The sequence below is a fragment of the Indicator indicator genome, chromosome 12, assembly GCF_027791375.1.
Source record: "Indicator indicator isolate 239-I01 chromosome 12, UM_Iind_1.1, whole genome shotgun sequence".
Lineage (NCBI taxonomy): Eukaryota > Metazoa > Chordata > Aves > Piciformes > Indicatoridae > Indicator > Indicator indicator.
The window spans coordinates 8,838,622-8,908,736 of NC_072021.1; the positions used below are offsets into that span (position 1 = coordinate 8,838,622).

The window sequence follows — 70,115 nt, forward strand, 5'->3', positions numbered from 1 at the left end:
CAGAGAAAATAAATGACAAACCCAGAGGTGTTGCTGTACCTGCAAATGGTCCTGTGCTGTGCTTTGGGAGGGGAGAAGCATCTCCATCCTCAGCTGCACGAATACTCAGCATATTGTTTTGAATACAGGTGTTCTAGCTGAATGCTTGTATAGACCCCAAAACCCTCAGAAGGAGTTACAAATAAAGGAGGCCCACACTTTATTTTGCTCCTAGGTTTAAGAGTCTAAACTCTGTGTATCATGTTTGCTACAGATAATTTTCTCTGAGCTTCCTAAGCAAGCTATTGTTTTTCTTGGGTATTTTGGGGGAGGGTATTAACTAATCTGAATGAAACACTGTGAGGGGAGGCTGGCTGCTGAGCCCCAAGCCCACTGATACTGCAAAACCTGTGTTTGTGTGAGGCTCAGTCCCAGTGAGGGCTTGTTCTGGAGCCTAGTGGAGGGCATCTTGGCTGGCCCAAGTCTTGAGCTCTTTCTGTGCCACACCTGTTGTGCCTTCCTTTGAGCATGTGTTCATTGCTGTCAAGTCAGTGACCCTGTGCAGCTGGCTGCCTGAGATGCCAAAGGGAATCTCTTGTATCAGCCTGTGCTTTCCTTCTGGAGATGGAAATGGCAGGTTGCTGCATATCTTTGTTTCTTCCCATTTGTTTTTTTATGAAGTAAGTCAAGGTCTGATTTGTTATCTCTAGGTGTTTTGTTATCTCTAGGTGTTTTCGGTCCAACACCATACTGCTTCTTGCTACAAGGAAGCTGCTAGGGAGCCCTGATACTCCTTGGAGGGTACTCTGAGTTTATTTATTCTACCCAGATGCTAATCACCAGATAGGACACAGAAGCAGTCCTCAAGGCACGGAGCAGAACCAGATCTTGCCCTTGGCTGCGAGCTCTGGCCAGCAGACCAGCAGGCTGTGATTGCTCTCAGCATCAATGTTCTGGACAAATATGACAGATTTTTATCAGGAGCTAAAGGTTTCCTTGTGAAGCCTAATAGCCAGAGTATGCCCTGTAGAAAAGGGATTGCCTTCTCTCAGGTGGAGGAGCGAATGGAACCAGGGTCCCCTGTGCCCTGGGTGAGTGCTGGGTTAAGGTGATGTGGAAGAGAAGGTTTGAAAGGGAAACATTCTATCTGCTTGTTCTTCTCTCAGCTCCATCTTCAGAAGAAGAAACTGACGCTTAAGCTCCTGCAAAAAGAGATCCTTCCTGCAACCTGGGTGCAGGCAGAATGAAGGTGCAGCACTGCAGAGACAGTGCAGGGGGTCTGGAGGGCAGGCCTGTGGCTGGCTTGGCTCCAATGGGGCTGTGCTATGCCCAGCAGGTAGAAGGTGTCCCTCCATGTCGGCAGAGAGCCTGTCCTCTGGGAAGGGCCAAAAGCTTGCCAGAACTTGCTGTGAGGCAGGTGGGGAGGAAAAGGAGGTTTCCCATTTTCCTCTGAAATGACATGCACATTTACAAGTCTTCATCTTCATGGTCTGCCTTCCTGTGCTCCTGTACAGCAGGATCAGTCCTAGTCAGAAGACAGCCGCCCCTGGGATGGGCTGGGGGTTGTTATTGTCAGTTCCATAACACTGCCATGCAGAGATGTCAGCCCGTGCTGTAGATCCAGCTAGGCTGTGAGCACAGCAAGCTGGAATCCCTTGGAGAAACAGAGAGATGGATAGCTTGCCTGCAGTCAGACAGAAGGCAGTGGCAAAAATAGTTTTTTTCAGTCTCTGGACTGAAAAGGCAGCATGGATTCAGCCTGGCTTGTCTTGAGTTTCCTGCAGCTCACAGGCAGATGTGAAGATGCTGGGCTGAATTGGAATCTGTTAGAGTTAATTGAGCCTTAATTATAATACATTAAACAATTAAAATAATGAAGATCAGGCACAATCAAATTTGAAAACAAAGAGATTTAGCACGATTAGACTGTTAAAGCTGCACAGGTGATGCTGTTAATCTTGGAGGAGGGCCAACACAAACAATACAATATCTGGGCAAACTGGGGGCAATGTTAGGTCCCCCAGCATTAAGTGTAAGAGAGCAAACAGAAGTTCCCCTTCCATTTTACAGCTTTATTTTTTACACCAGAGCAAGAACTGGGCACAGCAAAACATGTATCTGCCTGCAGATGTAACATAGGTGTGATGGCTGTGAGTCATGCAAACTTGTGGACTTAAGGAGGCAGGGAGCTCACAGCTTGAAATGCTTGGTGAATTATGTATCCTAATGTACTTCCCATTTGTGCTCTTAAGGAGAAATTCTGTTATTTAGAGTAATTTTACCACTGAGGAAGCTGGCTGTGATTGGCAGCTCGGGGAACAGAAGCTGTTCTTCGTTCCTAGTACAGGCACAGCAGTGCAGGAGGTGAGAGGGGGCTTTGGGCTCCTTCCTTGCCTGGCCTCTCCAGGGATCTCATCCTCACTGCTATCAACAGGAATGCATTTATGATGCTGTTGTTTGTGAGAAGGACCTGGGTGTTGTCCACATGGAGCCTGCTTTCCTCCCTGGGAATCCCAGAGATGGTGGAAGGTTGTGGAAGGTCCTGGAGGCTGGGCACAGAGGTAAGAGGACGGAGCACTGCAAACCCCCCCAAAGCTGTTTGTTGGAGGCAGAGCACGGAGAGGAGCAATGTGTAATGGAAAGGCAGGTAAATGGGACCCAAAGCCTGGCTTGCAGCTCACAGGTAAAATGATTTTACCAGGATGGAAGCTCTTTGTCAGAAGTCAAAGAACAAAGACACTCAAGGGCTCCTGGGAAATCAGGATGAGCAATGCAAACCGCGGGGCTTCTTTGTACAGTCCAACACTTCATTCTTGCAGAGACCTCTTCATTTGCTTCTTGGCTCTCTCTGATTCCTCTCAACACTGTACATAGGCTGCAGTAGGGAAACAGAGAGAGAGTCACTGCACCCAGAGAATTTGAATTAATGACTCCTTGTGGGGCTGTGGGCAACTATGTAAAGAATGGAAGAAGATGAGCAAGAAGAAATCTTCCTAATGTCTGAATGTGTTAAATACTTCATTGAAAGAAAGCAAAGAAGGCACCAAAAGGAGTTTATAATTCTTGGGAAACCTAAAAAAGAAGATTAGACAATGTATTTTCTGTTCTCTTTCAGTTCTGCTTTAGACAAACACTACTACACCACTTTCAAGGAGGAGAATTTGAGGCAAGGTTTAGCAATATCCATCCGAAGACCTCAGCAAAAGCACAGGATCGGGCAGCAGAACAAAGGACTCTTTCCCTTTTCCAACACTCCCTGCCCTGTGCAGTTCTTCAGGAGACACATGTGAAGCTCTGCAGGGTGCATGCCATACCCATGGAGACACAAATGCCAGCACCCCAGGCTCCACAGCAGGCAGCAGACCACAGCAGTGCTGCTTCAGTTCAGGCTGACCCAGGAATCAAAGATTTTTGGCATACTGATCTTGACCTCTCTCTTCTGTCTTGACAGCTGTTGCTTCCCAGAGCCCTTGAGCTGGCTAATTTGCCCTTGCTGATGGCCTTTAAATAGTTCCCTGCCCTGGTACTTGTCTTGGAGTTGGGCTTTTAGGTCTTTGGATAGATCTTGGAACTGCAGATTAACATCACATATCCCTGTTTTCATTAGAAGCTTTGCTGAGGTCCAGAAGTTGCTGGAAGCCTGCTTCTCTCCACCATTTACTGGCTGTGAATTATGCAGATGCTCATGTTTTTTACTTCCTTTCATTTAGTTGTGTGTGCAGGACCTCTGTCATGGCCAGCAGCGAACTCTCCCCTGGGTACAAAGAGGCAATTCAGTGTCTGTGCCAACTCTGGCTTGCAAAAGCCTGGCAGCTCTTGACAAACAAAGCTTAGGAATGTTGCTATTAAAAGCATTTATTGAATAAATCCATAGGTGACAAAATGAGAGCTGCAAAAAGCAGTGGAATTGTTTTTTTAATGGATAAATCTCATTTGAAAGGTAAAGCTGAGCTACAAAAGCTCAGAGAACAGTCACCTGAGGATAGCTCTTTGAGCAATGTGGGAAAAATTAGAACCACTCTGAACAATATAGAGGAGAATAGATTGGAGAACATGTCTGCTTTGAGTGGGAGCTTTCATGTAAAGGAAAGAGAGGATAAGGCTGCATTTAGCTTTGTATCTGAACGCTCTCACAAATAGAGATGAGGAGCAAACTCTCCTTCCCTCTAGCAAGCCTGCAGCAGCCAGGACCAAGGAGTCAGCAGGCTGCAAAGGGGTGCAGTGGGCAGCCTCTGACCTCCAGGAGAGCCCCACAAGGAAGCTGCAAGGCCCCCAGGTCTGCCTTTGCACCTTGGCTGCAGGTCATAGCAGCTCCTCAGGCTGTGCACAGCCTCTGTGCTAAAGGGTGCTGAGCTCACTCCATCTTCAAACTCTGCATGGACACACTCCAGTATGACCTGCCCTAGGTGGTCCTGCCTTGCACGGGGGCTGGACTGGCTGATCTCTGGAGGTGACTTTCAGCCCCTAGCATTCTGTGGCTCTGTGAAATCTCCCTGCAGCAGGCCAGCAAAGCAGCAGTGAGTGTGTAAAGGCTGTAGCAGCAACTGAAGAGCAGCTATGATGGAAATCCAGAATTGTCATGGGAGGGTCTTTGCTTTGGTCATCAGAACTTGCCTTAGACACCACAAAACAGAAGCAGAATGAAGCAGAAGAAAAGTCACTCTTTAAAAAGAAGCATTTGGGCAGTACTGAGCCATAAAGATAATCCAGGATTTGCTACCAGAGTTGTTTCTCAGGATGGTGAATCTGTCACGAGGGGCTTTGGGCAGGCGATTGCTGAGGGTGGATATTTCTTGGTGAGGGACGTGGAGCCCTTTTCTGGCACTGGCAGAGGCAGATGTGGTGATCTACAGGTGCAAAATGAGCATTCTCCAAGAAGGACAGACAGCTCCCATGAATGCTGCTGCCATAGATGCAGTGTGGGAACACTCCAGCTGATTCAGGAATTGCTTGGCACGCAGAACGTCCACGTTAGGGAAATGTCTCACATCACCTGAGGGCTGGTCTGGCTTGTCCAGCCTCTTCAAAGAAGTTGCTGGAGAAACTATGAAAACAGCATATACAAAACATTGTAAAGGGCTGCTGGGAGATCAGATAGAAAGGAAAGGGGGGACAGGAAAAGGCAAGGAACAACGAAACCAAAAATCATCCAAAACTGACACTGAAGCTGATCCTGCAGAGAACTCCAGGGTGAATATCAGATGCAAACCTGTATTTCAGAGAGATTTGGGAAGCCATCAGTTCAGTTTAGCAAGGAACAGCTCTTTCAAAATCCAACACAGGCAAGCAGTCAGAAGCACCTCCTGTGTTTGGAGCATTACACATGCAGGTGCAGAGTCGAGAAGTGACTCTGACATTCCTGCTCACACCTAGGAGCAAGTGACTGTTGGGGTGCACCTACTGCTGGAAGGCAGTCTCAGCACCTCTGAATATCTTTGGCTTTTGGGGCTGTCAGTATTTCCTGAGGAAAGAGCAGTCCTGACTTTGGTTTCTTCCTAAAATAGGATGTCCAGTGTTGGTAAAATTGTAGAGCTTTTGTTCCAAGAGAAATCTGGCTTTTTTGTGTGAGCACTTTTCCCAGCTACTGCTTCCCAGAGCGGTTGTGGTAGAGCTGTGATCTATCATCAAAGAATGCCATGAGCTCAGTGCTTGCAAACCATCTTTTTATTAGAAAACATCTGAGGTGAAAAAAGAACCATTGTCCAAAACTGAGGCTGTTTAAACTTTTCAGAAGTATCTGGAATCCTGAATTTCTACCTTATCCTTTAAAAAAAAAAAAAAAGAAAGGTTCTTAACCTCCTCATTTCAACACCTTATCCAGGGCAGAAGAGCTAGAAAATAGAGAACAGAGCACATTGCATTTCATACCCATGCAAAACCCTGCTTGCAGCACAAGTGATGCAAGGTAGCACTACCCTGCTCCAGTCCCCAGCAGGATTATCTGGAATCCCCTGTAATGAAAGCCCTCCTGTCTTGCTCAGTGCTTCTGCTGTTCTGCTGATGAGCAGGGGCTGCTCTGCTTGCTGCCAACCCCAGCCACTCTGTGATGGTTTCCCCCTCTGCAAGAGAGCCCTTAGCTCAGACATCATGCAAAGTGCTCACTGTGTGCATTCCCACACCTGGGAAGAGTACGATGGCTCTGTGATGAGTGGAATGGAACGGAATAGAAATAGAAATAGAAATAGAAATAGAAATAGAAATAGAAATAGAAATAGAAATAGAAAAGAATAGAATAGAGAATAGAATAGAATAGAATAGAATAGAATAGAATAGAATAGAATAGAATGGAATGGAATGGAATGGAATGGAATGGAATGGAATGGAATAGAATGGAATAGAATAGAATAGAATAGAATAGAATAGAATAGAATAGAATAGAATAGAATAGAATAGAATAGAATAGAATAGAATAGAATAGAATAGAATAGTTCAGTTGGAAGGGGCCTACAATGATCCTCTTGTCCAACTTGATACTGTGTCTTGGCCAAGCCTTGCAGGGACTGGATGAAGGCTTGGATGATGTTTCAGCACTGAGTGCAGATGTGCTCCAGGTGCAGCTCCCCAGGGGAATGTTCCCTGCGCATCATGGGCACAGGACAGTAGCTCTCACAGGAGCACAATGATCAGTCCTGGGAAGTCAGGCTCACACTGAGACAGCCGGCAGAGGAGCTCAGGTAGACAGGGCAGCAGTTGCCTTAGGGGTAACAGGAGGGCCTCATCCTGCAACACCACTTCTGTCTTCATCCTTCCACAGTGCTGCCCTTCCTTCCCCTTTCCTGTGGCAGGAGCAGCTCAGCCCTGGGCCCTGGTCCTCATGATGGCAATGCTCAGTGTCACCAGCTCGTCTGAGGAGCCTTCTGCTGGCTCTGCATTGAATTCCCCACAGCATAGGACTGCTTTTGAAGCTGGGGGCTCAGGGCAGCCTGCGGTCCTAAGTTAGTCCACAGGGAAGTGATGAAGCTGTCCCTCATGTGAGTTCTTAGGGAGAAGTCAGGTGCTTCAGCTACACTGGGATTCTCAGCTTGCAGTCAGGTTTGGCACCAGCAGAGAGACCTCAGGGTTAGGGCAGGGGCGGTGCCAAGCCAGCCATTCCATGACTGAAGCAGGAGAGCTCAGCCTGGCTCAGCCTGCAAGGATCCAGATGCACACATCCTTCAGGAATGTCATAATCACCAAACTCCACTGTTGCCTAGCTATCTAAACTGGACTTCTTCTCTGCAGGGCCCACTGAGGAGCTGCCCTCTCATCCTCCCAGCCCTTTGCTGCCTGTTTCTGAGGGAACTGAGGCAGTCTGCCCCAGCCTGGCACCTGTGCTATGAACTGGAGAGAGCACTGGGCTCAGACACCTTTGGAATCACTTTGAGCCTTGCACTGCTCTATTTCTCCCAACAACTCCCATTTGGATGCTGTGACATTTAAACCTCCCAGAGCCTCAAGCAGAAGGCTCTGGGACAATCACAAGCTGCATTTGTTGTTCAGCTTGTGCCCCCTTCCCGTGAGCTGAGCCCTGAACATGGAGCTCATGCTGGCACTGCACTTGTGACCAGGCAGCAGCACTCAGAAAGCTGCAGGCTGAGACTGTGTGGCCTGTCCACAGTGGTGGTTGCAGAACTTCTGCAGGTGTACCAGGACTGATACTCAAACAGTCAATCTCATCTCCAGATTCTTTCTTCCATGTGGCCAAACTTCTCAACAGGGAAGCTGAATTTCCCATCCAAAAATCCTGCTTAGATCTCTGCTTGTAGATTCCCTTTCTTCTTGACCTCCACTACAGGGCTCTGTGTAGATGTTATTTATTGCCAACCTGCCTAGGAACGGAGTGTGACTGGTTGTAATCACCCCTTGTATATCATGATCACCTTGCAGCACAGTTCCTAGCCCTTGGCAGACAGGAGTTGCTCAGCCTCACAGTGCCTGCTCAGGAAGGTCAGAGCTGCCATCCATGAGCTACAGGTAGGGAACTGAGGCATGAAGGTTTTAAATGGCCATGGGTCTCTGACTGCTGTGTGTGATGTGAATCCAGATGTGAGGCACCCCAGCCTCAGGTCTGTGCCAGCCCTCTAATAACAGGGCCGGGAGGAGGAGAGGAGCACAAAGGATTCCTCCATCCTGCCAGTGGCACAATCCTTGCCACCAGCTCTTGCCCAGGCATGGGGAGCTCTAAATGGGACCCATGGGTGACAGGGGCTGGGACCTGTAGCACCTTCCATCAGCATTGCTCTGAGGCAGTGACTGATGGCAGAGCCAGGTGCTCAGTGAGGGACAAACAACGCAAACAGCCGCCGCAGGGCAGCCCAGGGCTGCCTGTCAAGAGACCTCAACGTGACCTAGGAGAGGCATTTCCAGCAGAGCCCACCACAAAGGCACCCTTCCTTCCCCACACCTCTCTGGGGCTGTGGTATTTTTCCAGCACCAAACACACACACACAATATTTCCCCCGCTCCAGCTCTGGAGTTTATTTAACCCAGAGGTTTTGAGGAGCTGGATAACAGAGCAGAACGCCAGCCTCACAACCCTAACTTTTAAAGTTGGGTGAAAAAAAATTAAAACAAATTAAAAATAGATGTTAAATTTGAGAGAGGCTGAAAAAGTTCTTGGAACTTGGAGGAGTTTCAAATGTTATTTTTAACTGTAGACATTTAGCTCTTATGGGAAACAAAACTTAGAAGGACAGATATAATTAGGTCAGATATTGAGAAACTTATTACTGCTTTGCTACAGATGATCCCAGGAGGATGCAACTTATGCCCTGCTTTGTGTTGAGATTCAATCATGGTTCCTCACGTTCTTACGTAAAATAAAGTAGGATAGGGATAAGCTTTGTATTGCTAACTGCCTCAGCCTGTGAAGCCAGGAGTGTTTGAGGAGATATCTGAGGACAGAAGGCAAGATTTTGATTTCATTTTGTACCCAAACACATAAGATACTTCTGGCATCTGTGCCTGCTTTTGTTCTCCGTGTAGATACAATCGACTTGCTGACAGTGCCGGTATCTCCTGGGGCTATCTGGTGTCTGGCATCTCCAAAACACCACCCTGCAGGTACCGACTGTGCTTCACAGCACAGACACTGTTCACATGGCAAGGGGGAAACTGAGGCAGGGGCAGCACTAGGTCTTCTTCTTAGCCACTGTCAGGACTCAAGGACTTCTTTCTACTCCCCTTGCTTCTGCAGAGATCCACCCTCGCAGGAGAAGTGTGCACCCCGTACAGAGCCAGAGGAGAGCCTCGTCGGGAGCAGAGAGCCGGTAGGTGGCCGATAGCGAGCGCGGTCACGGCTCTGTCACGGCTCCCGGCGCCCGCACGGCTGCTGCTGCGCGGTTCTGCTTGCGCAGCAGGGCTCCGGCCGCAGCGCTGCCGGCTCCCGTGGCAGCTACAGCACTCACCCGAAACGAGACATTGCTCACCGTGCGTTGCAAAGCCTGCTCAGGGAGAGGTGGCAGTCAACTGAAGTCATGCTAAGCAGGTCCCGGGCACCAAGTTTTGCTGGCACGGCCCCCACTGGCTCAGGAGTAGGAAAAGCAACAATCTCACTGACAAGGGTTTGCCAGTACCTGCCCTGGAGCCCACAGCAATGCTGATACATAGGCAAAAGAGCCTTTTGGCTGGATAGCTTGGGTGTTCTCAGTGGGGTGGCTTCCGCTCTATCAGCAGCAGGTCGCCACTGCTCGTACAAAACACTTCAGCTAGCAGGCACTGGGCTGGGTGGTTACCAGCAAAGCTTCTGTAGTGTGGAATCAAAATGCAAGTATCCACAATGACTGGAGGATGTGGATTTGGAGCTTGGGTCAGGCCTTTTGTGACAGGTAAATGAAATAGGAGTTGAGTCTTGCTGATAGACCATGTCCAGGCCAGGAGAGGTGGTAAATCTAAACAAGATTTATCTTGAATCCATCCTGAATCTGTAGTGAAGATTAATCAGCTACAGTGGCAGCACCTAAGCACATTCAGGACATGTTGACCCAACTGCTGTTAACATGGAGCAAGACTCCATAGTTGATGCAGCACTGGAGGAACAGAAGATCAGCCAGGGAATGGGGTGCATCCAGAGTTTTAACAAAAGCATCAGTGAAAGGAGAGCAGGAAAGTTCCTAAGGTAAGTGCTTGGCCATGAGAAATCTTGATCAAGGCAGCATGGTGGGCAGTAACTGACTCCAGTGCTGCAGGTACCTGTGGCAGCCACTGTCCCCTCTTGCCAACATCCAGGAGTTTACTTGCTTTCTGTGCTTGTAGATGGGAGAGATTGCAGTCAGAGTTTCCCTGCCCACCACAGGAGGTGTTAAGGTTGATGAGCTGTTCATAATTATTGCTAATGATTGCAAGGCAGTGATACTGCTCTTCACCTTCAAGGTCATAAAATAAGTGGCAATGATTTCCTGGAGTTAACACTGTGCTTTTACTTCCTACTGTAGATTGCACTCTTATTGATGCAAGAAACTGCAACTGTTTCTTCAGGCTGTGGGAGACTTGCAGCAAGGGACCAAAGCTTCAGTCATGGAATTCTGTTTGGTGCTGGTTCCTGTTGCCAGCTCCAGCTGCTTTCCTTGCTGAGCTTGCAGCAGGGGCCATACAAAAGAAACACATTCCCTGTGTGCAGCATCTCAACTGTACAGAGTTTGCCTGCTTCCATGTGGCTAAAGCAGAGCCTGGCTGTTGTCTCTCAAACAAACCCCTTCCGAGTGCAATCACAGAACCTCGCTGCCTCGAGAGACTCAAAGCAGCTGAATTGTAGCAGAAGTAACTGTTCAAGCCAGGGAAGCACCAAGGGAAACGTTCCTAGGGGTAACGCTTCTTGGTAGTGCCCAGATGATAAATGCCTTAAAGCTTGTTAGGATGAATCCTTCCTGGGAAGGTATGTGCTTGTCTCTGCTGAGCAGCTTGCAGCCACACTGCTGGAACAGCCCTTTCTTGCTCACTGCTTCTCTGCACTTCTGGTAAACTCTCAGTCATCTGCCCAGTCTACCTCAAGCCTTTTCAAGCCTTGTGTAGTTCCTCCAAGAGAGTAAATGTCCTTACTCAAGGTGCATTGGCTAAAGAAGCTTGTCTGAGGTTTTTGTGTGGTTTGGTTTTTTGTTTGTTTGGGTTTTCTTTGCTGAGGGAGCTGGTTTACCTTTTCTCAATCTACAAAATCTATCCCAACAAAATTCCTTTTTTTTCCTTCTGTGCCCAGAGTAGCTTTTCCCCAGCACACCAAGTGTCCAGCTATGTAAATGTTGCACACTAACAACTGCTGTGGCAATCCTGACACAATGGCCAGCCTCTGGCTTTGACATGCTGAAGTGCCTGCATCTCTAGTGTCAGGGATGCAGGCCATGCAGAAAAGCCAACTCTGCTGCAGGTTTTTAGGAAGCTCAGCTAAAAGATATTATCAGCCAAAGGTGGAACTTCATCCTCAGGCTTTGACAGGTGAAATGGTGTTCCTTTTAATCCCTGAAACATCATGTGTTTCTGTTAGTATTCAAGGCAACCAGCAGGATGGCTACTTGCCTTTTCTATTTTTCAGAGGCAAGCAAACTCAGATTCTTTCTGGTTTGGTACCAGAGAGACACTATCTTTTTGAAGCAGAGCCAGCTTTTGAAAACGAGTTAAAAGTCATCTCCTTGCCAATTTTTGTGGGTGTTCATCCTGCCTGGGTAGCAAGAAAAATCCTGCAGGGAATCTCATGAATGTCTGTGCAAGCAGGTAATGAAGAGCTAAGCCCCTGCTAAATTTCTTCCTTCCTTTGAGGAGGAGGAGAGGGGAAGGCAGATGGTAACTCCTCACCAGAGCAATGCGCATATGTCTGTTTTTGAAGCTTTACCTCTGTAGAATTGATGTGTTTGACTAAAGAATTATATCCCTGCTGCACAAAACAGGAGCAAGGCATCAGCATGTTCCCTGAGCTGGGAAAAACGTACTCTGGAAAGTACGGAGAGAAGAGGAGAGGGTAGCAGCTGCTCACTGCAGAGTGCTCCCAGCTAGAGGTGAGAACATCAGAGCTGCTGCCAGCCAGAGTGAAAGGTGCTGGGCAGTGCTGCTCACAGCTACCAAATCAGTGTGATTTAGGCTGCTCTGCTTTCACCCCTTCTCCAAAGATGTTACCTCTGTTCAGATACATTTTTCACTTTATTGCTCACAGTTGGGGATGTTTCACACAATGAGGCCCAGGTAATGCAGTGCAGTTTCCCAGATTTCTCCGTGGAAGCTCAAAAAATACTTAAGAGCATTTAGCAAAGGCCCCCTAGAAACTGAACCCAACCCCTGCTCCACCAGTCAGTTTGTAGCAGAACAGCAGGAAAACCGTTTTCAACTTGGACTTTATAGCTGCATTAAGACACTTTTTTTTTTTTTCCACAATAAAAACACAGCCTAGGACTTAAGGGAAAAAAGGAAGCCTTTAAGCCACTGTTCAAGTACTGTTTGTTCAGTAGTCTCTGATCACATTTGAGGGAAGACAAAACAGTGAATGTTTTTAAATCGAAGGGAGACAGTTCCTGAATTTGAAGGGCATAAGATATTTCTACTTCATCTGGCTCAGGAGCTGTGAGTCTATCACATTGCAGGGAGGAAAGGATATTAAAACCATACTAAAGTCCATACTGAATGTGCTTCATTGTAGAAAGCACCTGAGAACTTCCCAATCACTGTGCTGCAGCCAGGCACAGTGCAGCTGAAGGGAGCACAGGCAGGACTGAGCTATCAGTGGTGTCAGAGCCAGAAGGAACACAATGGTTTGAAGCACCTTTTCATGCATTTTTGCCTTGCTCTCATCCTACTCTGAGCCAAGGACATGAAAGGTGAAGAAAAGAAGTCCCGGAGATGTCTCATTGCTTCAGGTTTATGAAGTCAGGAAAAGAAGAATAGTTTTTTAAAATGCTGATTCTGCTGCAATAATTCACTTCTGCTTTCGTGTGTGCTGTGCTGCACTGCACACCAAGGCCTCAGACTCCTTCTGATGGACAGAACTGAAGAGGACACAGGGAGGTCCCAATGAGTCAACAGGCAGCTACCTTGCCCCATAGCTTCTGCTGAGATCTCAGCAGCCCAGCCAGCACTGTGGAATGCTTCTCCTGCTTCACCCCTGCCTGATCTTGCAACAGCTTTCATGTGCAGACAAGCCAGAGCAGGACTGCAGTGCCAAGCGCCCTGTGCTGCTGTCTGCAGCAATTCTCCCATGGGAAGGCAATGCTTTATTTCCTCCTTAAAGCAGGGATTCGTCCCGGGATCTTTTACAGCTGCAGGAAACCAGGAGACCAGACAGCAGGCTTTGTACAAAACGAGATGGGCTGGAATGGGAGTAAGCAAATCGAACTGCCTTGGTGTGAGGGCCCCACCTACCACTGCAAGATGCAGAGCAGAACAGCGAGTGAGGCTCCTCTCTAATGCCAGGGAAATTCAAATCCAGGTCCGGCTTAGAAACCTGGGAATGAGAGGTGAGGTAATATGACACTTCCCCTCGGGATGGCTGTGCGAAGGAATGCAGGAAGAAGGAAAAATTAACCCCGTCTGCAGGCAAAGGGAGCCACGTTCCTCCCTCACAGGAATGCTGGGGGAAAGGCTCCATTTGCACGTCCAGGATCTGAACATCACTCCAGGGGGAAAGGGCACGACCCCTGTGCCGGTGACTGGGATCTAGGGGAATGTGGAGCTCACTGAGCATATCTCAGACTTTGCAGTACAGATTGTGCACAGAAAATTAAATATTTTGGGAATGCCTGCTTTCCTCTGGTGCAAGAAAGTTAGCAGTAAGTTGGACTTGACATTTTTGCAGGTGAGCCTCAGCTGCAGTGGGATATTGGCTGTGCTATGCAGCACTGGGTTCAGAATGCACTGCTGCAGTGTCATCTGCAATGAATAAAGCTGATCCTACAACTCAGGACCACTAACACTTGCTTTATGGTCCCTTTTGTCATGGTTTCATGGCACTTATACCACATTACAGAAGTGTGAAAGTGATTCTGAAGGGAAATACAACAGCTGTAACACTCTCACTCAAAGCTTCCATTAATTTCTTTTTTTTTTTTTGAGAAGGAAGAGATGAAATTTGAAAGAAATTAAATTTGAAACAAGAACCTGGGGCAGTGGCTGCTTTCCACTTGAGCAGACACCAGCTGTGGTGTCACGGGAAGGATGACACTTTTAGTCCAGTAGCACCTAACTGCCACCCACCATCAGTCAAAGTTTTGTTCACTATTTACACAGAGCTAGCACCTGTGATGTTCTGGAGTCTCCAGCAGGACCAGCTGATGGTGGTGCCTGCTAATGCAAATCAAATTCAGTACAGGCACACACACTTCGACAGGGCTGTGCTTCCTGATCTAAGGCAGGTATTTACTCCTGGCTTTGCAGAGGGAACTTAGTGCCGAAGAAGTGAAAAGCTCAGGTGGGAAGTGCTTCTGACATTAAAAATGGGACTGGCATCCTGCAGGAAACATTCCAATATGGAAGGTTTCAAACATAGGGTGACTTTGCTCACTCCCAGCTTCTGGGTCGAGGACTATTGCAGTTAGTTACAAAAAAACCCCAAGGCAAAACACAGCCAAACCTGTTTTGACTTGAAGCTGTGCAAAAATGCAGCCTTTCCATGGTCTGGGGAGTTGAAACCATGATTTCCTCCTCCCATGATCTGCTTCAGAATTCCCTTCTGGAAGGATACTCCTGAAGAGGTTTGGTCCTGCTGCCCCCCAGATTGGCCTTGGCTTCCTGGAAAGGGCTGCAAAGCAGCCATGGGAGCTCAGCTGAGACTCTGTGCTGGAACAATGAACCCCAGAGCCAAACTCTTGAGAGGTCTCAGGTGGTTCTATTTAGAAGCTACAGCTTCTATCAAATTAGCTACAGCCCCCATGGGCGTAGATCTAGGCCAGTTCCAGCAGCAATTGTGGAGCCTCTTACGTTTCAATACTTCCTCACTCAGCTCGAGTGGCACCAGTGCAGCTTCTAAACCAGGTCGGTGACTAATCAAGGGCAGTTTGTGCTAAAAGGGGAAAAAAACCCAACTGTGGCCCTTGCATGACTTCTAATTGAGGCCCAGTGTCACAGCTTCTGCCAAGATGGGGGCTTGGCAGCTCTGGGGTTAGTCTGGTCCCAGACTAGTTCTGGTATGGTGACTATTCAGGTATTTTATCCAGTTTTAAGCACTAAAGGGACTGCAGCTGTCTAATTGTGGGGTTGAGGACACTGTCCTTATAATCCTTATAATCCTGAGGATGCTACTTTCTCATGTAATGTTGGTATGACCTTACACCTGCAAATGTCTCCACTCTCACATGCCTCCAGGTATAAGCACCAAGGCCCTGTGTGACCTTGTCCTGGTTTCTGAGGAAGGGATGGGATGGGTATCACTTGGCTCCAGTGCTTCCCACCTCTCTTGTCTCTCTAGGTAAGAGGGCTCTCTTTGTAGTCAAAGAGAAACAGACACTTAAAAGGTGTTTTGCCTGATCTCCTTAAGGCATCTGAACAAGGCTGAGAGGAATGAAGCTCTGGACATGTTGATTTCTCTCCACTGACAGAAGAGTCCAGGGCTTTGCTTTGGGGCTGCTGTCCCAGCAACCCATCCTCCTGCTGCCTGTCATTCGTATCTCCTGCATGCCTGGCTGATCATAGCTTCCATGGGATGTGGGCAGAAGCCAGTCAGCTCCACAGTGTAATCCTGGCTGATACAGAGAGCACTGCAACTAGAGATTCCATCTGAAGGTGGGGTGAGCTGCAAGGTACATCTGTGGGAAAGGAAGAAGCTCAGGTATTTGTCATGGACAGCCAAGGGGCCAGCAGCTCCATGACCCTGAATGCTCTTCACAAAGCCAGCACAGGAACCATCTAGCACACCTGTGTGCTTTGATGTGATTTCATCCTGGCCTTACTGACTCTAGGGGTTTTAACTATTTAGTGAGGAAGATTTCTTTTTCCTCATCCTCTTCAGGCCTTTCAGTCTCCACATCTTGTCTGTCCTAAGGTGCAATCTTTCAAGGTCCTTCCCACACCTCTAGCCCTATTAGAGTGGCAACCTGCAGAGTCATTTGTAGCTGGGGCAAATCCCACCCTTGGCTGACTCTGCCTGGCCATACCAGCCTTTTGCTGGAAGATCACAGAATCACTGAGGCTGAAAAAGACCTCTGAGATCAGCAAGTCCAACCTTCAGGGTCTGCCTCAGCTCCAAGCTGCAGGGAAAGCCAGGACACGAGGGAAACTGGCCAGGAACTCAAACCAACCCTGGAACTGTGTGCAAACAGCCCTGGCAAGGAGCCTGGCCTCCCCGGGGCTGCCAAGGAGAAATACCACGATAACCAAAAGTGAGATGTCAGGAGAGGAGGACGAGGAAGCAGCCGAGCCATGCAGCTGATCTGAAGCAGAATCGGGTGGGTGTTTCGCTCCTCCCAGCTGCCCCTGCAACGCCTGGTTGGCAGCGCCGGGAGCAGCCGGGCGCGGAACGCATCTCCCTTCGGAGGCTGCGCGGCTGCGGGGAACGAGCGCGGCCCCCGCTGCGGCTGTTGCTTCTGTCCCTGCCCCTGCTGCCCCCGCTGCTGCTGTCGCTGCTGTCGCTGCTGTCGCTGCTGTCCCTGCTGCCCCTGCTGCTGCAGCGCCTGCCCCTGCTGCCCCCGCTGCCCCCGCTGCTGCTGTCGCTGCTGTCCCTGCTGCCCCGCTGCTGCAGCCCCTGCCCCTGCTGCTCCCGCTGCTGCTGTTGTCCCTGCTGCTCCCGCTGCTGCTGCTGCGCTGCCAGCGTCCTGGAGCAGGTGCTGGCACTGCGATGGGAGGGAAGCGGAACAGCTTGCTGGCCGTGCCATGTTCTCAGGCAGCACGGGAGGCGGTGCGAAGATGCTGGTCAGGGAAGCTGGCAGGCAAGAGGGCTCATTTCTGGAGATGTAAGAAGGTTTTTTTTCTGCCTCATTGTGCAGCTCACATTAGAATCATAGAATTGTTAGGGTTGGCAGGGACCTCAAGGATCATCCACTTCCAACCCCCCTGCCGTGGGCAGGGACACCTCTCACTAGATCAGGTTGCTCAGAGCCACATCCAGCCTGGCCTTAAAAACCTCCAGGGATGAGGCTTCCATCACCTCCCTTGGGCAACCTGTTCCAGTGTGTCACCACCCTCATGGTGGCACTGCATGGTGACAGGGTTAAATTATCTGACTTCTGTTTATTTTTGTTTCTTTCACAGTTTTGCTTCCCAGCCTTACACTTACCTAATCTCTAGGCAGACTTTGATATTGACACCTCCCTGAAACGAGCAGGGAACAAGACTCACACTGCTCTGGCTGCTGTGTTTGCTCAGGGGCAGGTGTTCTCCAAGAGGGCTGAGGGAAGGGAGATTTCATGGGGGAAAACTATCTTTGTAACAGATAAGGCTAAGAATAGACAAACTGCTTGGCTTGGACCTATCTTTTGGAGAGACATCCAGATGGGAATCCTGAGTCCAGTGAGTCAGACCATCTGTGCAAGATGAGGGGGCAGAGGGCTCCTTCTCTGCAAATCTTCTTGCCAGATAAGCAGGATTTAGAGAGCATTTTCACTCCATGGAAGCTCCCTGTGGTCCTGCAGGGTGCTGGGGACAGCTGTGCAGCAGGCTTTGGCTGTTGGCAAGATGACAGTCGTGTGCCACCAGCACATCCCTCACTGGGGGCTGCAGAGTGGTGGGGCCTTTGCACCCTGGGAAAACTCTTCCAAGAAGGAGGATGTGATGGCACTATTCCAGAAGAGGAAATGATCTAGAGATACACTCCAACATCTGAGGAAAGGAGCCTGTCCCTCCAGTGGGTTCACAGGGAGAAGGTGGCCCAGTCAGGCTGAATCTGACCCTTCTGCAAAGTTTCTGGCTGCCTTCCCTTGCTGGCAGCTGCAAGGGCAGGAAAAGAACAACCCTTCTGAAGCAAAAATGGCAAGGTGGTGGATGGCTCTTTGAAGCTGCCTGGTTGATGTTTTTTCCCACACAAGAGGCCCTAACTCCTGCTGGATGAGATATACCAGGAATTAACTTTCTTTTGAAGGTGTGGTGTTCCTGAGCCAGCACAGAAGAGCTGACCAGAGAAACACAACACTGAATTTGGTATTAGTGTTTTTTTTTTCTCCTAAGTTTTTTAAAGAAGTAGGGATCACTGCCTTGAATTAAGTGGTTTTAGGAATCATCCCTCAGGAGAGAACTAGGTCATTCAGAAATGCCAGCTGACCAATGCCAGAAGCAATTTCTTTTGCAGGCAGTACTTGTAGGAGCGAAGTGAGAGTAGAGAGATCCTCAATCCTACCCCTCCAGGCTGACAGGTGAGTGAGACATCCATTGAAGTTCCATCAGTTACAGCAAACTGCAGCTCCCTGGAGTGCCATCAGCCCAAGTGGGTATTGATTAACCCCTGTATTTGAATGCCAAATAGGCTAGAAGAGCTACCTTGTTGAAGAAAAACATGGCCAACCTGCAGAAGCTGCCTTTAAAGCTGTCAAAACTGAAGTCTGTATTTCACATGGGCTCACCTACTCCTACCATCAGAGCCTACAAGGTTGTCTTTGGTGTTCAGAAGAATGGCACAATCTGCATCTTTGCCTCACTGCAGGCTGGTGGCTTTCAGCACTGTGAAGGCTTCCAGTGCACAAAGCTAAATCAAAGGTATTGCATATCACTTTGTGTGGGATTCACTCCTGATTCACATGGCAACTTAATTTATACTGTCTTTGTTATGTGAAACAAATCAGACCAGCTCCTTGGCATCAGCAACCAGCAAGTGCAGCTCCTGAGCTGATGCAAACCAGTGCTGCTGCTGCTGTAGAGTGCCACTGCTGGTCCTGTGGGGAGACTTTTCTATGGCAGGGCAAACCAGTGCCTGTGTCCAGCATTCATTTTGAATTCTTTTACAGGAAATGTTCTAAAAGGAAGCTCAGGAAGCAAAGCAGTCATGGAAAGTTGTCCTTGTTTCTTTCCTATGATAATGTTTGCCGAGGAGGAGAGCAGCAGTGGTCCTCTCTCCACTCTTCTGAGGTGGCACTTGGTGTGCTGAAGGATCACTGCTGTTTGCAAAGTGTTTTCAGGTGCTCTCAAAGAAATGAGATATTACAGGATAAGGAGTTAATTCTATCTGATCTTGCAGTTATCCCTATAAATCCCAGAGGCAAACAAGACTGAATTCAGATCAGTCCCTATTTACTAAGGATGGCATTTCAGGGTTTGGTAGGGCAGCAAATGAGTACTGCATCCTGGATGACTGCTTGAAGAGATCTGAGCATCTCTTTAGTTCCTTTGCTCATGCATTTTGAATTTTCAGTGTTGAAGGGTGATGGCAAACATTGTTCTCCTCAAAGCTACTCCTCTGCAATGTTGTCTGTATAGTGCAGCATCACAAATGCACCCCTTCTGCATTCCTAATGTGGCTTCTGTTTTGCTTACATTCTGTGATCAGAATGACTGAGGCCCTGATCTATGACACAGCCTGGAACCTGCAGGAATTGCTGGAAGTGAGGCATCTGTCTGCTTTGTGGTTCTCAAACTGCTTCCTTCATTTTCTGGTTAGTCTCACAGGGATCAGCTGCTTGTATGGGAGGAGATGACTGTGTGTCCGTCAGGAGCAGTGGCACAGGGAGAAGAATTGGTCTAAAGGTGTAAGAGGGTGGGGTGAAACTTCTGGCAGGTGTCACTTCCACAGGAGACATGAAAGAGAAGTGTCTGAATACCCAGCAAAGCCAGGTCCAGGTGCTGCCTCTTTCAGATTTACCTGGAATCTGTATAGCTCATCAAAGACAAGCTTCTTGACATGAGCACAGGCTGGGACATCATCAATGCCACCTAAAAGCACTGAGGATCTGGGGGCCAGCAGATGGAACACTTTGTTTAAGTGTCTCTAGAGGCTCTCACAGAAGTGTCCCTTGGCCAGAGCTAGCCACAGAGTTTCCTCAGCTAAAGACAGCTCTGCCAGACCTGAGTGCCACAAGTGCTGGTGTTTACCCAGAGGCAGAGCAGGCAAACTGCCACCTCCCCATGCCACACAACAGCTCTGTCTGTGTGAAAGGTTCAGGTCTGTTTCAGACTGGAGCTGGTGAACCTCAGCCCCACAGTTCACCTGCCTTCCCTGGCTTCCTCAGTTTCCCTATGGTGCTGCCAGTGGCAGGTGAATGCCCCTCCATTGCCCTCTGGAAGCTGATGCTGAACCTCTCATTGAGGTGGTAACACCCCTGCTTATGGCCAACACTGATGCAGAGTCTGAGTCCTCAGCACATGGACCAGCAGGGCTAAACTCAGCAATGACTCTCAGCCCTACTTTTGGAGGCCAATGTGCCTTACCTTCCTGCCCCCTGCCTTCCTGCCCCCTGCCTTCCTGCCCCCTGCCTTCTCGCCCCCTGCCTTCCTGCCCCCTGCCTTCTCGCCCCCTGCCTTCTCGCTCCCTGCCTTCTCGCCCCCTGCCTTCTCGCCCCCTGCCTTCCTGCCCCCTGCCTTCCTGACCCCTGCCTTCTCGCCCCCTGCCTTCTCGCCCCCTGCCTTCTCGCTCCCTGCCTTCTCGCCCCCTGCCTTCTCGCCCCCTGCCTTCTCGCCCCCTGCCTTCTCGCCCCCTGCCTTCCTGCCCCCTGCCTTCCTGCCCCCTGCCTTCTCGCTCCCTGCCTTCTCGCCCCCTGCCTTCCTGCCCCCTGCCTTCTCGCCCCCTGCCTTCCTGCCCCCTGCCTTCTCGCTCCCTGCCTTCCTGCCCCCTGCCTTCTCGCCCCCTGCCTTCCTGCCCCCTGCCTTCTCGCTCCCTGCCTTCCTGCCCCCTGCCTTCTCGCCCCCTGCCTTCTCGCCCCCTGCCTTCCTGCCCCCTGCCTTCCTGCCCCCTGCCTTCTCGCCCCCTGCCTTCCTGCCCCCTGCCTTCTCGCCCCCTGCCTTCTCGCTCCCTGCCTTCCTGCCCCCTGCCTTCTCGCTCCCTGCCTTCTCGCCCCCTGCCTTCTCGCCCCCTGCCTTCTCGCCCCCTGCCTTCCTGCCCCCTGCCTTCTCACTCCCTGCCTTCCCGCCCCCTGCCTTCCTGCCCCCTGCCTTCCTGCCCCCTGCCTTCTCTCCCCCTGCCTTCTCGCCCCCTGCCTTCCTGCCCCCTGCCTTCTCGCCCCCTGCCTTCTCACTCCCTGCCTTCTCGCCCCCTGCCTTCTCGCCCCCTGCCTTCTCGCCCCCTGCCTTCTCGCCTCCTGCCTCCTTGCCCCCTGCCTCCTTGCCCCCTGCCTTCTTGCCCCCTGCCTTCTTGCTCCCTGCCTTCTTGCTCCCTGCCTTCCTAGCTGGGAGCAGGGGAAGCACTGCCCTCCAACTCGGCTTCCTCCAGCTGCAGCACCCCTTGCCAGAAGCAAAGCTTCTTCCTTCCACGGTGCTTTACTCCAAGGTCACCACCTCTGCCACTGAGGCCACACCTGTGTGTTAGGCTAGCCACAAGATCCCCCTCAACCTGTGTTTAGAGGCCAGGTGTTTACCAGCATCACAGCTATCAGAAGAGAACATCCTATCCTTCAGAGAGCAGAACCTTCAGAGGCAGCAGGAAAGAGTGGAGGAGAGTTTTGATTTACCAGATGGAAAGCTGCTTTGTGTTCAGCCACGAGGAGTGCCTGCAGAACTCAGCCCTTCCCTATGAGGGTGAGGTAACATTAAAGGACTGAGCACTTTCCTGCACAGAAAAGAGGATACTAAATGTTAGCAATTTTGTTAGATTAGTCATGAGGTTGTTCTAATGAGTCCATAAGAAATTTGGCTCTGATTGCAGGTGCTCTAAGGTTCAGCAGAGGGAAGCTGTGCCTGCTCTGGGCTGACAAAGCCTGCATTAAAAAGCTAAGTGAATCCTGACAAACCATCAAGACACCTTTCATGGGAATAGAATGTAGAAAATGATTAATATTTATGTGTAGTTGCAGCATATTTGCTGAGGAAATGAGAAATATCAATTAATAGTGGTTTGTGGTGGTGTTTTTTTGTTTTCTGTTTTGTTTTTTTTTACAGCAGAAAATTAATTGAAACTATTCAGAGTCCAATTCTGCTCTCCTTGTGCTGTGACTAATCTAAGTGAGATAAATAGGCTACTTGTGGAATACAAAACCACTCAGCATGAGTAACTTTGGTGGAATCAAGCCTTCCATGAGCATTATGAACCAGCTCTGACGTGCAGTGCTCATGTGGTGTTCCTCTGCTGAAAGACAGGCACTCTTACCCACCCCTTTAGGTGCCCAAGATGCCCAGAAAGGTATCTCAAACTGTGCCAAGAAGAAAGCAGCTTGTGAGGAGAGGTGCAGGGTGGCCTCTGCATGCAGCAGAAGTTAACTCTCACTTCTAAACAGTGCCCCTCAGTGAGGCAGTCCTCTGCCAGGCTGCTGTGCTGCTGGAGGCTCAGCACCCTCCGTGTCAGACTGATGGGCAGCTAAAGGCAGGTGACACAAGAGCACAGCTCAGCACTGTCCCCTGGGCTTCTCAGGACACTCCTGTTTTGCACTCATATGCTGTACAGAGCTGATGCTCTCCGTGGTTTTAAAGCATTTACCATAACCACGGCCTGACAGACAGGAGATGTTCATCCCCTGAGGGGAAATGCCAACAAAAAGCACATCTGGATGCAAAGCAAAGCTTTAGGATCCTGTCCTTGTGGCCTGACTCCACCAAGGATGAAGGCAAACTTTATTTTTCTTTTTTGCCTTCAGGAGGACTTTATACTTTTGATCCAGGGATGTGTTAAAGATCAGAGAGCAGAGGTGGCATCCCAGACGGCTTGCTGGCAGATCTCTGGACTTCCCCAGAAGGAAATCCCAATGCCCTTCCCAGCTCCTGCTTTTCCTCTCCTGGGTGCTGTGTAGGTAGCTCAGGCTGTCCATTAGCAGAGAGAAGACATCTGCCCAAGGGGTGCCCAGGCATACATCTGCCCAAAGCACACTGAGGAGCTGCTGCAGGCTCCAGACAACTCCTGGGTTTCTTTCTGCATCTCACCTGAGGTAAGAATCTTGGTTCTAATATTACAAGGAAAATGAAGTCCTTACAGGATGTCTTCTCACTAAGCCATTCAAATTGCCTGGGTCTGGGTCTGTGCACAAAGAGCTCTCCAGTAAAAAGATAGACTCTCTGACAATGCCCTCCTCAGCACCTCTGCCAGTGCTGCTGTGGATCCGTGGAAGATGGCAACACAGAGCAGGATGTCCAATGTCCTGTGTTTGATGTCCCACATGTTTTACCTCCCCAGTGCCAAACCATTCTGCAGTGCAGCTTGGGACACTACAGCCAGGACAGGGCTGCCTGCACTGCTCAGCTGCCAGAATCTGGACCTCAGTCTCACAGTGGTGGCCTTTATGACTTTGCCACCACACGAAAGAAAGGGCCTGAGATGTGGCACCAATTGTCTAAAGTTGCAAAACCCATTTTATAGTTTTCTCCTCCTGCACACATAAGGCCTTAAGTAAAGGTCTGAGGTCCCAGACAAGGTTATGCGACCTCCACAGGTCCTGGTGCAAGAAAAGAGAAAAAGTGATGTCTTGTCATGCAAGACAGGGATTCATGTCAGCTCCCATCTGAAAGGCAGGCACATCACTTCTGCTGTGAGCTAGGAACATCCGTGGAGAGGACCCCCCCCCAGGATGAGTCACCCCACCTACTCTAGACACCTCGCTGGAGAGCTGGTGAGTCACCCAGGAGTGCCTCTCTCCACGCTGATGGCAGAGGAGATGGAGACAGCCACACACAGCAGCCACACACAGCAGCCACACACAGCAGCCACACAGCTCTTGCACAGCTGCTGGGAGGTGAATTCATCAGCAGTTGCTTGTTTGACTCCACCTTGTCTGTGCTGGTGGCAAGGCAGCACTGACCTCTCTGTCCTTCCCTGCTGGGTACGTGGGGTGAAAAAGGTTGTGCTGGTTACTGGAATGAGGTCCAGCCCCAGTTGAACTTAGGCACATTTTGTACTTTTCAGACCTTTCTGTCTCCTGGCTGCATAGAGGGTGTTGCACTTGCAGCCCCTCAGCTCCTGCTGCCATCAGAAGTGGGCTCTGAGCCTTCTGCTTTTGAACAGGGCTGGTTGGCATAGTGATTAATGAGAGCTGAATGTAATGATAGCACTGAGGTTGGAATTGTTCCTTGGGGAACCTCTTTTTCCATTTGACTCTTGCTCACAGTTCAGATCCCTTTCTTTGCTCAGCCTGTGCTGTTCCTCTTCGAGAGCTGCCTGTGGAAGGGTTTGTCAGAGCTGAAGGGATCTGCAGGAGACTCCTGCTCTTGACCAGGGCTTCTTAAAGTGCTGCTATCTGCCAAGCAAAGGAAAAGTGGCCTTGTTTCTGGCCCCATGGTGCTGTCTTCATCCCAGCTCCCATCACACTCAGTGGCTGTGGCAGGGGATGTGGCATGTGAAGCCTGCTCTGTTTGTGTGCAGACTTTTGCTTTTCATTCCCGTGCTGCTTCCGTGGCCCCTGCCTCTTTAGGCATTATGTCTGCATGGCTTTGCAGAGTCCATGGCTTCCTTTAGGACCCTGCAGAGAGAAGCAGGTGATGATTTTCTTCCCTTTAGCAGGCACTGTCTGGCATTTATCTGCATTGCCTTCTGCTTTCTGTTGTCCTTCTGATTTCAGGTTCCTTGAAGTCTCACCACTGTGGTCACAAATGTGCTTATTTTGAGACCTTTTGGACACCTGTGGGTCTTCTTTCTTACCCAATCTTTATCTCCCAGAAACCACCAAAAGACATAAAGTCTGAGCTTCAGGAAACCTGGTTGCATGGATACTAGGAATCATGCTTGTTGTTGTCTGCTGATAATATGAACGCTGCCTTTCTGCTGTGGGAATTCTGATCCCCTAAGTCAAGGCAAACCTCTTCCTCCCACACAGGTTAGAAGGGCTTGTGCACAGCATCACACGTTTTGGACCAACTGGCACCAAACAGAGGTTCACATCCCTGTGTGCTGATGCCATCATCCAAAGCCTCTTAAGGAGGCCTATTTTCTGTTTAAGGAGCTTTAGGGAGAAAAAAGACTGACATGAACAATTTCCTTTAGCACCCACCTCTTGGCTTGGGCACACTCATATGCTGGCTAAAGGCCACCTTTCACCTTCCAAAGCCCTCTCCAGAGTTCTGACAGGTTAGAACATGAGGTCTTGAGCAGAGGAGAATGGAGCCTGGGGAATACCTGCAAAGGGCACTCAGAAGGATATCTCCCTGTCTTTTAAACCCTCTGCTGAGTTTCTTGACTTCTCTGGTGGCTGAAGAATGCTGCTAAAGCCACACAGCAAACATTTTATGAAAGCAGTTAAAATTCTGAGCTGTTTGTCCTCATGTAGTTAATGTAAAAAGCATGTTTGGGTGGTGCATGCTTTGGTTGGTTTGCTAGGCTGGGGGCTTGTACTGAGCTTTCATGCAGGACTCTGATGGCTAACGATTGCAGTTCTGTGCAGGGATTCATTGGCACACTAGGTGCTTGCTGGCAGGAGTTCCTGAGAGCAACATGCTTCTGTTTGGTGGTGTTCTGGCTGGAAACCCTTGGGTTCATTAGAGTGGAAGGAGAGTGGTATGGAGAATGCCATCAGAATCACAGAAATATTCAGGTTGGAAAAGACTCTCAGGGTCACCAAGTCCAACCCAGAACCCTACTCTGCAAGGTTCATCCTTAAACCATATCCCCAAGCACCACATCCAAATCACCTTTAAACACATACAGGGTTGGCAACTTCACCACCTCCCTGGGCAGCACATTCCAATGTCTGACCACTCTTGCTGGGAAAACATTTTTCCTAATGTCCAGTCTAAACCTACCCAGTCACAGCTTGAGGCCATTCCCTCTTGTTCTATCACTAATTACCTGTGAGAAGAGACCAGCAGCAGCCTTTCCACAAGGTCCTTTCAGGTAGCTGTAGACAGCAATGAGGTCTCCCCTCAGCCTCCTCTTTTCCAAACTAACCATCCCCAGCTCCTTCAGTCTCTCTTCATCAGATTTATTCTCCAGACTGGCCTCAGGTCTGTTGGGTTGTCACTTTGAGCTTTAGGGATATTTCCCTTTTTTTCTCCCCTAGAAGTGAAACATTTTCTCTGAAGTGCCAGGGGCTTTTAGATGACTCTTTCCCATGCCAAACCTTACTGTGTCCTACCCCTTATTCCCTATAAACCTTTCCTTGTACATCTCAGCACCTGCATACTGAGTGTACGAGGGGGAGCTACCTGACTCATTTCATTTTCTGCCAAGGTTAGCCACTGCTGGCACATTTTCCAATAGCCTCCTTATTCCTAATATCCTGTTGCTAATCTCCACACAGCTTCCAGTGCCCATGAAATCAGCACTAGAAAAAAAAAAATAACCAGAAATCATCCTAGTATCTGTCACTTGCTATTCTTCTGTTTTACAAGCTTGTCACCCAGTTAGGGAACATAAAATACACTGTGTGACTAGTCCAATACCAGTAACAGACAGCAACTTGTCAAAATGAACATTTGCAGGCAACCCACAGCACAAAAATGTTTTGTGTTTTTTTTTTCCTTCTAAAGTGTTTGAGAACACTTACAAATAACAATCACAGTCAGAGAGCCTGAGAGAAGCATTCAGACCAGCACAGCCTAAGCCTGTGGGGTTTTGACTTTGTAGTATTTTGCCTTCCCAGTGTGATATGCTCATGGTTACAATTCACCATGGACTTCTTCTCCCATCAGTCAAATGACTTCATAGAATCATAGAATCAACCAGGTTGGAAAAGACCTCAGAGATCATCAATCCAACCTGTCACCCAAGACCTCATGATCATTAAACCATGGCTTCAAGTGCCACATCCAATCCTTTTTTGAACACCTCCAGGGATGGTGACTCCACCACCTCCCTGGGCAGCACATTCCAATGGCAGATCACTCTTTCTGTGAAGAACTTTCTCCTCACCTCCAGCCTAAACCTCCCCTGGCGCAGCTTGAGACTGTGTCCTCTTGTTCTGGTGCTGGTTGCCTGGGAGAAGAGACCAACCCCCTCCTGGCTACAACCTCCCTTCAGGTAGTTGTAGACAGCAATGAGGTCACCCCTGAGCCTCCTTTTCTCCAGGCTGAACACCCCCAGCTCCCGCAGCCTCTCCTCACAGGGCTGTGCTCCAGACCTCTCCCCAGCCTCGTTGCCCTTCTCTGGACACGTTCAAGTGTCTCAATATCCTTCTTAAATTGAGGAGCCCAGAACTGGACACAGCCCCAGCCTCTGGAAGAGCAGTGCCTAGATCATGTGTTCTGTTTCCTCTGGTTCTCTTGCTCTGTATGATCTGCAGTGACTTTACATGGGCACATCAGAAACACTTCAACTTCAGCCACTGAGGGCAACCCTACTGAATTTTTTCAGTCTCCAAACCAGAACACTTTGCCAGGAAAGATCCCTGGCCTGTAGCTAGTCTTGACCCATGCCTGGAAAGTTGTGGGTTTTGTCTGTGCCAGGGAGCATTCAAGCAGTTTAACAGCAGTGACCATGGGGTTGCAGTGCCCAGGACATTCCCCAGCATTAGGTCACAGGTTGCTGCCTCAAAAGCCCAGGTTTTTCTCTTACAAATACCCTAGTGAAGAATTCACAGTGGAGCTTCACTGATGGAGAACTGAGGCATAAGGAAAGCCAGGACAGGACAGGAAGAATGTCCTGTCCATTTGGGCAGAGCAAAGATCCAGACTGCTCTAAGATGTCAGTTCTCTGGCTGGGAAAAAAAAAAAAAAAGAAAGAAAAAAAAAAAAAAAAAAAAAAGGTAAAATTCAAACCTCTACCCCTCCCCGTGGTGCATTGGCAAGACCTGCAAGCCTTGAAGACCAAGCTCTGCTGGTGAATGCTGGCTGCTTGAAAAACCTGCCTGCAGATCATTTGTTTAATGTTGTGCATCAAAACCAGGAAAGAAAAAAACTACATCTCCAGAAATCTAACTGAGAGCCAAGGAACACAAATCCCTTCTTGCAGCCCAGCAGTACTAGGGCTCAGCTCAGAGCTGGAAGTGAAGTGTGGGGTGCTGTGGGGGACAGAGAGCAGACCCCAGCAGGTCAGATGGAGCTGCATTTACTTTGCCTTGCTGGAGGCAGGCTGTGCTCACTTGAGTGAAGGTGTAGCACCTATGGCCCTATCCATGCCTCCAGCTGGGAAGCTACAGAGAGACTCAGTGCAAAGCCACGGAATTCCAATATCAGCTGCATCCAAGGCTCTACAGACTACCTGGAGGCATTCAGGGAAGGAGAGTCCCCCAGGCAGGATCTCCAGAAGTGTACCAAGCAGGGGCCCCTCAAAGGTGGCCAGCAGGAAATGTGTGAGACTGATCTAAGGTGTGGATGCTGCCCACCATCAAGATGCTCACAAAGGGAGGGATATACCTGCACTCAGGATCTGCTGCCCTTACCTCCTTCTTCCCCTTGAAATTAGGTACTGAAACCTTTCTTCCAAAACCTGGACAAGAGAAGGTACCATGGTTTCCAGATGGGAAGGGATGACTCTCCAGTCCCTTTCAGAGGAGGGTGGATCCCACATTCCCACAAGGACCCGTTCCCAGCCAGGCTATTGGCTCTTCCAGCAGAGGCAGAGTCAGTGCTCCCAGCCTCCTGCTTTACATGGCAAGATCTGCACCCACCGATCCAGCAGGCATGAGAACAGAGGTGGGCATGGCTGTGTCTGGTGCACAGGCATGTCCCTCCCTGCCTGGAGGCAGATCTGTGGAGCCAGTCTCCCTGCCACCACTGGGAAGATTTCTCACAAGAAGCTGCCTCCCCTTGCCCTGGGCACTGCCACCCTCCCAGCAGATCCCTTTTCCCCAGGAGGCAGAAGTGTGCCTGCCTTTCTGACACCTCTCATCATCTCTCCTCTCTCTCTGTTCAAGCTGCAGTGGATGTCCATGGGGAGGTCTCACAGGCCCCCACACTTGCTGTCCCCAGCTATTAGTCTCTGGGGTGAGCAGTTGTTGGTGACAGCCCCTCAGGTTCAGTCACCTGCCTTGGCAAATGCTAGCAGCTATCTAGGTCAGTGGAGGCTGAAGGCTTGCAGAGATGGGTTTCTGGCTGCAGGCTGGGGCTCCAACAGCAGCACTTTGTAAGCCAGGGCCAGGAGCTGCTTCTTGGAGCATGGCACTGCCAACAGCTCTCTTCCTGGAGATGTGTAAGAGCAGTTTGAGGCTAAGCTCTTAGGCAGGAGGTCTAAGTAGAACCCAGCTTACTTCTCATTCATAGCTGTAGCTAGTTACAGAATTAGAAAAAGGGTTAATTATGGCCTGGATTTACCCTGGCACACAGCAGGTGGAAGCAGTTGCATCAATAGAGATGCCTGGCAGGGAAGGTAGCAAAGCTGCTGCAGCCCTATGGGAGGATGCTGCAGTTGTACACAGTCCCCACTGCTCTGCTTTGCAGGGAGATGGCTGAGGAGGGACAAGGCAGACCAAATCAAAGGCAGTCAGAGGACACCACGCAGGCCCTGGCTTCTGGGTCAGAACAGCCCTCAGCAGCCTGTGACAGCCTCTGATAGCAGAAACTATGAGTGAGGTCCTCAAGGACAAACAGGTGGCAAAAGGAGAGGTTTGAAACTGGCCAAGCTGTAATGTCAGCTCTTCTTGCTGGGGCAGGGAAGTCAAGTGAGAAAACCATGCTGGGGCTATTAGCTTAGGGGAGAGCAGGGCTGCCATTGTCCCCAGGCCCTGGCCCCACCACACTGCTGGTGAGGAGTGCTGAAGCACCTCTGTTCAAGCCCTAGGGCTTCTTTCCTTGCCCAGGCACCCCAGGACCTTCAACATTTTGTAGCAGTTGTGAGTTCCAGCCCTGACTGCTTGGGCTTGGACACTGCTGACCTGAAGCGTTGCACAGCTGCTTGTGAGTGGGTGGTGAGGGGTGCCCAGGATGCTCCTCTTGTGGTGGTGAAATGCTGAACCTAATGCAGGGCCAAACACCATGAGAAATGACAACAGGAAGAGCTCTCATCAATGGTGTTTGAGCTGACAGCTGAGACCACAGGGCTACCTCCTCAGCCTGAGGGCACTGGGTTCAGGCTGTGGAGCAGCACTGGGCAGGCAAGCTGCAGAGGCAGGGCTCTGCTTCAGGAGAGCAGATTTGGGCTAGTTTAGGGAAAGGTAAGAAGAGTTGCCTTGGAAGCTGCCAGAAGGGAAAATATGGAGAAGGTGCCAGGAGGAGCTGTGGGAAGGGAAGCCCTGCCTGAGCGTGCAAGTGTGCATGTGTGTGAGTGTGTGAAGCCATCTCTGATGCACAGGCAGCAGCAGGCTGGTTCCTCCTTGGCTGCCTCTCGTCAGAGAGAAAGTGCCAGATCTCCTCCCAGCAAGGGAGCTGCCAGGCAGAGAGCTGGAAACTTTCCCTTTCTTCAGAGCTCTGAAGAAAGTAAGAGCCTTGTTCAAGTTTTTCACGGCTTCCTTGAAGCTGCAGAGAGCTGAAGTAATGTTTCCCAGAAAGAGTGATGGTTCTTGGGGTGGTGAACAAGGTGGGGACCTTGCCTGGTATTTAAGGCAGGCCACAAGGGGATGGACTGGATCCAGCTGTCAGGAACCTCCAGTGCAGGCACGTTGAACTCCAGCAAGAGAGGTGAGGGAGGATTACCCCTTCTGCAAAGCCTCCTGTACCACAGGGGGAGCATCCTTGAAGAGTGATAATCCAGGGCCTGTATGCTGTAATTTAGCTATGAGAACATCTCCTCCATTCTGAATGTCACCAGGAAAGCAGAGACATCATTTTCTGTGCTTGGGGAGCCTTTGCAGCTCTTGCCCACAGTAAAACAAAATAAGCAACAGTGCACCACATGGACAGGCAAAGAACTCAGGTGCTTTCTCACCACATAAGCTGTCTTCATTCACATGCCACACATCAGAGCATGAGCTCAGCTCTTTGGCTGGTGGCTGCTCAGCACCAGCATTTACCCAGGTGAGCAGAGCTCACGGCTCACTGGTAACCTTTGTCTGCACTTCAGCAAGCCTGGACTGTGTTAGCTGCCCTGTGTTAGCATGCACTGTCCAAAAATCGGACTGGGTTATTTGGATTGTGGTGTCCTACAGGAAAAAAAAACAAAACTTCAAAACGAAGAAGAAGGCTGCAGGAGTCTTCCCAGTGGCTGCTGGTGTGAGTAGCGTTGCCAGGCAGTGCTCACACTGCCATCAGGACACCAGGAAACAAAAGGACTCAAGAGCCAGTTTTAAAATGATGTGTAAAGGCAGAAAAGGTCCTCCTCATCTGTGTGCTCCCTGGAGGAGATGACCTCTGATGTGGCCTTAGCCAAGGGGAAATGGCAATTCAAATTTTATATTTTTTTTTTCTCTTTCCAGAAAGTGTCTCCTTTAAATAATATTTCTGGGATGCCAGGGGCAGGGGGGATGACCCTGTAGCCCAGGATACTTGTTGTTTAATTGTTGTAGAGCCTTGAAGACTAACAGCTAACTGTGACTGCACCTGGGGAGTGAACCCAGTGGAGGAACACATAGCTTGCTCTGGAGGTATCTTGCCTTTAAGATCTTTCCCCACATTTTTTTTAAGGCCAGGCTGGGAGTGGCTCTGAGTAACCTGAGCTAGTGTGAGGTGTCCCTGCCCACGGCAGGGGGGTTGGAACTGGATGATCCTTGAGGTCTCTTCCAACCCAAACAATATATGGTTCTATGATTTTTTTCTTGTGACAAACCGCAGCCCCACTTTGCAAAGAGCTGTGTGGCTCAGTGCAGACTGACACATTGCCTTACCACTTCTGGTCTATTCTGAGCAGTTGCATTTTTCAGCTGGCACCTGGAAAGAACAGCATCTCTTAGGAGGCTGCACAGGGTGGTTAGAAAATACCTGCCTGGATGAGTCACTGGGGAATGGGGAGGCAGAAAGAAGGCTGCAAGCGTTAAGCTGGAAAAGAAGGAAATAAGCAGAGATTTACTGCATCCATCTGCAGTTTAACACGAAAAACATTGATCTTCTAATACAGCACAACCCACTGGGACAGTACAGAGCTAAGGGAGGGAAGAGACATGAGTCGAGCTCTAGCCTGGACGCTCAGGCTGGCTGGGCTGCTGCTGGGGCAGGCATGTCCCATGCAATCCTCCCTCGCTGTACCGCGGGGTAAGGCTGGAAGGACGAGAAGGCACAGACCTCTGCCAGCACTGACTCCTGGGGTCAGCAGCAGCCGAGCTCTCGCTGCAAAACAGAGCGATTTTGTTCCTCACAGCTGACAGCCGGGGTCTGAATCGTGACTGCTGATGCTGCAGCAGCTCGGTTCCTGGCACACCCAGCTCCGGGTGTTGGTGTGGCTGCCGGGCTGTGCTTTGGGGCACCAGCTCCTGCTCCACGCCACCCAGCATCCTGTCCTTCACACCCACAGTCAGACCTAGATGGCAGCACTTAAACCACATTGACCCAAGCACTATCAAGCTGCAGGAGAGAAATAAAATGTCACTCAGAGCAAGGTCAAAACGCTTGTCCTGGTGAATGCTAATAGGGGGCAGAAATAATTAACCAGGGGCAAAGTATTGATCAGCCTTAGGGAGCTGGGCAGGACTCTGGTACACAGGCCACCACCTGTGCACCCCTCTGGTTGTTCACACTGAGTTTAAAGCTATTTTTGCAACCATAAGGTGCTTTCTCATACTTTTTTTTCCCTTTTAACTGAGCCTCAGGAGCAAGGGGAAGAGCAAAGGCTCCCCCTGTGTCACGTCCTCCCTGATGTACTGCAGAAGCTGATCTTAGAACAACGCAAAGCTCTAGGGCTCCTGCTTTAAAAATGACCTGTTCTAAATGACACAGCTGATTGCACAGGACGTGCTGATGGCTTCATGGGCCTGTCACAGCCAGAGCTGGAATTTTCACACTCAGCAGTTGTTTAAAACAACTAACTTGGAAGCCATGGTGCCCTGGAGGTGTTTAAGAAAAGCATGGATAAGGCACTTAGTGCCATGGTCTAGTTGATCAGTTAGGCTTGGACTTGGTGATCTTGGAGGTCTCTTCCAACCTGGTCAATTCTGTGATTATCAGCAGTCTCAATTCCATGGCCTGGTGTCCCCACTTACACTCCCCCAGACTTGCTGGATGGTGGCCAGTCACAAGCAGAAGCAATCGACTTGAGCAACAGTCTTGGAAGGAGTGAAGCTCAATATGAAAGGTCAAGCTCACAGCCTTACATGTGTCTCTCAAGACTGCCTGTGAGCTTCCCACAACCTGGTTGCCCAAGTTGTTGGCAAGTTCAGCTCCTGGAGTGCCCAGCTCAGCAGCCAGACCATGCAGCCAGGCTGGGTGACACACTGTGGTGCCCCAGCCTTAGCACAGGGTGACATACAGCTGTCCACGATTACACTGGCACTGGGCTGAAGTGATTTGTTGTCATTTGAATGAGAAGGCATTTTGTAGGTGTTCCCAGGGGGACCAGGAGCAGAGAACAAACCTCCTCCAGATCCTGTCCAGCTCAGCCTCCTCCTGTCTCTGCCCTTATATTGAAGCATGAACAGGCAATGACCCTAAGACCATCTCCTTACAGACATGTGGGGTTCATCATGATGACAGCTGCCTGCACTGATCACTACCTGCCAGGGGAGGGAGGGGAGGGGAAGGGAGAAGGGAGGGGAGGGGCTGGCAACAGAGGGTCCAGAGCAGAGACAATCCAGAGATAATAAAAAAAGTAATTAAACAGAGGGAGGCAGCATTAAAAGGTCACTTCAGGGCTGCCATGTGATAGCATCTTTAAAGTCTCATGCGAGTGCTGCTGAGGGGAAGAGCCCAGCACTATTATGGGCTGTTGCTGCCTCTTTTCCTCTCTCCCTGCAGTGAAACACAATGGGCTACAGCAACGAAGCATCTTCTCACATGCCAGACTCCACAACCTCTCTGGGCAGCCTGCTCCAGGGCTCTGGCACCCTCACCATACAGAAGTGTCTCCTCGTGTTGAGGTGGAACCTCCTGTGTTCCAGATTGTACCCAGTGCTCCTTGTCCTATCACTGGGCACCACCCAAAAGAGAGCATCACCCTCATCCTGACACCCACCCCTCAGATATTTAGAGACACTGATAAGATCTTCCTAAGCCAGAGACTTCTGACAACATGAAAATCATCTTCCTATTAAAATACGGATTAGGTTTGGTAGGCAGAGAGATGGGAGAGTGAGGGGAGCAGGTCTCTGCTCTGTAGAAACACAGGGATAGAGGAGACCCTGTAATAAACTGCGTGAGGCAGAGCAGCAGGCACGGGGGGTGGGAACCCAGCTCTGGTGACCGGGAATTATCGCGGGGCTGCTGCTGTTATCAGCTGGGCAGCCTGCAACAGCGGCACTAGGCCGTCAGGCACACGGTGCAGGCATGTCTGCGGCTGCTCTGGGCGCAGCATGCGGAGCAGAAAGCTGCACTCCTGGGGCGTGCTGCCGGCCGCTGCTGAGTGCAAACGGCGGCTGGAGCTGAGCCTCCTGCAGCCATCGCGGCTGCCATGGGGCCGCGGCCGCTTAAGCGCTCCCCAGGCTGGGCTGGCTTGCAGCCCGCAGCTTCGCTGCAGAGGTAGAAGATGCAGTGGCTCAGCATCTGCTTACGCCGCAGCTCGCTGCCCTGAGCTTGCCGGTCAGAGCCTGCGGCTGCGGCAAACCCCCGCTGCCCTTCCTTGCGCCCGCCGCTGCCTTTCCTTCTGCAGGCAGCTGTGAAGGCGGTGAGCGCTGAACTGCTGCTGCTGCTGCTGCCCGCCCCAACCGCCCCGGGAATTTATTTATCAAAAAAGATATGCTGCACAATCTCTTGAGTCTGGTTCTGTGCTGCACATTCCCCTGAGTCTGCTCCTGTGCTCCAGGAACCCAGCAACAGACCTGGGACTGCTCTCAAGAGCTTCCAGCAGGACAGGACCTCCTGTCGGCACCTCTCAGCCCCATGAAGCTGGGGCAGATGCACTCTAGGGACCTGGCCGGGCAAGAGGGCGAGCCCCAGACACAGGCAGAGCCTGTGATTGTGACAATTACAGGAGGGACTGACTCATGGAAACCACGGAAAACAGAACCGGAAGAGTCCTGGAAATACCTTTACAGTTGATCAGGCTGCCACAAGGCAGGACTGGCTTGTGGACCAGCACCACTGCTCTTTGCCTGCTCCTGTGGTATTCAGACAGTGCTATGCATCACTGGCTACTCTGCCAGTAGCACACTAGGCTCACCATGACCCAGGGATACTGAAGGGAAGTGGATTTCAGCAGGGGTTTGTCCTTCCTGCATGGAGAGGAGTGCCTGTGGGGAAGTTTCTCCACAAGAGCAGGGACACTGGCCTTCGGGGCTCCTGTGCCCATGCTCCAGCAGCCACAGCTCCAGAGCAGCACACCGTGGTCTGAAAGCTCTCTGGCATGAAGGCAAAAGATCAAGGGGTGATTTCAGCTTCCTCTTCTTGTTGCCTTGAGTCTGAAATACACCTGCAGGTTAAGCCCCGTTGGCAGCATCCAGTCCACATCTATCACGGTGCAAACAGCACCATCCAGCAGAGTTTTCCTCACAAACCTGTTGGATGCTGATGCCCTGAACCCTGCTGCCTTCCAGCACTCCAGGCAGTGCAAAAGCCCCAGCTCTGTGCACAAATGGGCAGTCCTGAGGGACACCAGCCAAAAACGCCATGGAGCCCAGGCTGGGGCCATGTGCGATGGGCTCAGAGGCAAGGGGAAGGTTGGGAAGCAAGGGAGGCAGCAGGAAAAGTGCAGGCTCTGGCCGGCAGCACATGGCTGGGTGGTTGGTTTGCCAAGCATGGGCTTGGCTCCATGCTTTACAAGGTAGGTGAAGTCCTCCATGGTTTTCAGAAGGAAGAGAAGGAGGGATTTGGGCATGTTCTAATGAAGTGGAATTTCCTGGGCACCTGAGGCAGCCAGGAAAAGGGAGAAAGGCAGCATAGTGCTGCAGAGGTCCAGGGCAGCTTGGAGAAGGTCCCTGGACCAGGAGCTACGGGAGGGAGAGAGAAAAAAACCTGGTTAGGCTACGGGTAAAAAGACGGTTTGCCTGAGGGAGTGGAGCCATGAGGGTTTTCTCAGGGAGGGAGCTGGGAGGAAGAGAGGTTGAGGAAGGATGCCAAAATGCCAGCTAGCATAAAGCTGCTGACTGCAGTGCAGTGACACGTGGGGAATGTGGCCAAACCTTAGGAGCAGTAAGGCCCAGAAACAGGAACTCTGTGCTTTGGTTAGAAGTGAAGAGCACAAAAGCTCTCAGCACCCTGACAATCCATCTTCCAGACTGTGATGTGATGCACCCAGCCCTGCTGCAAGCAAATGCTGACCTAGCCACGGCTGGACTTGGGGGCTCAGTCACCAGCATGGCCTCCCCCTGCTCCCATCTGCTGCCTGGCTGCACAGCCTCCACCCCAGCCACAGCACAGCAAGCAGCTGGCTGCCATGGCAGGGCCCAGGTGACTGCAGAGCAGCAGAGCCCACAGGAGCCCCTGGGGAGAGTGTCACCTCCTCTGCACCTTTGGCTAGGTAAAGGAGTAGAGTTCAAGAAAAGGGTGCCAGATAAAGGAGCAGAGCTCAAGAAAGAGGTGCCAAGCCATGAGGTTTTGGTAATTTTTTTTTTTTTTGACAGATACCATCTCTGAGAGGAGGCCAAAATTCTCCTTTTGTTTTGGAAGATCTCTCTCTGCCAAGATCTGATGCCTGGTAAGAGAACATCCTTCAGAGCCTGAAGGCGTCCAGCAGCTCTGGGTGGGTGACAGTCCTGGGGGCTACCCAGCTCCACAGCTGTGCCTGGTCAGGCTGCACTGGCCCTGCTCACCCTGCAAGTGCTATCAGACCTCACCCCCATCCCCCAGGAAGGTCAGTGAGATTTACCCCTCCAGCCCTTGGGCTCAGAAGTCCTGGCAGCACTCACCCAGGTCCCTAAGGATGGAAGCAGGCACCAGCCCTTGGTCCCAGCATGAGCACTGGGGGTTGGTCTGCCAGGGGCCAAGACAGAAGGTGCTGCCTCTGGTTGTTACAGCATGCAAACCGTGTGAGCCTCAGGCAGTGGGGCTGCTAGCACAGGGATTCCAAACCATGTGTGCATTCAAATGCCCAAATACAGTTATAAAGTCTCAGGTTTTGAGCCTATCACAACTCTCTAGAAGCTCCTGGTTTGATTTTTCAAATGCTCCAGCAGTTTGCCACACCTTATGGCCAGATCTGCAGTTACACGTCAGCACTAGCTCTTTGCTGGGATAAGAAAGGTTTTGCAGCATCACAGAATCAACCACACTGGAAGAGACCCCCAGGATCATCAAATCAACTGATACTGCAAGTTGAGAACACCAAGTGCAAACTACAGCTGCAGAGGATCATTGCTAGGGGTCAGCTTCCCACAGCCCTGCAGGGAGAGCAGCCCCCATGCTTCCTTCCTGCTGCCTGGCCGTTGGGTGTTGCACAGACAAGGTGCTCTCAGGGTAAGCACAATGCTTTGGTCTTTTCCAGGGCTGGAACACTCCAGACTGACAGCCTTGGTGGCACCTCTGGACCCAGCACAAAGAATGAAGCTTGCAGGGCCTTGCCATTACAGCCCATCCCAGATCAGGCAGGAAAGCCAATGAGACCTCCCCTCCTTTGGATCTGCAGCTCCCTACCATCACCCTCCAGATCAACCTCACCTTCTCTTCTGGTCTCATTAGGCTCAAAGCTAAAGCAGATTCTAATGAAGGAAAGATGAGAAATGAGAGAATGGGACTGTCTCCTCCCCTGGAGCAGAGGGCTCATGTCCTTGGAGCAGTGTCTCCCCTTGCTGCTGGAGCACAGGAAGGGTGCCTGCGGGGCTGCCTTTGGAGACTGTATCACAGTAACTGCTCCAGAGCCTGAATTTAGGTTTGTGTAGGTGGCATCTCCCAGCTGTGGGTGTCTGCTGTTGCTACCTTCCCACAGGGATTCATCTGTGGAATTAACCCCTCCACCACCAAACAACAAGCCCAGCAAACCCCTGGTGCTTGTGTGTGGACTGAGTGCCCAGCCTGGGGCCCTGCCACCCTCCCTGTCCATGGGCAGTCAGTTTCATGAGGGCTCACTCACAGCAGAGGACTCCTGGGCCTCCACCTTGTGCCTCAGGACGTGACATCCCCAGGGGGTGCTGAGACCTGCTCCCTAGCTGTCCCCTAGCAGCACCCCATTTTCTTCAACCCCTCCCATCCCATGCCACTCTCTTGTTATTCAACCTGTCCCTGTTTCCCTGTGCTCCTCTAGGTCAGTCACACCCTCTCCTCAGCTCCAGTTTCAGTTCTCCCTGCTGGTTTGTGCCCACCCTGCTTCCTCTGCCCCATCTCAGTCATTCCCATTTCAGATGGCTGAGGAACTGGCAGCACTGGGGCTGCAGAGCTGCAGGATCTCCCTGCCTCTGCTGAACACCAGCTTGGCTGGCACAAGGGCTTTGGAGCAGCCCCAGCCAGACAGCTGGGCAGGACTCGCACGTTTTGAAAAGACTTTAGCAAGAGAAGTAAAATTTCAAACTAAAGCACAAACTGAATTTCTCTGCCCATCCAGGAAACCCAAGAGTCTGGGGCATGCTCTAAAGCTACCCAGACTCCAGGGGCATGACCTCAACATACACTGACATTCTAAAAGTGTCACCTAAACTAACCGTCCAGATCAGCAGAGCACTGAAGCCCCTTGAGGAGACATCTCCCCCACCTCGGCTGGCAGTCAGGGTGTCTTAGAGCTTATCTTCTCTCATTTGCCCAGCCCAGGCACTTTGCTCTGGAGAGGAAGCTGTAGAAGGGCAGGATGGAAGCCATCCTGAAGCTGAGAGCCACCTCAGAGGCTCTTTACATGCTGTAAAGGATTTACAATGCTACTCTGTGAGTAGCTCTAACCACCTGGACTGTAGGCTTCTTACCACCCTCACAGTGCTCACCTCACCCTGAGGACCTCCCACATTACCTCAGGTCTCGATGCCAGGCCTGCCCAATCCACCCACGGGGCTCAACAGCTGCAGGCATCCCCAGCCACGTGTGGGTGCAAGCTGGGGAAGAGATGCAGCTGTGCATGGGTCTGCTCAGAGGCTGTGCAAAGGGGGAGCCCAGGTGTGAGGGCCTTGCCCTGCTGTTTGGCTGTGAAGCATCCAAACAGGCTTCTTCTAATAGATTTTAGTGTAATAATTATATCATGGTAGAAATCAGGTGCTCAGACCCAGGAAACAGCAAGAAGCTTCCCCTGATCAGCAGGCCTTAGTTTGTGGCTGGAAGGGAGAACCTGGCTGAGTGTCATGGTTTAACCCCAGGCAGCAGCTCACCCACACAGCCCCCTGCTCACTCACCTGCAGGGGGGAGGGAGAGAGAATCAAAACAGTAAAAGTGAGCAGCTTGTAGGCTAAGATCAAGACAGTTTGATAGGCAAAGCAGAGGCCACGAGCAAAGCAAACCAAGGAGCTCATTCAGCACTCCCCAGCAGCAGGCAGCTCTGCAGCCATGTCCAGGACAGCAGGGCTCCACCTCCCGTAACAGTCACTTGGGAGGCAAATGCCAGCACCCCACATGTCCTCCCCTTCCCCAGCTGTGAATGCTGAGTGTGGTATCATGTGGTGTGGAATATCCCTTTGGTCAGCTGGGGTCAGCTGTGCCCCCCCTCAGCTTCTTGTGCCCCCCCCAGCCTACTCACCCGCAGGGTGAGAAGCAGCAGAGGCCTTGGCTGTGCCTGAGCTCTGCTCAGCAGTAAGGAAAACATCCCTGTGCCACCCAGGCTGTCCTCAGCACAAAGCCAAACAGCCCCATACAGGCTCCTCTGGAGAGAATAAATGACCCCAACCCAAAGCAGCACCCTCACCCTTCCTGACTGCCCTCAGCACTGCTGCACAGTTTCTGGCTTTGCTCTGGAGGCATGAAAAGTGCCAGGTACAATGAGATAACAAAAATAACCCAGAGATACAAATAGGGAAGAGTTTCTTGGCAGAACCTAGACAGGAACATTATGAACTCACTTTAAGTCCAACCACCACCACTGAATTGCTGGCAGAGGGGTAGAAGTGCAGCATTATTCCACTGTGCTAGATTCTGGGGCAATTTGTTCCTGGAATTTGCTTTGTTTCCCTCCTAGGATTGAAGTCACCAGGTAATGTCTGTCTAGAACAACTCTTGCAGGAAAAAAAAAAATCAATAAATAACCACCACACAAAGGAAGGAAAGCAGCAAATCCATGCTGAATGAAGATCAGACCCCTCTGAGACATGCTGTAGAGAGGAAGCCAGAGGCTGCCTCCTTGCTCCACCCCCTCCCGGGCAGCGGCAGCCCCACGCCGCTGACTGAAGGCCCCCACTCGGCGTGTCCTGCCCACACTGCAAGCACAGGGCTGCTCCTGCAGATTGTGCCTCTTGTCTCCACGGATCCATTCCCACATGGCTTAGCTGTAAGAAAGACAGCAAATGCCTTCCTGGCCAGGAAAGAGCCAGGTGAGACAAGGAGGCTCAGGTGTCTGCCACAAGCTGCACACCCAACCCAGCTGCGAAGCCAGCAGCCTGGGGGCACAGTGCTGGGACAGGGGCAGACTCAGAGCCCAGCCTGGCTCCAAGGTCAGCAGATGTTCACCCTCCCAAAGCAGGCTGCTTGGCAGCCCAGAGGAGTAGGCTGCCCAGTTAATTCTCCCAGGCACATGAGCAGTGGATGGAACTAACTACAGCTGTGGACAGCTTTATCCTCTGCCACGAGCAGAGAGTGGAAGGGCTGCAGAAGGAGGCACATACCAAATCTCCTTATTTAAAAGTGGAACAAAATGTACTTTGCTGCCTGTGCAGGCTGCAGCAGCAAGCTGAGGCTTTCTTCCTCTTACCCCAGGGTGCTTTCATTTGTTCTGCCAGGCAGAGGAGATCCATTATTAATGCCTGGGCTGGAGGCCGCTTCACTCATTCCTCTGCTCTCCAAGCTCTGCTCACATGAAGAGCACAAGGAGGATCTGGCCCCACGATGCTAATCCTGTCACTCCCATGAATTGCTTTGTCACAAACTTCAATGGGAGGCTTTTAGTTCTGATTTTTTGTGGGTGTTTTACTGAAGGGGTTACTGTTTGGCTAATGTAGATCAGCATGGAAGGGGAATATCCCTGTAGCTCTGTCTGAAGCAGCAAGAGCTTCACACTGAAAACATGTATTTAAAAACCGGCATCATAAGCAGCTTGGATTTTTTTAAGGGAAAATGTATGCAGAGAAGATGCCACCTGCAAAGGAAACTTGAAATCTTGGGCTAATCCTGCTCCAGTTGAAGCCGAACCAGCACCTGAGGTATGCTTCTGACAATTCATGGCCCTATACCAAGACAGCCATGAGTTGTGTTTATGGAGCCACAGCTGAGCTGGGCAAGTCCAGGAGCAGGCTGTCCATGCCTCCTGCCTGAGATGCCTGTTCAAGGGTACTTGGAGAGATGAGTATCTGGGTAAGGACCAGCATAGCATGCTTCAGCAGGAATTCCCCTTCTTGGCTACAGAGATGGAGGCACCAACCTGTCCTGCTGCTGTCCAGCACTGCAGGCCATGGTTGTGCTTCTCTAACCCACTGCCTCCCCCTCTGTGACAGGTGGCATTCAGGAGTAGCAGCCCCACAAACCACCTCTGCAGATGCCAGGCTGCTTCTCTCCCTTCACAGGAGCAAAAGGTGAAGTCTGGCCACCACTGACTAAACCCAGAGGGCACAACAAGGCAGTACTAGCAGTTAGCATTTGCGCAGCACTCTGAAGACTCGCCAGGACAGACTACTGCACCTCCTAGACATGCAGAAATTGTCGTCTGACTGGCAGGGGGCAGTTCCCTGGCAGGTCAGTTCCACTCATCTCAGTACCACGCTTTAGGCATGTCACAGAGATGTCCAAGCCAGCACCTTTCTGCACGTGAGCACTGACCATGTGGCAAAGCAAAGCTCCTGCTGGCCTCAGTGCTGCAGAATTCAGCTCTCACTTCACAAAAATACAGCAGCCCAGAAGCTGAGAAGTTCTCCTTCACTAGTGACAGTTCTGAAGCAAACAGTGTCACATTCTTTCAGCTGCATAACAGCTCCTGCTTTCAGATGCACAGCAGCAAAGTCTTGGGAGGGATTTACTGCAGCAACAAAAAGCAGCTGTCTGCTATTTCTTGACCTTTCTTAACAGGGTTCTTAACAAGCAGTGCTTCTTAGATCTTGTTAAGGAAAATATTCTCTCCTAGTACTGATCTCTAAGAGCTGCTGGCAGCAGTAGGTGCCCCTTAGAAAATGTACTAAGGTGAAGCAGTTTTTCCTAAGATCACAACCAATCTAAATGTACTTTCTAAACACAAAATACAGCCAGTCAAACCCAGTCACAAGTGGGAATTATTTCCCTCCTCCCCCTGTTTGTCTGCAGAGAGGAAAAGGAGCTTCTTTACACAGAGCCTGTTTTGGTCTGTTCCCATCCTGCAGAGAGCTTGCTGTGAGGTGAAATCTGGACTGTCCCTCCTTCAACAACAGGCAGTGCCACTGCATCAGGCATCACTGTAACAGCCATCACTGCAGACGAGCAACCACTTGAGTAATAACCATGCCTGTAACTCTCAGTACCAGCAGGCCACAGACAAACATGTCAGAGCTTTTTCCTTCTCAGAAGACATCATTCTTCAATGACTCTGCTGGATGGAAATGCTCCATGGTCACCCTCCAGCAGATCCACAGCTAGCTCACAACAAAGCCACCACTTCCTTGCAGAACATGCAGTCCCCACTTGCAGCTAAAAGCAGCCATGCAAGCCAGCAGAGTTAAATCTGTCCCAGGGAATGGCTGCTAGAACCTGAAGGCGCATTGGGGATAAGAAGCTAAAAATGAAGCTCCATCCTGTTGGCCTGAGAGGTGCTGTGAAGTTCTCACAGGCAGAAAGGGAGATTAATTGTGGTCCTGAAACGGTTCTGGGATGTTGGCAGACCAGGATCTGAATGTGAGTCCACATGCTGCTGTTGCAAAGCAGCAAACAGAATTCCCCTGGGTGCTACCAGCACTGATGCATGCAAGTGCCAGGAGGCAGCTGCTGCAGCTCCTCTGCACTAGCCTCAGCCAGCATGCTTTGGACCAAGAGCAGCCAAGCTGGAGAGGATCCAGTAAAGGCAACCAACAACTGCTAGTCTCAGAAGATGTGACCTCTGAAGAGTGATCCATTTAACTGGGTTGACTTAGAAGACTAGAAGCAGATGATAGTAAAGTTGACATGAGGGCACCATTCATCACATATTGCCAATAACAAGCAGCACTTGACTCAGCTGGCAGGGACAAGCCCTTGCTGTGGTGCCTCTCCAGCTGTAGGGCTCAGCATGGCACACACCACTTACAATGCCAGGGAGGCTTTGAGGAGTTAGGAAAACACTTTGTGGTGACAGTCTTTGCAGGGTTGACCTCTCCTCCTTTTCACTCCTCTGACAGATCTCCAGGAACGCTCTGCACACTGCTGCTTGTGACAGCTCCCAGCAGGAAGCACACAAACATCTGCCATGCTGTCACCATGCTGCAGGGACCTGCACTTGCTGCACTTCATGCACACTTCACTTGCTGTATTTCATGGACCTGCACTTTCTGTATTTCATGGACATTTCACTTCCTGTACTTCATGGGCAGTTTTCCAGAGGACAGCTGTGCCACATTCCTTGAAGAACTGAGATGCTGCTTGAGCAGACTGCTGACAAGTACCAGTGCTGGGACAAGAACAGATTCTTCCTTGCCCAGAAACTCCAGATCTAAAATACAAGCAAGAGAACTGTACAACACACTCCCAGACTGTTCCAGCTTTGAAAGCTACCCAGACAACACAACTCCCTCTGTGATGCCTTAGCTGTATCTTTAGCCAAGTGACTGGGTGCCATCCTTCAGCTCAGGGAGAGAGGATGTAGAACTCAGCCCTTCCTCTGACCTTTCAGGTGGAAGGAGCACTGCAGACATTCCAAACAAGGCCAGCTCCCACAGTGAGTGCAGCATCCCCCCACCCTTAGAAAGCCTTTACAATTCAGGCACAGCTCTCATTTATTCCTGCAATTGGGAGTGCAGCAAAGGGATCTGAACAGAGGGCCACCCTTGCCTTCCAATACAGAAAGCCCCATCCCTTCATGAGCTATTCTCAGCTCCACCCTAAGGAAGTCTTGAAAGCACAACTGTAACTGAAATGAACCATCCCCTGGGGATGCAGACTGGCAGCTTTGCAGTGCTCAAAGAGACTGTTTAGGAAACAAACCCTTTTTATCGAATGCTACAGGCTGAAGGGAAGGAGCAGGACAGATGCTGCACCTCAGGACCAGGTTAGGAGGAGACAACCCAGGACACTCTCCCAAAGAAAACCAATTACCAGGTATCAGTCAGTGCAACAAACATCTTTATCCATTTGCACTCAGCTACAGCATCAGAACATTTCAGTACCTCTCCCCATACAGCACAAAGGTCAGAGCAGGTTTCTTGCCAAGTGGGAGCCAGTTTGTCAGGATCAATGCATAGACAACACGAAAGGAAACTCAATGCAGTGCTACATTCCCATGTCAGGTGTACAAGTGCAGCCTGGGCTACTCTCAACAGGATCTAGAAAGGTGAGTGGTGTACAAGTCATCCTGGAGTGACTGCAGCACAGAGGGACCTTATGCCAGAGGAGTATTTACAGAGGTACTGTCACAGCAAAGAGGACAGGAAGCCAGTCTCACAGAAGTAGTTCAATAAGGAGCAAATGAGTGGACAAAGACAAAGGCTTTGACTTTATATAATAAAATACCAAGTGCATTCTTTTAAGTGAATGAGTCTTTGAGACTATGGTCCTAGAGTTTAGGAAGCCATTTGAAGGGCAGATGTAGAGTCCTGCTGCACAGGAAGGGTCACTTGGGCTGCCACAAACTTCAGATCTGCTGTAACCTCAGCAAACCACAGCAGTTCCACTACTGCTTCTTACCGCAAGCTCTAAGAGCTCTTCAGCAAACCTCCTCCAAAGGCTAAAGAGGGGATTTTTGTGGCAGACCTTCCAGCACAACTCAGATGTTTCACCACTGCTTCTGTGCTGTACATCTGGGATTAAAACTGAGCCCAGAACACGTGAAGGGTAATTAAGTTTAGCTGCTCAAACCTTCTTGGACAGAGCTATTATCCAGCTTTTTCTTGTCAATGCAACTTTAATCACATCCTATTTCCTAAAGTAGCAATATTATTTTAGTGACTTTGGCTCTTTTCCAACAGGCTTATTTGAAGCTGGTTGTGAAGAAAGGTTATTAATGGCTGGCTACTTTGCATATTTCTTGGAGTTGCTGTTGCAATAACTAGACACACTTCAGGGGGAATGTGTGGCTGGCTCCTCAAAATAGAATCAAAAAAAAGAATCTTTTTCCAATCAGTTTTTCAGCTATGAGCAGAGTTGCTTTAGCCTATTATTTGTGACTGTTTTTTCAAGCCAGTATAACCAGCAGCATTCAATCCTGCCACCTCTCAGCTTCCTCAGCCACCTACCAAACAGGAAGGATAACCAGAGTCTCTCCAGTGCACGACCTGAAGGAACAGGATCCCCCACAGCAATGGAATCCCATCCCGAATGGCTTGCAGCAGCACTGGACTCCAATGCACAGGGCAAACACCTAGCAGGAAGCCTCCTGAGTCTCATGCAGCTTCTAGGGGGTTTGCTGTGCCTTCAGCCAGCAGCTTGGCCACCACTGAGTGGCTCAAGCAGGCAGCAGACTGCACAGGAAATCCAAGCAGCTCCCCTTCTGACTGAAGAGTCACTTACTGTAATGTACATTACTGTCAGTGGAATGACACTGCTCACCTTCTGGCAGGCTGGGGAAAATTCCACTTTGTCTTTTTTTATTGTTTCATAAGGCAGGTAATGCAGAAAGTTGAAGCAGAACTTCTACAAGGATCCCATCTGTGCTAGTGTAAAATCAAAGTACTACTTTATTAAATGAGTTATTTTACACAATATCAACATCAATATAGTTACAATTGTAAAAAATTTTTTATAACAAGTATGGGCTGATCTGTCAGGATTTCCAAATAGGGCACAACTGTACATTTACACGGAACTGTCTTTGCATGAAGCCCAAGAGGGAACAGCATAAAAATATGAATGTTTCTGTAGCCCCTTCATTTTTGCTGATCAACAGTTTTAGAAAAGCAGCTGCAGGTTTGTTATGTAAGGTCTGACAGTAGAAGAGTCAATAGGTGCCACGATTTCACCTACAAAAAAACAAGAATAACTCAGTTAGGCTGAACTGTTCCACAATGCTGCTTACCTGACTGGAATACCACAACCCTGCTTTTGATCTCATCTCAGCCTTTTATTATCATCACCTTCAGTTGCTTCCAACAGAGAGCCACGAGGATGCTTAGGGGACTTGAGCATCTCCCCTATGAAGAGAGACTGAGAGCCCTGGGGCTATTCAGTCTTGAGAAGAGAAGACTGAGAGGGGATCTGATCAATGTCTATAAATATCTGAGGGGTGGGTGTCAGGAGGAGGGGGCCAGGCTCTTTTCAGTGGCTCACAGTGATAAGACAAGGAACAATTAGTTCAAACTTGAACATAGAAGATTTCACCTCAACATGAGGAGAAACTTCTTTACAGTGAGGGTGACAGAGCCCTGGAACAGGCTCCCCAGGGGGGTTGTGGAGTCTCCTTCTCTGGAGACTTTCAAAACCCATCTGGATGAGTTCCTGTGCAGACTACCCTAAGTGATCCTGCTCTGGCAGGGGGGTTGAATCTGATGATCTCTTGAGGTCCCTTTCAACCTCTGTGATACTACCTAACAACTGGCTGTTGGAAATCTCTTCTATAGTTAACACAGAGACAGTTTTGGATTTGAATGCAAAAAATCTGCACTGACTTGCACAGCTCCAGGACACACATTAAAACAAACAAACAAACACCAAAACAAAAAAACCAAGGCTCAACTGCTGGAAAAATAGTAGCAGCCATTTCCATGACAGGTTTCCTGGCAACAGACAGGTTGTATTTATTGTAACTATTTTGTCCAAAACAAAATGAACATTTAAAAGCAAGAGTTAAAAAGTATTCCCACAACTCTAAGGATGACCACTTGAAGTAACAGGAAACCCTCAGCACAGCCTCCAAGCACAGTGATGTGCCACAGCCATTTCCCCTCAGCATCAGCTGGCTTCTCCCGTGGGACAGTTCAGGAGCCCAATTTCCACTGGAGCTGATTTTCATAGTAAAGAAAACGAAGGAAGTTTTAAGCCCCAGCTATTGTTGGTAAAAAAGCTGACTCACAACACACCTTTCTCAGACAATCATGTGAAAATTAAAGGTAATGACCTGTAGACAACTTCAAGCCTGAACATCAGCCAGTTCTGGAGGAAGTGGAGTCTTAGGATGCTTGCTTTCAAAGTGCTGTTTGAAGGTCTTGGGGTCCGGCATTTGTGTCTGATTGAAGAGAGACATTGGACTTTATGCACAGGACAGCAGGTAAAGGATACTACAAGAAACTCCTTCCCCATTATGCCTTCTCTTTCCTGAAGCCTCCTCAGTAACTCTGCTCTATTGGCAGAAGCACCATTTATTTAGCTGCAGATCAAGAGGCAATATTCAATCTTATTTTTTTTTCAGCTTTTAAGCATCTTTTTTAAGCAATCACTATGTTTTGCCACATTCATCAGCAGCATTATTCTTGCTATATATCTCCCTGCAGATCTTACACTTGGCATGCTGGCAAACCCACCTACTTTCCATTTTCTTTTTCAATACCTACAAGAAGAACATCTATCTTTGGCAGAATCAAAACTATATTAAAGCTATTTCTTTTAGCAATAGGCCAAGAAGTTACATGGGAGAAACTGATTCTCCTCTTGGCACAAGCTATCTCAGACCACTGCTACTCCACGGCTGCAGGCATCAGCTGCCTGCCCAAAGGGATTGCTGTTGCAGCCTAATTTCACAAGCAGCAGCTCTGGTTACAAGTCTTTCAGTGAGCAGTGCTTAATTTGGAACCTTATTTAAGACATGCAAAGTGACAAATCTATTCTGGGACTGATCATTTAAGTGGAAATGGCAACTTTATCCATTCAGGAAAACCAGTCAGAAGGAAAATGTAATCTGATCAGTGCTCACATCTGTGTTTTCCCAATCAGTAATTTACTCCAGGAGAGGTTACTGTGTATCAAACTTACACCAGAGCTTCTGGCACCACTCCTTTTTGTCTCCATACCAGCACTGGTAGCCTGTGATGGGCCAATTCCATCATAAACAAAAGGTGCCTCACTTGGAGACTAAACAGGAAGTGATGTCACATGTTCTGCATTGGACACATCATACTACCAGCAATGCCAAAGGCAAGGGAACTATCCACATCTGTACAGGACTTCTCAGGTGTGCTCATACCTGAGTATAGCTCAGCAACCTGTAAGCAAGTCACATACAGATGCAAACACTCAGAACGAGAAGCCAGGCAGCCCCCGAAGTAGTGTTTGAGCTTCCACTATAACACCTTCTACAAATCCTGCCCTAGGCTTGCAGACAGACCTGCCTACAGCAGTGTTTTGTCTTCAGTTCCCCTTACCCTACAGACAGTGCAGGTGTATATCAAGGCAGCCTTGGCTGCAGCCTTCTGATCATGTCCTTGTTTCTTTTTCTGCTCAGCTTGCTTTTTGGCGTTCTTCTGCTGCGACTGGATCTTCTGCTGTCCACGAGCCATATCTACAAGTGAAAAGAAGGCATTCAGACTGCAAAAGCAAGAAACCACTGCTGCCAGCTGCCCAAGAAGCTGTAACTGTGAGCACAATGCAGCCACGTGCTCTGCCCGTCAGGCTTACAACTCCCATAACTGACATCCAGCGGAGGTCTGCTGGAGCTCTTTGCTGTGTATAGCCCCTCTGGGTGCAGCGTCATTCTTCTAGCATGCACAACTACTAGGGTGTTGGCAAGCTTCTTCCCCTACAAAGCTTCCAGATTTACTTTTGAAGTTTTCAGTAGTCAGAACAATTAATGTTCACAGAAACTTCTTCCTCTATTTCCACAGATAGAGTAAAATTTTGGGGGTTTGTTTGGTGTTTTTCTTTTCAGATGAAGACTCAACTTTTTCATCTGAAACCTGACACAGGTTCTGAGGAATGCAAACCAAAGCATTACCCAGGCTGTATTCCTGCCCTTTGGTGCAGATGAGCACTGGAACACTGAGTACAGTGGGTCACTTCTCTCTACTCAGGGCCATTTTCACAGCTATTCTGATTCTCAGCACACTTCACATCCCCACTTGTTAGAAGTCAGGAAAACCATCCCCAGCAGAAGCCATGACTCTGTGTAACACAGCCGCATAAAGGAAGCAAACACTATTAACACATGCCATTAGAAGGATACCAAAATCCCACCTTATGGAGCAGGAAAGCAGTGTGCAGGGAGCCCACTGGGACAGTGGATTCAGGCTGCAGCCAACCCCCAGAGCAGGCAGGCAGCTAGCTCTGGGCACAGCGACAGAGCAGGCCTCAACAGCTGGTTACATAAGGCAGCAGCAGCCCACTTTCTGCTGTTATCTCTCCTCAATCCCTCCTGGCCCACGCACAATCCAGTTGTGCAGCTCCCACAGGAGCACAAGACTTGCTCTACAGGCACGGGCCTGCTGTGCAGTCCCTTGTTTTGAGGGCTAGTGAAGTCTAACCTTTCCAGAAGGCTGGCTGGTCACTGCCTGTCTGCAGCCTGTGCTCTAAGCCCAGTACTCAGTGCATGGCTACAAGACTGTGCTGCAGTCCTTCCCACAAGGACAGGCAGCCTTCCACTGCAAGAGGGAGAAAGGCCTAGCCAAAGACAGACCCCTAGTAAATGTGTGAAAAGCACTTAAAACCACTATGAATATTAAGTTTCCATGAAGCACCAGCAAAATTCATTAGTCCTGCACATGTAGCACCAGGGTACTTTACACTGAGTAAAGAGATGGTCCTGAGACACAAACCAGCTCCTCTGTACCAAGTGGCACCTCCCAGGCCACAGTCCAGGTCCTTTGTGGGGTACAACACCACTGTGTAACCCTTTGCAGGAGTATTACACCATTTCTCCAGTGTTCTCTCCTCTTCCCCCCCTAAAGGAAAATCTAGACCTCCAGGAGGCTAACAAAAGTGCACACAGGAAAACACAAACTCTCCTGACAAGCACACAGAAACACTCATGGCATTCAGCAGTTTCCATTAGATATAGCACTGAATGTTAGGAAGACTGAAATACCAGTCTGTGTTTCACTGCATGCTAGTTACTCTACAACATCCCAGCCAGTTTATGAACAGCGTGGCTCAAGGAGAACACTGAATTTCCATAAAAGAAAAAAGAGAATATGCATGGCCAACAGCTTTGCATACACTAGAAGAGACTGTAGGGTTTATTTCAGTTCTAGTGGACTATTCTGTTTCACCCTCCAGAGGTCAGGGAGCTCCTGACAGAAAACACTCAGATGTAATAAAGATTGTCATGAAGTGTCTGCATATTACTTTGTATTTTAATCCACTGATAAGGGCTTAAACAGCACACTGCTACAGCCAGCCACGCTGAGCTTGCATGGATCTGGCAACTGCTGGCTTTAATTTAGGTACAAAGAAGAAAACATGAGCAAAACCGTCTGCATAAATACGTCAACCTTCATATGACAACCAAGCCAAACAACCCAAGAGTTTAAATACTGCAAATTACACCAAGGGTTGAAACACAGGGAGTGAATACTCAGTTACTGGGAAGTTACGATTATTTGGACTGTAAGTATTCTAAGGGGCAGAGATAACACCAAAGTTTGTTTAAACGAATGATGAGCTCATCTATAAGGCTGAATCTGTATTGCAATTGCACAACATAGGTAAGTGTTGTTTTCCTTATCAGGCACACCCGGAGTCCAGCAAACCTGCCTGCTGTTTTGAAATAGAAACGCCTGAGCACATAAGAAACCAACCACCACAGAAAAATGCGCTGCCAAATCGTAACAGCAACAGCACGGCATCACCGAGCAGCGAGGCTGAAGCCTGAGGTACATTTCCTTCTGAGTAATCAGCACCTGAGCATAGTTTCAAGTCCTAAAAGCGGACACCGACAGCTGCTTCCGCTGTCACTTCCAGAAACAAACACCAGCTCGAGGTGCCCTGGCTTCCGCGGCCGAGCAGCGAACGGCTTGGGTCGGCGGAGCCGCAAGCTCGGCCTTCGCCCGGCAGCACCGAGAGGGCAGCCACCGGCCCGAGCCGCCAAGGAACAAATGGAGGCCGCGGCCACTCGGGTGGGCCTGGCGGGGTGGGGGAGCGGCCGCAGCAGGGCCAGCCCCACCACGTGCCCTGCTGAAAGGGGCCGAGGAAGGCAACGGGTCACGCCTGAGGAGCCCCAGCCGCGGGGAGGCGGCCCTGCGGAGGCCGGGAGCGGAGAGAGCCCCGGGTGCGGAGAGGGCCCCGCCGCCAGACCGCCCCCCTTGCTCTCGGGGCGGGCCTGGCTCTGCCGCGCCGCGCCCGGGCCGCTCTCCCACACACCATGACCCGCACTCACGGTCGCCCCACCGCACAAGGAGCCGACGCAGATCTCTCACCGGGCGTGGAAGTCCGGCCTGGGCGGCCCTGGAGAGCGGGTGGAGAAGACTCCGCGCGGCCCCGCAGCAGCCGCCGCCGCCTGACCGAGAGCGGGAGGAGGAGGAGCAGGGACGGGACCGCGGCACTGCCATGCGCGGCCCCGCCCCGGCGCCCGCGCGGCCCGGTCCGGCCGGCCAATGGCGGCGGCGCGCGTTACATAAGGTGGGGGAGGGGAGGAAAGGGCCATGGCCGCCCTGACCTCGGCGTGCGGGGGCCTGGCTGGGGCGCGCCACGATGCCCGCCCATACTGCGAGGGGACCCCGGAAGGGGGACGGGCCTCGGCGGCCTGTGGGGCTTTCCGCAACGGCTGGCACTACTGGGCTGGTCCTCGGTGGTCAGGCGGAGGCAGGGCCAGAGCCAGAGCCAGTGACTCGCTTCGCCCGCGAAGCGGCAGCGCTGGCTGTGGGTCTAGTGCCCGCCGGTGCTGGCGCCCAGCGTGGCAGGGGGCCTGGTGCCCGGAGACAGATGACGGAGGGGGGTAACGCTGCCGTTAGAGATCGCCGCGCTGTAGCGGAGACGCAGCCGGGTTACACAGCCTGGCTCTGGCTGCCCGGTCCCTGAGGATCACAGCCCCAGTCTGGGGTCCTGGGAAGCTGCAGGGAGGTTGCAGTGAGCTCCGTCTGCCTGGCTGCGGGCAGCCCTGCGAGTAGCGCCCGCGGGACTGCGGTAGGCGCCAGCCCTCAGCCTATCTCCCAGCAAGCCCTGCTCCCAGCCACATTCCTCTGTGCTTAGCATACAGACGCAGCCTAAAAATAGTCGCAGTTCCTTCTCAGGGGGATCTGGAAAAAACGGCTCTGGAGAGGCGGGGGGGAGGGGGGACGGGGGGCTAGAGACGAGGCGAGCCAGGGATCTCCGGGGGTACAAAGCCTTTTTCAGGTGGCAGTCCACACAGAAGGCCTGTGCATAGCACTGTGGGGTTACATGAACTGAAAGCAGAAACGGCATGAGATGAGAAGCAGAATTTGCTGCAAGCTAAAAGCGCACTATATTTTATTTAGGGTGTGGAAGGTCAAGGAGTACAGAGGAAGCAGCGAACAGGCTGTGCTCCCAGGGCTGTGGCTGTACAGGCTGTGCTCACAATGTTAGCTAGCATGAGCAGAGATGTGGGCAGGCCCTCTGGAGAAGGGTAAAGGAGCACTTGATCTTCTATTGGCGTCTTCATACATCCCAAGGAAGGCTGCATGTCTGTTCTGAGATTATCCACCTTCCAGGAGAATGAGAGACAGAGGCAGTATCTCTGCTGAAAGATGACATTTTGTCACTTTGAGCAGTTGTTGAAGCTTTAAAGTAAGCCTAGAATCTTGAACAGTTCTGTCTGGGGCAAAACAGCAAGTGTGATACACTTATTGGAGAAGGGGTTGGCATGTTACAGGGGCCAGGCCAGGTGACTGTCATGTACTGTTCCAATCTGAGAGAGGGGGGAAAACAACAACAAAAGTCCCTAAAGTAGTACAATGTATGTGCTTGGCTATCACTATGAGTCTGCCCAAAGCATGACAACAGTCACAGGGGAGGTGGGCAGCAAATTTCTGACACTTAAGGCACTGGAAGGAGGTGTGGATATGACAACATTTTAAGAAAATCAGATATAACTTTGACCAAAACCCAAAGTTCCTAACTTCTTCCTAAAACCAAATTCTGTTCCTAACGTTCCTGTTTGCAGTGATGTCTCCCACATGACGCTGGCAGCACTGAAAACGCTGGCAACTGGACGGTGCAGCCCACACTGCATTCAAAGGATCTTGTCAGGAGGATCTGAACTTCATGGAACTAGTGTGTGTGTGCTTGTGGGGTGGGGGGCAGCATTTTAGGTTCTGTGCTTGGAAGCAGGTGATCTGCGAGAAGACTGCTGAAAGAGGAGAAAAGGCCCTGTGGCAGTTTTAGGCAAATGCCTAGGAAATTTTCCACAGATTGAGTAGAAAGTGGTAGAATGTAAATGAATTACCATTGGATGCAAAGGAAAAATAATAAGGTCTAAATAATCCCATTGGTCTGATAACTAACATAAAGTTGTATAAACTCTTTCTCTCTTTTCAGCTTCTTTGCTCTAGCAGATACCAGCTGGGTGCTTCTGCTTGGCTGTTGCTGACTTTGGCTGCATTTCTTTGTTGTGGCTAAGTACTGACAAGCTACTCTCTGTTTTTTTTCTCCTCTTTCTCTTTTCCCTTGGACAGAGTGGGTAAGAGAGTCAAGAAGGGGAAGCTGTTGGTAACCCTCCTGGTTTTGTCCAGGGGGGCTCTTGTATTCCTTATAAATTGCAAATGCATGTAAATATTGTGTATTTTGTACGTATTCATTGCATTACATATTTCTAGATTTTAGTTTTGCTTGTAAATATAGCTTCATTTGCTTCCATCTGAGCTGGTCTGGCAATTTTATTTTGGGGGTAATTTCAACCCACCACAGGCCCTTTCCTGGCTGGTGCTGTTTTGAGAGGACAGCTGGCCACAGGTGTGGAACTGGAAACAGCTTTTAAGGGTCTTGTCCCCATATGACAGTGCTGCTGGACAAGAATTGCAAACAGAACAGATTTCCAGCAGCTCTGCAGTTTAGATGCTTCTGAAGAGACTGTTAGGAAACAAAATCCCAGTGTGAAAGAAGAATCCGAGTCCCCATAGCTGCGATTTCTGCCATGAGAGAAGCTGTAGAGTTTCCCATTCACTCTGAATAAAATTTTTCAACATGTGCTTGCTGCATGAAGCCTGCCCCTCAGCCCCGGGCAGGGACTGGCAAGCACGTGTGTGGGTTGGCAGAGGCAGTGTGGGCATGGAGAGCAGTGGAGGCAGGGCTGGGCCTGTGCTGCATGCTTTGCATAGTGCTGACACAGTGCAGGCGTCATAGCTGCAGTTTGGCTGGCTGCTGGACTTCCTCTGCTGGCAGGAGGCTGGCAGGAGCAGCACTGTGGGCATGGCTGTTAGCTTGCTGGGCTGGGTGATGGTTGCTCTCCTCCTTTCCCCTCTCTCTGGATGCCAGCCCCTGTGGTTTCCGGTGCCCGTGCAAAGCTGCGGCTTTGGTCGCCAGGTCAAAATGCTCTGTTCTGCTCTGGAGCAGCTTGCTGGCACTTGAATTGTGTTGCAAGGCAGCCTGAGCTGTCTTACCCTAGTGTGACTGGTGTCCCCAGCACAGCTCCCTCCCGTGAGCCAGCTGGCATTCTGACACCTGTTATTAAATGCACTTGAGAGCAATGTGCTGAGATGCAGGGCAGGTTTGCTCACTCCAGCAGAGGTGGGGCTGCATCTCCCTTCTGAACCAACTCCTCTGCGCCTGCCAGCTCCTCTACTGCCATTCCCTACCACACTTCCCACCCCTGTCTTTTTCCTGCTCCTTTGGTGCTTGCCACTGATCCAGTGTCACATCAATCAAACATCCTCCTGCCAGCTCAGCACTGCCCTTTGACACTCACTGCTGGGCAGTGCCCATGCTGGTATCCTCTGCCTGCCATGGGAGTGATTTGTTCTGGTGCTCCACCATTACCCCTCAGCATGTCTGAACAAGTGAAGGAAAGAGAAGGGGACATGCTCTGGGCCCACAGGTGACAGAGATCCTCTCACTTGATTGTGTAGATGCAGACCAGCACTGACAAGAACACAGAAGAGCAGCTTGGCCCTGCAGTGGAAGGCAGGAGGACACAGGCTGGGAAGCCAATATTCTTTGGAAGGATGTTCAAATCTGATGGTAGATCACAGTCAGTATTGCTGAATTTCAGAGGTGGGTGATGTGGTTGCAGGCAGAACCTTAGACAGGCTGGAGACCTCTGCAGTATTAAGATGTCCCTGCCCATGTCAGGGGGTTGGAACTAGATGATCTTTAAGGTTCCTTCCAACCCAATTCAGTGTATGATTCTGTGATCATGCAACAGCATATAACCTAGCTCAGGGCCCTGGCCAAGCAGTGTTTTGCTCATTTACCCTTTCTCTGCCATATGGATTCTCACTTCTTCCCCCCCCTGGGTTTCATCCTACTGTTCTTGTCCCTGTAAAGACATTTTTCACAACCACAGATCCAGTTCTTGTACATCTACTTCATGCCTCCCTGATACAGCGTTAACTCCTGTCCTTCCACTGCCCCTGATGGCTCTGTGCTACTTTTCTACAGCTGAGCTGTTGGCACCTTGTGGGCTTACCTATATTGCTGCCTCGGCAAATGCAAACCAGACCGAGATCTTGCAGCACAGCTTCAGTAGGTTCTTAGGTCTAAGCTGGTATGAGATGACATCAAATCACAATACAAGTGTGCTGCAGAAATCTTAAGGCATGTGTAGTGGGTTTACCTGGCAAGGTTTTGGAGGGAGCTACTGGGGTGGCTTCTGTGAGAGGCTGCTGCAAGCTTCCCCTGTGTCCAATAGAGCCCCAGTGCTAGACAGCTCCAAGGTGGACCCATCACTGGCCAAGGCTGAGGCAATCAGCTGTGGTGGTAGCACCTCTGTGGTGATAGCACCTCTGTGGTAATTTATTTAAGAAGGGGGAAAAAGCCTCCACAACAACCAGCAGCAGTCAGAAGAGAGAGGAGTGAGAACATCTGAGAGAAACAACTGCAGACACCAAGGTCACTGACCAAGGCAACCCTATGGAGGTACTTTTGCCCCCAAACTGTAAATTAGGACAAACCCAGGGAGCTGTGTGCCAGAGCTAATGGTAGATTGTGTTGTGTTGGTTTGCTTTTGCTGGCACATAGACTACAACTAATTGTCCTTTCTGGGTTTTGGCTTTTTTCCCTCCCTAGCTCCTGACCCTTAGTGGCAAGCATGGTCAGAACAGCTTCAGTGAACATTCCTCTCCACTGGAAGGGCAAAAAAAATGTACAAGGGAGGATGTGACATGGAGCTGCCCATATCCTCTGAGAGACAAAAAAAGAGAGGGCTTGAGGAAAAGGCTCAGGAAGAATGACAGAGGAAGGCAGTCAGAAACTCAGAAAGGCAGTTCCTCAAAGGCTGGCAAAGCACCTCCAGGAGAGCATGGGCAAAGCCTGCCTTGTGGCCTTTAAACATTCTGTAGTTCCTCCTCTTTTAAATCCATTTAGTGGAATGTGTCTTTTGCCTCAAACGAGGTGCAAATGCCTTTGTCTGCATGGCACAAGTGTTCTGACCAGCCCACGCAGACAGACTGGAGACCCTGAGGACACACAGTGCTGTGCTGTGTAAGCAGGGCAAAGCAGAGCTGAGCAGTGCATCCTGTTTCTGCCTCTGCCCTCTGTTCATGCTTTTGAGCCTTGTGTAAGTTGAAATCCCTCCCAGTGCATCCAGGCATCTTTAATCAATGCAGAACGCCAAGGCTTCCCTCCTCTCCACCAAAACAGTTAAACAGATGTGTGCCATAGCCCCCTCCTCACACCCTGCCACGAGCAGCAGTTGTGGCTAGGGCCTCACAAGCACAGCACTCTGCTGGCAGCTTGCCTCCAGGGCAGTACCTCCCTCAGTCCATGCTGCTGAGTGGCTGCACATCCCAGGCATGCTTCTGTGCTGAGGTGGCTCACAAGCATCCAGCAGCTCTGCTGGCTTCCTTCTTCAGCCCATCTGCAAGACTCTACCATTGTACTGGCCAACACTTTGGCAGCTGCTTGCAGCAGGGGCAGCTACCTCTCACTCCCTGCCAGTCGTTCTGCCTGTCTTTCAGTCAGCCACAGGCAGGTTTCATTGCTGGTCTAGAACTGCAAAGGGCAGGGTGGGAAGCTCTCTCTGCTGTCCAAACAGCATGTAAAATCATGCTGGGCAAGGAAGCAAAGGCCAAGGGTGCATCCCAGAATGACACATCCCAGAATGAGCACATCGAGTCAGTACACAGGAAACAGCTCTGCAGCTGCAGGATGTTCCCCGTGGAAGGAAAGCAGCCTTGGACATCCAGAAGTGCCACTGCTGGCTTCACTGAGGCTGCAGTGCTGGCTGAGCCCCCAGCAGGCTGCAGCTTCAGGAAGAGGTCAGCAAGAAACCTCTGCTGGGCTTCAGCTTTTTGCCCCACTATGCCCACTCTGAAGTCACTGCAGAACTTAAAGGCAGGGCTCCAAAACTCCTGCTGCAAACAGAGCTGTGAGGATGGTTCTGATCCCCAACATCTCCTGCCAGCTGCTGGCAGTGCTTTGAACACTGCTGGATAAATGGGACCTGGCCACTGCATCCCTTGCTTTCTGCTAAAGGTCCCGGAGTGCCACAGCAGAGCACTGTGGGGTTGTGGAACCAGAACAGAAAACACATTCCTGGGAGCAGCCAGCAAGGCCAGAAGACAGCAGCTGTGTGGAGATAAAAGACATGCAGGACAGGGAGCTGCAGTGGCCGTGCTGGTTGCTAGCACTGCTACAGCTGAGTTACTGTGGGGATGTGAAGCCCATGGTCATGTCTCAGTAGATGCTCAGAATTTTACTCTTACAATAGACTGCCACGAGATCAAGGAACTCAAATCCCTTCTCCTGCTGTCTGGCTAGTGTCTGAGCAACAGAGGCAGAGGGACTGCTTCTCCACTCTGTCCTTTAGCCTGGCTTTTGCTTGGAAACTGCAGAAAACCAAGGAGGATGAGTTATGCTTCTGTGAAACGCTCAGTGCACGTCTCTAATGAGGCAAGGCAGAAGAACACTGAGAGTCCCAGAGCTGGCTATGAGCTAACATCAGGCACAGACTTTGCATGTTAGTATTTACCAGGCTAAAAACATTCAAAGCTCTCATTTAAACTACCCAATTAAAACCAAACAAACCTAAAACCCCAACTCATTTCAATCTGACTCCTGCTCTGTAAAGGTAACTGGAAAGATGCTAGCCACTCTTGGAACCTGGCTAAAAATTACAGTGAAGGGAAGTGGAAATGCCTGGTTCTGGAGACCTGCAAGTCTGTCCCGGTGAAGAAGTATTTTACAAAGGCTCTGTGGGCAAGAAAGCCTAATCCTGGCCATGCTTGGACAAGTGCAGAACTTCAACACCTGCCTCCTGCACTCTCTGTGCATCCCCAAACCAAGGCTGTAACCCATCCTGCTCCTCAGCCTTCCTACGCCCACATCCCTCAGTGTACCCTTCTCCAAGCCAGCTTTCCCAGACTTTTCCTGGTCTGTTCCCATGGGTTCCATTGGTCTGTATGAACAGAAGATCTTGATTTCTCTCCCGGCTTCCTAAGACTGTGCTGTGGATGTGCAGGACTTGGGTGGACATACACTGCAGGCTCAACTCCAGAGTGGCCAGGTCCAGGGCGTGCTGGTGTCCAGCCACTGTCCTGACTGCTTTTCTTCCCCAGCTTTTTCTCTGGAAGTCCCTTCCCATACACCAGGCAAAATCTCCATGAAGAATATGGCAAAGCCTGGTGTTCACTAACCCCTGTGGATGCCCTGACAGCAGCCTCCACAATACCCAGATGCAGCTGTGCATGTAAAGCAGACTGATGGAAGAGCTCAGGCTGTTCTGCAGCTCAAATCCATTCTTCCTCATTATGCTAACCCCACAGCCCTGTGCCAGCACAGAGCCTTGCTAGCTCTCCTCCTCAGAGGCACTGCAGCTCACGGCTCCATCAGTTAGACCTCGGCCTGGGTCAGGAAATGACCTTTGTGCTCTGTGCAGCTCCAGAGCCTGCACTCCCCTGGCTCGGAGGCGGGGAGGGTGAAGTGCTTGTGCAAACAGTGGTGATAAGGCAAGGAGCACCTGGCCTTGCTGGCTCAGCCACCCCCACCTGCAAGGAGGGCAGAGATGTTTGTCCTGGGAGAGAGCAGGAAAAGGCAGGAGCCACCCTGGTGCTTAGCAAGCCCATGCAGGAGAAATGGCTGTGGTGAGGCCAGTGTGAACTTGCTCAGGGTTAAAGGGAAGGACTCTGACAGCGTGGAAGAGCTGGCGAGGGGCACAGCTGGCAGGCTTACCACTCACCTCTGCTTTGTCAGGGTCCTGTGCAGTGCCCCAGCTCCAGATGCTGGATCCCCTGCCCTCAGCTGTCTCCTGTCTACATTCTTAAATCCTAATGGTGGTGTTAGATATGGCTACAGTCCCTCTGGGACATGCTGCACAGCACACAGAGACCCTGGCACATCAGCATCCTGCCTGGGCAAAGGCAACATGGCTGTGGGAACCAGCGGTCACTTCAGTCAATAACCTCAGTGCAAAATGTTTGGGTTAGTTAAGAGAAAGCCTGGTGGTGAGAGGGCATTAAACCAGCTGGTACACTTGACTGGCATGCCTCATCTAACCTTAGTGAATCCTGGAGAGATTTAGGGGAGATTTCCTGGAGCAGAACTGATGAACCAGCTTGATCACACCACAGAAAGCCTGGCTGCTCCTAAGTGCCAGTGGTTCTTACGCTGCTTGTGAGGAGGGAGGCAGCAGATTGCAGCATTAAGGTGACTTGCCCAGGCATGGTCTGGTATCAGTCCTTCTGAACAAGTGTCAAGTGGCTCCTGAGAAAGACCTCAAGGCCCTGGTACTGACAGCCCAAGGGGGAACAGCTGTGTGGATTGTGCTGTGACAGGAAGAGCACAGCAGTGAAATCCAGCATAGCACTGCCTAATCCTCAGGGTATCCAATGTCCACTCTGCAAAGAAAGCACTGAGCCAGGCTAGACAACCCTAGCATTGCAAAATGTGTTCCAGCCTGCCCTGGAATTCTTGATTGGAGACGTGGCAGAGCCTCTCCAGCAGCATCTTCATTGCTGCCCTGCAGGCAGGATGACAGCAATTGAAGGCTCACGTCAGAGCAGAGCCTTGGCCAGCCCAGTCTGAGTAGTCTCATGACAGTGTCAGCTATGGATGATGTTCTTCCTTCTCATCTAAGGAAGGTGGAACTAAGGACTGCTGAACTTTGATTTGTGCACCAGGCATCCTAAGAGGTGATCCTGTGTTACACCATGGGCTGCACTGCTTGCTGGCTCTGGCATGCACTTGGCACTAGGTGCATGCCAAACCTGCAGACATCAGTGGCCTCCTCTCTGCTTCTGCTCTCTGTTCAGTGAAGTCCTGGGTGTGACATAGAAATACTGGGAGGAATCCAGGCCACCTCTGCTGGTTTGAATGCTGCTGCCTGTGTTTGACTCTTTGCAGAAGGCCCATAACTGAATCTCAGAGAGGTGCTGTTGTTCATTTGCAGCTTGCACATGGTATGAGAAGGTGGTAGCCAGCTCTCAACAGCAGATCACCATGTCTTCCTGCCAGCTTCTCTTCATGGTCTGTTAGCTGCTGGTTTGGAGATCAGACTTACTCCCTGGCATCTCTCCAAGCCATAGAATCCCATTTTTCAAGCACACTACCTGTTGGTGCTGCTTCTGGAGCACACTGGCCCAGTCTCTGGAGCTCACTAAGTCAGAAGTACCTCTGGTTCCTTTGCTGCTGCCAACAGACAGGGGCAGCAGTTAAGATGATGACTGCATTTCTAAGGTCTTCCTCTTCAGGAGGAGCACAGCATCCTTGCAGCAGTCCCCAGCACCCTCTCCTCTTGGGAGCTGCCTTTTCAAGTGCAGGGCTACTTCTGCTGCAGACGTACATGAGCTTGGCTGACTGCAAGATCCCAACCCACACCGATTCTGATGGGAGTTTGTGTCTTGCTGGATGCTAGAGAATCCTACTGTAAATCCATGGGAAAACAGATCTCTTAGCTGTGCTGCTTCACTGCTTTTTCACTTTATAAGGTTAAGCTTTTATCATAACTATGAGCACTGCCTAAATCCACCTTCACTGTGCAGAACTTCCTCCTGAGGTCCAACCTGCTCCAGTTTCAAACCATTGCCCCTTGTCCTATCCCCACAGGCCCTTCTGAACAGCCCTTCCTGTAGGTCCACTTCAGGTACCAGAAGGCTGCTCCAAGGTCTCCTTGGAGCCTTCTCCTCTCTGGGCTGAACAGCCCCAACTCTCCCAGCCTGTCCCCATAGGGGAGGTTTCTAGCCCTCTGATCGTCTTGGTGGCCTCTTCTGGACCTGCTGAGCCATGTCTGTGTCTCTTGTGTTGGGGCCCCCATAGCTGGACACAGCACTGCAGGTGAGGTCTCCCCACAGCAGAGCAGAGCAGAGCAGAGGGGCAGAATCCTCTCTCCCCATCTGTTGCTTCTGCTTTTAAGCAGCCCAGGCTGCCACTGGCCTTCTGGGCTGCCAGTGCCAGGGCTGGCTCCTGTCCATCTTCTCACCCACCAGCACCCCAAGTCCTTCTCTGCAGGGCTGCTCTCAATCTCACCATCCCACAGCCTGGATTGATATTGAGGGTTGCAGCTATTTAAAGCTCAGAGAACACAGAGAATCCTGACCTCAGAAACACATCCCAGTGCAAATGCTCCCTGCTGACACTTGCAGAGTCACTGCTGGCACCTCCTGGTGACCCATTTCCTCTGCCCCCGTGGGGATGGCATGGCCCAGGGCAGCACATTGGGGTTCTAGCAGCACACCTGAGCACTGCCAGCCTCAGCAGCTTCTTAGCTCTGCTTGGCCTGAGTAGCTGCCTGCCTGGTGTGCCTGGCCTCAGTGTGCAAGAAGACCAAGACAGGCAGCGGGAGCCAGCGCTGGAAGCTGGGGCAGTGCCTGCAGAAGGGGGCAGTGCTCAGGCCCTGGCTGCCCTGAGGGCTCACCCTCCTGAGGCTGTTTCTCTGCAAGCTGCTAATGATCTCAGTGCAGTGCAGCAGAACCTGCTCTGCTGATGCAGGCTGCAGCTGTGGCCTCTGCAGCTTTGCACTCTGCCTGGCACAGCTTTCTGACCTGATGTGCACCTTCCCCCCAGGGCAACACCACAGGGCTTGGCTCTGCCATGTTGCCAAGGTTGGATGGAGGTGCCAGAGAGGACTAGATGTCAGACTAGATGACCTTTGGAGGTCCCTTCCAGCTTGGACCATTCTATGATTCTCTGATGTTGCCATTTCATTGCCAGGTCTTGTTGTGGGGTGCTGGTGTCAGCAGCAGTGAGGCTCAGTTGTCCCTGCACCACAGCTCATGCTGCACCAGGCTGCTGTAGCTGGGACCCCCCCAGAGGAGTGTGCACATGCTCTGCATGTCGCCCTACGTGTGCAGGGACACAGGCTGCTTCTCTTGGGTCTTCTCCCCATGTCTCTGAAGGCTCATAGCCATGTGCTAGGGAAGGCACCCCCAGGGAGACAGGAATCCAGCCCAGGGGACAGACAGGTCACATATCCTACAGACAGCTTGAGGTCTTCTCTGAAGGGAAACTGTCAGCCAAACAGGGAATTGCCTTAATGGAAAGAAAACCTTTCCCAAAGGGGCTGAAGGATCTCCCAGGCTTGGAGACCATGCACCCCAGCCAGGTGTCCTCACAGAGATGCCAAGGAGGAAGACAGCAGAGAATTTTGAAAGGGAGTGGCAAGGAAGGACAAGGATGAGAGCTGGGGGTAGAGAGCACTTGAGGAAAACCCATGAGTGACTGCCTCAGAGAATGGAGCTGCTTCATAACAGGAGCTGGCGTAGTGCTCCTTCCATGGACTGCCACACAGCTGAGGGCTCCAGCTTTCAGCTACACAGGGATGCCAGTTTCCAAGGACTGAAGCTTTCTAGGGCAGTAATTAAGCTTTAAATTGAGATATCCAACATGGAATAAATATCTCATTAACCTTGACAAAGCACAAGCTCTCTGCTCAGCTCACAGCAGAGCAGAAAGGGAGGTGTGCAGGATGGGCTACAGCAGGCACTGGCTTCCCTGTGTGCCAGGAGCAGCCCCTGGCGCTTGCAGTGGCACTGAGCTGGAGAGGCCTGGGCACACATCCACCTCCCCACAGGAACCAGCCACTTGCAGGCTACTGCAAGGACAGAGAGAGATTTTCTAGTCTCTCCTTGCTGGAACTGGGAACACTGCAGCATGGCTGTGCGTGCAAAAATCCCTGGGAACAAAAAATGGAAGGACCAGGAGTTTGGTTCTGCACCTCCTCAGCTGGGCTCTGTGCCCAGTGTGGGGAGATTTGGGGTTTCCACTGTTAGCATTATTTTGGTTTTTGGCTCATGTGCCAAATGTGCCAACCACACCAGTGCAGAGTCCAGGTGTTTGCCAGCAGAAGGATGCTCTGGCCTGCCTGCTCTGCTCTCACTCTTCTTTGGTCTCTCCAGAACTAAAAGTGATCAGTTTAGCCTCAGACAGACAGGAGACACGAGTTGTTTTGTCACAGTCACTGATTCTGAAAGGGGTTTGTCTCTTTCCTGTGCCTTTGTGAGCCACTGGAGGGGAAGGGAAATACCAAAGAGCCTGCAGAGAGGATCATAGGCTCAGAGGATGTTAGGGGTTGGAAGGGACCTCTGAAGATCATCGAGTCCAAAACCCCTGCCAGAGCAAGACCCTAGAATCTAGCACAGGTCACACAAGAACACATCCAGATAGGTCTTGAAAGTCTCCAGAGAAGGAGACTCCACAGCCTCTCTGGGCAGCCTGTTCCAATGCTCTGTGACACTCACAGTGAAGAAGTTCCTCCTCATGTTGAGATGGAATCTCCTGTGCTGCAGTTTCTATCCACTGCTCCTTGTCCTACCACAAAGTGCAGCTGAGCAGAGCCTGTCCCCTCCCTCTTGACACCCAGCCCTCAGATATTTGTAAGCATTTATTAAATCCTCTCTCAGTCTTCTCTTCTGCAGACTAAAAAGCCCCAGGGCTCTCAGTCTCTCCTCAGAGGGCAGTGCTCCAGTGCCTCAAGGAGGACACAACTGGGTGTTTGTTCCTGAAGTGACTCCAGTAACGTTCTGTGCAAATGCAATGTGAATCCCTGTGCCAGCAGGCTGAAACAGGCCAGGGCAGGAGCTGGCTGGCATGGTGCTGCCCCTATGACAAGGCAGTGACAGCTGAGGGGACGCAGGGTGACTTCCCAACTGGGCTTTATGGTGTGAAGCAAGGGAGGAGCAGCCTGCAAAAGCCATTGGGCTGCCCTGTGGATGTTGCCATGCAGTGAGACATGCAGAAACGTTTGTCTGATGGAAACACAAGCAAATGCCACTCATGCAGCATATGGATGTCAGCAGCTTGGCTGTTGGATCCTCCAGAGCAGTTGCTGGTGTAAGGCTGGCTCAGGAGGGTGCTTAACCACACTGCCTGGCTCATGCTGCTGAAGCCTTGGACTTGGCTGCTCTTACATGTTGGTGGGAGATTTGGGAGCAGCAGTGAAGGGTGCCAGTGCACAGGGAAGGCAGCAGTCTTAGACTCCTTGGTCTCCCACGCAGAGCAGGCAACAGCAGCCCAGGCTGAGATGGGAAGGCCTGAACTGGTGAGTGCCTGAGACACCTGAAGGACACCAGCATGCAGTGCCACACTAGTGGCTAACCCCCAGGCTGTGGCTGAGTGGGTAGCTCCCTTTGGCAGGCTGTGGTGCAGGCTCTGCATGCCTTTGGCCACTGGGAGACATTCAGCCTTCAGGGTGCACCTTCCTTCATCCTTCTTTACACTCCATGATGGTGGCAAAACCAAAGCTGCATGTCCTGAACTGGGAAGTGACCCAGGCTTGCAGGGCTGTGGAGCAGGCAGGAGCAGCTGGGGAAGCAGGTGCCTGGCTTCCCAGCACTGGGTGCACTTGGCTCATACCTCTCCTGATCCCATCACCATTTGAGCTGGGAATAAGGAAGCTCAGAGGCTGTCCTGAAGGCAGGTTGCTGTTGGCTGTAATGGGAACATGCCTTTTGTGGCTGCCAGCACGTGGGCTGGAGGCAGGCATCCCTGACCTCTGTGTCTGCAGAGATCTCACAGGCTATGGAGCCTTGAGATCCTGTGGAGCTGGAGCAGAAGAGTGCAGAATGACCAACTGTGCTGATACTCAGTGTGAGGAGAGAGTGCAAGTGTTTAAATTCCCAGTTCCACACACCTGAGGTTGCCTTGCTGAAGGCAAAGCAGTCACAACTGCTCAGTGCCTTCTGCTCCTCAGAAAACAGCCTGCAAAGAGCTGTGCAGAGATTGCAAAGTCCTCACACCTGTGAAATAAGATGACTCCTAAGAAGACTACCCCTGGGCCTGTGGGAGCCTCAAGGGAGTGAGGTCCAGGGCTGGAAGCCCACCCTGGATGTGTCTCAGAGCTCTGGGAACCCCCAGCTCCTTCCCCTGCTACTACAGAACCCAATGCTTTAGCAGATGTAGTAAACTTGCACTTTCTTCTCTTGGCTCTTGGCAGGACTGTGGGCACAGCCTTCCTTGCAGATCAGAGGAATGGCTCCCAGGCAGATCCAGAGATCACATTCCAGGCTTCAGGCACTGCCACGCTGCCATGTTCAGCCTGTCTGATTCCACTTAGACACACCAAGGGCTGGCTCCTCTGGAAACGCTGCCCTGCAAGCACAGCCTTACCCCTAAGCTGTAACGTGCCAGAGGAATCCATGCAGAGCAGGAGGCAGGGCAGACAGGGACCATGGAGCCAGGCAGCAGGGAACTGATTCCTTCCTTAGGCAGTGGTTTCCCTTCCTGCATCTCCTTGTGCAGCCACCAGCTCCAGGCTGAGTTACTATGGTAATGCAGTGGGTTGTGAGCACTACCCTTACTCACTGTCACCAGGGTCACAGGAGAGGGGAAACAGCGAGCAAGCTGCTTCACTCCTTCCATTGCCTGCACACCTGTGCCAAGGCTATGAGAAAGATCTGGAGCAGATGGAAGTCCCTGCACCTCCCACACCCTGCTAACCCTGTGTCAGCTGCAGTGCAGATGATGCTTCTTGAGCCCCGGAGGAGCTTCCTGTGCAGCCTGCTTGGCTCTCACAGGCTGCAGTGACCGAGGGGCAGGACGTGGTAGTGCCATGAGATTTGTCCAGCAGCACGCTGAGGGCTGGTGCCACGGGCTCTGGGAGTACAGGGGGACACTGCTTCCTGCTCCAGCTGCTGCAGGGGCAGCTGAGAGGGCTTCAAGAGAGAGGAGCAGAACAGTGCCCCAGGACTGCAGCTGCTCACCATGTCCCACAGGGTGCTGCCTGGGGGGCTTGCTGCTTCCTGCTGTAGGAACTGTGCCCACCCACCTGCCTGCAGGCACCAGGGTGGCTCTTGTCAAGGGAGAAGAATGAGACATGGGTGCTGAGTGCTTGCAGGGCCCAGTCAGTACCACAGCCTGGCTGCCTAGGCATGGGCTCTGCCAGGGGCCCAAAGCCAGGGGAGCTGCAGGCTGCCATGCCTGCTAAGCAAGCACTCAAATCTGCCCTTTCTCCAGGGCCTAGAGATCCTGCAGGGAACCCCTTCAGTGGTGCAGAGCTCTCCCTTCCTGTGGCATGGGAACTTCAGTGGCACCTTGTGCAGAGACTGTAAATGCTGGGGTAGGAGGCACAGGAGGAGGATTCTGAGGTCCTAGGCTTGCAGCCCTGAGCTCTGCCACCTTCCAGCCCCAGTGCTTCATCCAGGCTGTTTTTATACTTGGGCTGCAGTTTTTACTCAGTGTCCTTTCCCCTGTGTCACTGATCACTGCTGGTTAGGGGACAATCTAAGCTTGCTCAACACACCTCAGTGATTCTGTGTGGCACAGAATGGTGTCGGCTGCCAGGGCTCAGGAACAGCCTGCAGAGGGCCCTGGCTGTGCTTTGGCACAGGAGAACACCCTGTGTTAGCAGCGGGCACTGCCAGCCTCAGTAACACAACATGCAAGAGGCTACCCTGGCTTGACTCTCCCTTTTCACTTGGCTGAACAGTCAGTCAGAAGCAGTTTCTAAGGCACCAGAAGAGGCAAATCCAAGAAGCTGTCAGGACTGATTTTCCTGGAAGGATGAGTGCAAAGTGCTGCTCTTATTTACATCATCCATGCACACTTCTCTAGTTCCAGAGGACTCACTGGGGCATAGAAGGTGCTGTTGCCAGTCAAGTCAGCTCATTTCTCAGCACATTTTCTCTGCTTTACCATGATCCAGCAGTGGGGGTTTTGTCTTGCATTTGTTGGAGTTAGAATTTAAGCAATTATTTGACCAGTCTGTGAAAATTTAAGCTGCATTGGAAGAAGAGAAAAGAACACTCAGTTATCAAGGTCCTTAGGGGTCAGAAGACACGAGTCTGAATGTGACCTTCAGAGTGACCTTCACTCTTCTCCCTGAGGGATAGTGATGCTTCCAAAATGAAAAGCCCTTCCTCCACCCGCAGCCCTGCACAAAGTCCTGCCCTGGCCAGTGAGGGCCCTGCAAGGTCAGCTGAAGCAGCTGAAGGTGCTCTGAGGACCTCAATGTTGAGCCCTCCAAATATGGTGAGCTTGCTGCTGGGTGAGGTTCAAGCAGGGTGCCCCTCACACAGTACAGTCCTGTTTCAGAGGGCAATGGATGGAAGTGAGCCCAGGAGAGGGCTGGAGACCGTTTAAGCTGCACCTGCAGCCAGCAGTGGAGAGCCACAAGCTGTCAGTCCTGCCATCATTTATGCTCCAGCAGGACCACATCTTGCTCTTTAATGTGTAGCTAAGAGAAAGAATTCCTACAGCAGTAAGGGCTGCATCTGCACTTCCAGCAATCTTTGAACCCCTTCTTGTTTAAGCTTCCTGGCAGAACAGCCCTGTGTGCCTGTGGGAAAAGTGAAACCCCATCAATAACACATCACTGAGTGCTGCACCTTGGGGAAGGTCCCACTCTGGAAACATCTGTCTGTTCACCAGCTCACAGCTTCTCTTTGGTGGAAGGGAGAACGTCTGGATCCAAGGACTAGCAGCAGAACTGCCTGAGTTAAACCAGCAGTGCCAGGAGCCCAAGCGGTGCTGCTGGAGCAGCCTTCTCCTGCAGGGCTCTCAGGCTCCTGCTGCTTCCATCCCTGCCCCCAGAATCAGCAGTGTGTTTGTCACATGGCACAGGTAGGGAATCACAGAATCACAGAACATTACAGGTTGGAGGGGACCTCCAGAGATCACAGAATCACAGGATGTTAGGGGTTGGAAGGGACCTTTGGAGATCATCAAGTCCAACCCCCTGGCAGAGCAGGATCATAGAATCCAGTGCAGGTCACACAGGAATGCACACAGATGGGTCCTGAAAGACTCCAGAGAAGACATTGCTCCTGAAGCTCTTCCCTTTGAGGTTTCTCTTCTGAAGAAGGCACTTAGGAGCCAGAGTCTCCCCGTCTCTAAGCATCTCTGGATCATCCAGTCTGACCCCCCTGCCAGAGCAGGATCACCCAGGGCAGTCTGCACAGGAATGCATCCAGGTGGGTTTTGAATGTGTCCAGAGAAGGAGGTTCCACAACCTCTCTGGGCAGCCTGTTCCAGGGCTCTGTCACCCTCACTGTAAAGAAGTTTCTCCTCATGTTGAGGTGAAATCTTCTGTTTGAGCTTGAATCTGTTGTTCCTTGTCTTATACTGTACACCACCCAAAAGAGCCTGGCCCCCTCCTCCTGACACCCACCCCTCAGATATTTATAGACATTGATCAGATCCCCTCTCAGTCTTCTCAAGACTAAGGGAACCTCTCCTAAACCCGGAGATTCTTACTGCCTGCAGTGCTGCTGACGTCAAGACTAGGCTGCATGGGTACTATGGGCCAGAGAGCCCTGCAGAGGGCTGGTGCTGGCAGTGCACTCCAGCAGAGCAGCACTGCAGGCATCCCCACCGTAAGGGGGCAGATGACAATCTTCTGAAGCCACCTTGCTTCCTGCAAGGCTGCCAGGGTCAGTTTAGGGACAGAACACGAGAGCTTTTTGACAAAAGCACTGGAGCTGGCTGTGAAACGTGGGCTTTATCTTTTGACCTCCCTTTCTCCCCCAGTTTGAACGACAGCCCTATTAGCTACCTCAGCCAGATGTGCAAGGGCAGACAGAGCAGCTCTGGGAGATGACAAACATGCACCTACCTCTTTGTGCATTCAAGGTGCAGGCAGAGCCACAGAGCAGTCCCAGGAGGGACTTTCAGAGGAGGGTGCTGCTGGCAGTGTGCAGTGATGTGCAGGCATTGTCCCAGGGCACGACTTGCCTTGGAGATGTGCTGTGATGGCTTCATCTGTGCTGCATTTCTGCCATGCCTCTGTCACATCAAAGCTGCAGTAACGAGGCCTGTGCCCACTCAAGCACAGCCATGAGTTCCAGGAAAGCTTCCAAGGCAGGTCAAGGCAAATCCATGATTCCCATGCCTGGCAGGGCCTCTGCAGCCACCAGTGAGGAGCCTGCTGATGAGCACTGCAACTCTCTTAGCAGAGGAGGTACAGCTGGGGCTGTCAGCATGGCTGCAGTTAGGCAGCACTAAGAGAAATGCCTTCTTCTCAGAGGGACTCCCTGCAGAACCCCAGATCTGACTGTCAGACAAAGGCTGCAAAGGGCTGTTCAGAGTTTGTGTTGTGGGGCTTGGAGAAGCCAGCCAGAATGGGACCCAGCTGGAGGGTTAGTCTGCCCCTCAATCCCACCTGTGCACTTTGCATTCCCCTTCTGCCTTCCTTTCCAGGGTCCCCAAGCACCTCACAAGCACCAGAGCTATGCCTCTCATCCACCAACGAGTATTAATCACTCAAAAGATGAGTTAATCATCTCTGAGCTGCTGAGACATGCTGAAGGACAAGCTAATGAATTCTCCCTGCACAGTGGGAAAGTGTTCCTGTGGCTGGGAGCTCAAGGTTGCTGGCAAGTCCAGAAGTCCCCAGGGAAGCAGATGCAGAGACAGAAGTTTTCTGTGTGAGCAGGAACACTCACAAATACAAAAGCCCCTATGGCAAAGTCAAGCAGCATTAAGAGAGAGCCACACCTCCCATGCAGGGCTGCAGTGCTGCAGCCTTGCAGAAGGAGTCAGTGCTGCTTGTAGTGGGTTGAAGTTACCCCAAAATAAAATTGCCAGCCCAGCTCAAATGGAAGCAAATGAAGCTACGTTTAGAAGCAAAACTACAATCTAGAACTATGGAATGCAATGAATATGTAGAAAATATACAACATTTTACATATATTTACAATTTATAAACAACACAAGAACTCCCCTGGACAAATCCAGGGGGTTACTAGCAGCTTCCCCCTCACAACTGCCTTCCCCCCCTGTACAAGGGACAAGAGAAAGAAGAGCAGAGAGTAGCTTGTTAGTAC

The 70,115-nt window shown here is 51.1% G+C and overlaps 2 protein-coding genes across 2 annotated transcripts; one reads left to right on the forward strand and one right to left on the reverse strand.

The window, feature by feature from the left end:
- Positions 1-20,206: 20,206 nt before the first annotated feature.
- Positions 20,207-24,491, forward strand: LOC128970184 (uncharacterized). The gene is made up of 2 exons (XM_054385278.1): positions 20,207-20,890; positions 24,483-24,491. The coding sequence occupies exons 1-2, from the start codon at positions 20,207-20,209 to the stop codon at positions 24,489-24,491; spliced, it is 693 nt and encodes a 230-aa protein (XP_054241253.1).
- A 20,890-nt stretch (positions 24,492-45,381) lies between these two features.
- ZNF706 (zinc finger protein 706) lies at positions 45,382-51,313 on the reverse strand. Its single transcript, XM_054385360.1, has 4 exons — positions 51,231-51,313; positions 48,246-48,382; positions 47,006-47,113; positions 45,382-45,911 (listed from the first exon to the last, which is right to left on the reverse strand). The coding sequence occupies exons 2-3, from the start codon at positions 48,378-48,380 to the stop codon at positions 47,018-47,020; spliced, it is 231 nt and encodes a 76-aa protein (XP_054241335.1). The 5' UTR covers positions 48,381-48,382; positions 51,231-51,313; the 3' UTR covers positions 45,382-45,911; positions 47,006-47,017.
- Positions 51,314-70,115: the final 18,802 nt, after the last annotated feature.

What these genes read in the sequence shown, in the direction of transcription:
- ZNF706 (XM_054385360.1), bottom strand. Translation starts at nt 48,380, where the DNA reads ATGGCTCGTGGACAGCAGAAGATCCAGTCGCAGCAGAAGAACGCCAAA. An exon ending in ACACCTGCACTGTCTGTAGG is followed by an intron (nt 47,114 to 48,245) that starts GTAAGGGGAACT and finishes CTCTTCAATCAG; the next exon opens with ACACAAATGCCGGACCCCAA.
- LOC128970184 (XM_054385278.1), top strand. Translation starts at nt 20,207, where the DNA reads ATGTGCCTTACCTTCCTGCCCCCTGCCTTCCTGCCCCCTGCCTTCCTG.